The sequence below is a fragment of the Melanerpes formicivorus genome, unplaced genomic scaffold (assembly GCF_026170545.1).
Source record: "Melanerpes formicivorus ecotype bairdi unplaced genomic scaffold, bMelFor1.0.p_v2 SCAF_46, whole genome shotgun sequence".
Taxonomy (NCBI): domain Eukaryota; kingdom Metazoa; phylum Chordata; class Aves; order Piciformes; family Picidae; genus Melanerpes; species Melanerpes formicivorus.
The window spans coordinates 4,546,461-4,613,387 of NW_027142398.1; the positions used below are offsets into that span (position 1 = coordinate 4,546,461).

The 66,927-nt window shown below is 60.5% G+C and overlaps 4 protein-coding genes across 8 annotated transcripts in view; all 4 read left to right on the forward strand.

Moving 5' to 3' along the window:
* FRS3 (fibroblast growth factor receptor substrate 3) overlaps positions 1–3,187 on the forward strand; it is a 15,946-nt gene extending 12,759 nt beyond the window's left edge. For all 5 annotated transcript variants that reach the window (XM_068159774.1, XM_068159777.1, XM_068159776.1 and 2 more), the window contains one exon: positions 1–3,187. This exon is cut by the window's left edge and continues 2,802 nt beyond it. The gene's annotated coding sequence lies outside the window, so the exon portion shown is untranslated.
* Positions 3,188–5,899: 2,712 nt separating this feature from the next.
* Positions 5,900–10,801, forward strand: LOC137451878 (pepsin B-like). The gene is made up of 9 exons (XM_068159781.1): positions 5,900–6,245; positions 6,644–6,803; positions 7,538–7,655; positions 8,381–8,499; positions 8,960–9,159; positions 9,546–9,668; positions 9,883–10,027; positions 10,235–10,333; positions 10,490–10,801. The coding sequence occupies exons 1-9, from the start codon at positions 6,190–6,192 to the stop codon at positions 10,640–10,642; spliced, it is 1,173 nt and encodes a 390-aa protein (XP_068015882.1). The 5' UTR covers positions 5,900–6,189; the 3' UTR covers positions 10,643–10,801.
* A 2,903-nt stretch (positions 10,802–13,704) lies between these two features.
* On the forward strand, positions 13,705–17,715 carry LOC137451877 (pepsin B-like). Its single transcript, XM_068159780.1, is given in 10 exon segments — positions 13,705–13,794; positions 13,906–14,065; positions 14,510–14,542; positions 14,544–14,628; positions 14,875–14,993; positions 15,729–15,928; positions 16,088–16,210; positions 16,291–16,435; positions 16,563–16,661; positions 17,509–17,715. Coding segments are annotated over 10 exon segments (1,197 nt in total). The 5' UTR covers positions 13,705–13,714; the 3' UTR covers positions 17,662–17,715.
* Positions 17,716–18,993: 1,278 nt separating this feature from the next.
* On the forward strand, positions 18,994–44,350 carry TFEB (transcription factor EB). Its single transcript, XM_068159782.1, has 9 exons — positions 18,994–19,236; positions 37,353–37,596; positions 38,220–38,474; positions 38,820–38,900; positions 40,015–40,135; positions 40,305–40,361; positions 40,767–40,842; positions 41,008–41,155; positions 41,718–44,350. The coding sequence occupies exons 2-9, from the start codon at positions 37,402–37,404 to the stop codon at positions 42,156–42,158; spliced, it is 1,374 nt and encodes a 457-aa protein (XP_068015883.1). The 5' UTR covers positions 18,994–19,236; positions 37,353–37,401; the 3' UTR covers positions 42,159–44,350.
* The last annotated feature ends 22,577 nt before the right edge of the window (positions 44,351–66,927 follow it).

Consider the following 66,927-nt stretch of genomic DNA (forward strand, 5'->3'; position numbering starts at 1 on the left):
AGAGGGCTGTGAGGTGTCCTGCTGCCAGCAGAAGCGTTGCCAGTCCCTGCTGCCTTCTCCTCTTCCCTCATTCTGGTCAGTGAAGGAGGAGAGGACCTCAGCACCCAGCTGCAGCCTGCTTCTCAGGCCCAGACACTCGGTTTTCCAGATGGGTTTTGGAGTCTGCAGCCTCTGGGGGCTGGGTGCTGTGATGTCCCCTTGAGATGTGGCCCTGTTGGGAGGCAAGGACAGGAGCAAAGGGAGAGCAGCCTGAGCAAGGCTGTGCTGGAGGACACAGGCTTCCTGGCTTGCTCTTGCACTCCAAAGTGCACCCAAGGCTGAGGCTCTTGGGGTTGGTTTTGTTTCCCCTTCAGCTGTGGAGTTTTGGGGAGGGCCTTGTGGTTGTCTCCAATACTTTTCTCCAACCCTTGTGCAGCCTCTGCCTGAAGGGGAACCCAAGTCAGCTTTTTGTGTCTATCCCAAGTGACTTCCTTTGAAGGGGGAAGACAAGAGCTGTACCTCCCTGCCCCCCTCCACCTTACCCCAGCTCTCAGTGCAAAATGAAGCTGTGGAAAGCTTTAGAGAAAGCCTCTGAAGGAGGAGGTTCTGAGCTGGCAATGGCAGCCAGGGCAGTGCCCTGGGAGCTTCCCTGGGGACCTGCCTGAGCTGAGCAGAGCAGAGTCCTCCTTCCTCTCATCCCTCCAGGATGGAGGCAAAGGATGAAGTGTTTGCTGTTCCCATGGAAGAGGAGGTGAAGCTCCTTGGCCACCCCCACAGGAGGCTGCCAGCTTGGCTGACCCCAGAAGTGTTTGACCACAGTTGCTGCTGGGTGGCAGCTTGGGAGCCAGCAGGGGAGGCCTGGGGCTGCTGCCTGGGGGCTCCCTGTGGCCCCCAGCCTGGGCTGAGGCTGGTGTGGGGTAGCTGTGGTGAGCTCCAGGGGCTTCCTTGGCTCCCAGAGGGCCCTGGCTGCAGGCCTGTTCAGGTGGCTCTAAGTTAGCTTGGCTCTGGGAGAGCTGGCTCTGACCTTCTGAGCTGCTGCCCTCCAGACCAGCTGAGGTCTCCAGCTTGAGCCTCCTGCTCCTGTGGTGCATCTGATGCTCCTCCACCTCCTTGTCCCTCAAGATGAGGAAACACAGAGCTGGTGCTGGCTGCACCTGCTGCTCTCAGCGAGCTGGTGGCTTCCCTGCTGCCTGTTCCTCTGTGTCTCATCCCGTGGTGGCCTCCCTGCTGGCTGGGGGTGAGGGACCAGCCCTGCTGGCTCAGCAGCTTGGCTCAGGGGGGGTCACAAGCTGCTGGCTGGGGGTGAGGGACCAGCCCTGCTGGCTCAGCAGCTTGGCTCAGGGGGGGTCACAAGCTGCTGGCTTCAGGAGCTGTGCTCACAGCTCCTTGTTTGCAGAGGCTTTGTTTAATGTTTAAGCCATGAAGTGTGGTGCGGGCAGCTGGGAGAGCACTCAGCAGTGCTGGCTCTCAGGGTGCACTTTGGCTTCAGGCCTCAGGGATTCCTGTCACCACTTGTGTTGCTTTGCTGGGAGGCCTCACAGCAGCAGTGTTGACAGGAGGCAGCCAGGGCCCTGTCTCCATGTTCATTGCCCAGGTGGTGTGGAGGGGCAGGGGCAGGCTGGGGCTGTGTCTGAGCAGGGGGTGGCAGGTCCTGGGGCAGCAGGGAGGAGCAGAAGTGTCACCGCCTGGGCTCCTGCCCTGCCTGGCAGCCTGCGTGGTGCTGGCGGTGTCACAGCGTCCTCTAGTGGCCGCGCCTGATGCTGCCAGCAGAAACCAGCCCTGGGTTGGAAGCTGAGGATGTAGGTTCCTAGAGTCACAGAATGGTTTGGGTTGGAAGGGACTTTGAAGATCATCCAGTTCCAACCCCCCTGCCGTGGGCAGGGACCCCTCCTGCTAGCCCAGGTTGCTCAAGGCCTCTGAGCTGGCATTTTCTAACCCCTTCAGGAACTCTCTGGTGGCTTCCCTGGGCTCCTTTCTCTTCTCATGAGAGTGGGGTTCAGGGGGTGGCTTGGAGGGCAGCCATCTGCTGCTGTCTTGACCTTCCTAGTGGTTCTGGTTTGGGTTTTGAGTTAATCAGTGGAACCTCTCCCCCTGCTCTTCTTCTTCCCTGGTGAGTGCACAAGCCCTCTCACCCCAAGAACCTCCTGGGAGGGATGCAGCTTCTCCTGGTGCTTTGCTGTCTCCTGCCATGGGAGGGGGTTTGGTTTGTGGGGGTTTAACTCCCTTCTAACCCATTTTATGTGGCTGCTCTGCTCCCCCCCCACCACCAGGGAAGGAGGCTGGAAAGTCTGTGAGCTGTGGCTGCCTCACAGGGGGAGGATGGCCAAGGGGAGGCTGGACTGGGAGGGGTTGGAGGATCAATATCTCTGCAGGGAGACTTGCCTGTGCCATTGGTACTGCACTGTTGCTGCTGTCCCTGTTCCCTAAGCCATGCTGCTCACTGGGAGAGAACCCAGCCCAGGCCTTGCTCCTGCAGCTTTCTGTTCTCAGCCATTCTCTGCCCAGGTCTTTCCTCTCTCCCTCTGTGTTGGTGTTGCTCAGCCCTCTCAGCTGGTACCTTGGCTGTGAAGTGTCACTAAGGCTCATTAAGGGCTGCACTGCCCCAGTTCAGCTCCTGGGAGGGCTGCCACCAGCCTTCCTGGGAAGTTTGTCTTTCCCTCCAGCCTGGCTTGTCTGGAAGTGCCCTGCACAGGTAGCAGAACAGGTTTGGATGCCTGCTACCCAGCAGGACCAAAGGTGAACACAGCTTGGTGGAAAGGCTGAGAGCTTTGAAGTGGCAATTACAGAGCAGGGTCTGGGGAGGGTTGGTTGTAGCCAAGGGACCTCCTTTGTGCTCCTTCCCCAAGTGACTGCTGTGGCAGTTGAAAGGCCCAGACTCATCTGTGGTATCTCCAGCCCTCCTCCCCTGCCAGCCTCCCTGCCCTCACCTCTGCTGCTGCCTTCTGAGGTGGCAGAAGAACAAGAATGCTGCCTGGGCTCTGGCTGTGGTGGGCTTGGTTGCTCTGCTGCTTGGGGTGGCTCTCGCTGTTAATTGCTTCTCCAGGTGGTTTGTATGGAATCCATTCTGTCCTCCTGTCCTCCCCTCCCCTCAGCTGGCTGTGACCTTAGAGGTGACAAACAGCAGCAGTGCTGTGTGGCCTGAGGAGTGCTCCTGTCTGGCATTAATGTGCACTACGAATGTATGCAGAATAAATGGAGTTGTAACCACGGTGCCCTGCTGCTGTCTTCTGTGGGTGGTGCTGGGCACAGCTCAGAGCCTCTCCAAGTGACCTCTGCCTCCTGTGGAAAATGGAGAGCCAGCCAGCCAGGCCCCACATGGCCTCATGCAGCTGCAGGCCTGGTGAGAGCTCACCTGGAGAGCTGCATCCAGCTCCGGGGCACACAGCACAGGGAGGCCATGGACCTGCTGCAGCAGGACACAGCACAGCCCCAAGGGCTGGAGCAGCTCTGCTGGGAGCAGAGGGAGCTGGGGCTGTGCAGCCTGCAGAGGAGAAGGCTCCAGGGGCACCTCAGAGCTGCCTGCCAGGACCTGGAGGGATCCTGCAGGAAGGCTGCAGAGAGACTCCTGAGGGGGTCTGAGCCAGGCCAAGGGGGAAGGGTTTGGAGCTGAGGCAGAGCAGGGTTAGAGTGGAGCTGAGGAAGTTCTGCAGTGTGAGGCTGGGGAGCCTCTGGCACAGGCTGCCCAGGGAGGCTGTGGCTGCCTCCTCCCTGGGGGTGTTTCAGGCCAGGCTGGATGAGGCCCTGAGCAGCTGAGCCCAGCTGAGAGCTGCCCCTGCCCGCGGCAGGGTGGGCGCTGGAGCAGATGAGCTCCGAGCTCCCTGCCAGCCTGAGCCATTCTGTGCAGTCCTTGCTTCCTCCTGAGCCAAACCCCTCGGCAATCAGGTGCTGTGTAACTGTGGGTCAAGAAGTGGCCAGAGGGGGAAGTGTTTGTGCTGTGGAGGGCACCTTAGTGCTTGGTCTGCCGGCAGAGCGCTGTGCCCGCCGGGCGCTGCCGATAAGGCTGCGGCTGCGGCTGTGGCTGTTCTGATAGCTGCTCCCTGCCTGCAGCCAGGAGCTGCTGCTTTGGCCAATCCGAACAAGTTGATCTTTCCATCAATCCTGCTAGCAAACAAGATCATTGCTTGGTTATGGTCCCAACGGCCAGCAAAGGACACAAATCCCCCCCCCCAGGTATCCCTGAGGGAATGAGACCCCAGGGAGCGCTGGGATGAGCGGTGCCAGGCTGTGGGCAGAGGCGATGGAGAGAGGGAAGTCAGAGGGGAGTGGGAAGGGACCTGTGGGGATCACCCAGCCCAAGCCCCCTGCTCCAGCAGGGCAGCCACAGCAGCTTGCCCAGGAGCACAATGGCCAGGGGGGGTTGGAAGCTCTGCACACCAGGAGACTCCCCAGCCTCTCTGGGCAGCCTGCTCCAGGCCTCCAGCAGCCTCACACCAGAGAAGTTTCTCCCCCTGCGTGGATGGAGCCTCCTGGGGTCCAGCTTATCCCTGCTGGGAAGAGCCCAGCTGCTCAGGGCAGGGCTGCACACCAGCCTGCAGCAGCTCTAGGAAGCATTTAGGTTATAAGTGCAAACATTTGGGGCCATTTACCAGGAAATGTTTACCTCAGAGCCCCAAAATATTTGGGTCTGTGTGCTAGAAAAAGAACTGAAGTTATGACCCCAAATATTTTGGTTCATTTGCTGCAAAATAGTTCAGTTACAACCCCAAATGTTTTGGGGCTGTTGGGCTGTTTGTTGGTGGTTCAGGATGTCTGGGGGAGGGGTTGGGGTTTCTGTTTCACACAGGAAAAGGCCAAAGAAACCCAAACAAAGGATTTTCTGCCTCTAGGCTGGATGGGTTCAGCCTCCCCTGGGAAGGGAAGCTCAGCTCCTGCCTTGTGCTGCAGGGGGCAAGAGAATCAGGTACTGCAGGAGCTGAGACAGCAAAGAAACCCAAAGCCAGGTGGTTTCTGCCCAAAACAGTGTGGGGGCAGCAGCAGGAGTGGGCTGTGAGACACCTGGGAAGCAGCAGTGCCTGCAGGAGAGGGCAGTGCAGGGCTGGGAGGCTGATGGATTGTAGACCTCTGGAATGGTTTAGGTTGGAAGGGGCCTGCAGAGCTCACCCAGCCCAAGGCCCCTGCAGCCAGCAGGGACATCCCCAACCAGAGCAGGCTGCTCAGAGCCCCAGCCTGGCCTGCAGTGGTTCCAGAGGTGGGGCAGCTCCCACCTCTCTGGGCAGCAGGGGCCAGGCTCTCAGCACCTTCAGAGTGGAGACTTTCCTCCTTGCATCTAACCCAAATCTCAGTTTAATCCCTCAGCTCTGGCCCCATCACTCCCAGCCCCTGGCAGAAGTCCCTCCCCAGCTCTCCTGCAGTGCCTTCAGGTACTGGAAGGCTGCTCTAAGGTCTCCCTGGAGCCTTCTTTTCTCCTCTCCCTGCAGCAGAGGTGCTCCAGCCCTCTGATCATCTCCATGGCTTCCTCTGGACCCTTTCCAGCAGGTCCATGTCCTCCTCCTGTCCTCCTCAGAGCTGAACTCAGCACTCGATGAGGTGGAGAAGAACAGCGCCAGAGCCCACGGGGGAGGAAATGAGAGCATCAGACCCTTAGGGTGAGCAAAGCCTCTAGCTCCAGGTTTTCTCACTATGCCCTGGAGAAACCCCAGGAGCAGGAGCAGGAGCAGCCCTCCCTCCCTCCCTCGCTCCCTCCCTCCCTCCCTCGCTCCCTCCCTCCCTCGCTCCCTCCCCCGGGGCAGGAGGCGGCTGCGGGCCGCTGGCCGGGGCGGAAGAGCGGCAGACGAAAGCCCCAGGCCGGTTCCATCCTGCGCCAAGAGCCACGAGGAGCCGCTTTGTTTTTTTGGGGAGAGGTTCAGACCGAGCTCGGAGGAACACAGATAACTCTGTCCCAGCTCCGTGCCGTGACGTCTGGGTCACTCCTCTCTGCCCGCCGTGATAAGAGCTGCTCCTTATCGATGCTAACACTTTGATCTCGGGAGCGCTGCTCTGCCCTCACCTGAGCGCCTCGCTAAGGACACAGACTCCTCGAAATCCTCGTGGTCCGGCACACAAAGAGAGCCTTGAAGCCCCGGGCTGCACGTGGTGGCAATGGAAAATGCAGGTCAGTAGATAAGGAGGCAGCCACTGCCTCCCGGTATAAAGCTGGGGAGGTGAGCAGCTCAGAGCGGCTGCTGCGGGCTCCCAGAAGCTGAGTGAGGACCAGCGGACAACTCCTGCACCATGAAGTGGCTCCTCCTGGCCTTGATGTGTCTCCAGCTCTCAGAGGGGTTGGTGAGGTGAGTGTCCTGCAGCAGGGTGCTGCACTGTCCCCCCCATGGGTGCTGCACTGTCCCCCCCATGGGTGCTACACTGTGTCCCCCATGGATGCTGCACTGTGTCCCCCCTGGGTGCTGCACTGTGTCCCCCCTGGGTGCTGCACTGTGTCCCCCATGGGTGCTGCACTGTGTCCCCTGGGTGCTGGCCAGGTCTAGCCAGGTGTGGCTCTGGCCTCCTGCACCTCCACAGATCACCTTGGTCTTCGTCCATGCTGCCTCCACTCCTGGGAGGGCAGCTCCGGGGCACATGCAAGGCAGCAGAGCTCCCTGGTGGCAGAGTGCAGGGGAGCCCAGGGAAGGGATCAGTGGAAAGTGCCCAAATCTGCTCATTTCCTGCTTTGGTTTCTCCCTCTGGGCAGGATCCAGCTGAAGAAAGGCAAATCCATCCGGGAGAAGATGAGGGAGGCTGGGGTGCTGGAGGACTACCTGAGGAAGATGAGGATGAAGTCTGACCCAGTTCAGAAATACAACTTCAGTGGGGGCTATGTTGTGAACGAGCCCATAACCAACCACCTGGATGTGAGTGCCTCAGGCTCCTCTCCCTGCCTCTCCCTGCACCTCTCTCCCCTTTCCCTCCTTCTTCCCAGCTGCTGGAGCAATCTCTTCACCCTCCAGGACTCAGAGGTTGCTTTTCCCCTTTCTTCTTTACCATTTCCTTCCTCCCCCCCAGCCATGAGGTGATGCTTCTCTGGAAAGACATAGCCAAGGAAACAGCAAAGTTTGCACCTTTGGGGGTAAAAAGCAGGCTGAGAACTCACACAGAATGCAGGGGTGGGAGGGAGCCCCAAACTCCAACCCCTGCAGGCAGCAGGGACAGCTCCAGCCGCAGCAGGCTGCCCAGGGACACAGCCAGGCTGAGCCTGAGTGTCTGCAGGGATGGAGCCTCAACCCCCTCCCTGGGCAGCCTGTGCCAGTGTCTCCTCACCCTCACTGTGCAGAGCTTCCCCCTGATGCCAGCCTAACCCTGCCCTGCTCCACTTCAAACCTTTGTCCCTTGTCCTATCCCCACAGGCCCTTCTCAACAGCCCCTCCCCAGCCTTTCCCTACAGGCAGTGGAAGGTTGCTCTGAGGTCTCTCCAGAGCCTTTTCCTCTCCAGACTGAACAGCTCTCAGCTCTCTTAGTTCAGCCTGTTCCTGCCTGGCATTCCCCACACCCTGCCAAGCACTGGGATGTTGGCACAGGGCTGGGAGGTGAAACCCTGCTCAGTCCCTGACCCTGTGACCAACAGAGCTGCCTCATCTCTTGTCCACAGTCCTCCTACTTCGGGGAGATCAGCATTGGGACCCCTCCACAAAACTTCCTGGTGCTGTTTGACACTGGCTCCTCCAACCTCTGGGTGCCCTCCACCTACTGCCAGACCCCAGCCTGCTGTGAGTGCCCCACGCTGCTGAGCCCCCAGCACAAGGGAGAAATCAGGATGCCAGCCTGCTCCCAGCACACTGCTCTGGGGTAGCTGCTCCCTGGTACTGCCCTCTGGCTCACCACAGACTGCTTTGGGTGGGCAGGGACCTTCAGAGGTCCTCCAGTCCAAGCCCCTGCAGTCAGCAGGGAGATCCCAGCCAGAGCAGGCTGCTCAGAACCACAACCAACCTGACCTGCACTGCTGCCAGGGATGGGGCAGCTCCACCTCCCTGGGCAGCCTGGGCCAGGCCCTCACCACCCTCAGCGTAGATGGAGATGGCCAAGTCCCTGTGGCCATTGTGGGTGTCCCCAGAGCACAGAAGTCACATGGCTGTGCCTGCCCCTTTGTGGCCAGGTGGAAGGAAGAGCAAAGCCCTGAACCATGGAGCTGATGCCCTGTGCCCTGGCAGAGCTGCCCCCACGCCCTGGCAGAGCTGTCCTCACATAACTCACTGCTGCTGGGGTGGGGATGTGACTGCTGCTGGCTTTGGCCATGCTGGGTGGCTGCTGTGGCCCCAAGAGCTGCTCCCTGGAGAGGGATGCAGGCAGAGCTGGGAAGCAAACCTTGGAGGGAGCCTCCAGGCAGAGCCTCTTCCGCTCCTCACAGCTTGCTCCCTGCTGAGCTGCTATGCCAGCAGGTGAAATGCCACCCAGGCTCACAGCCAGGAGCTTTGTCTTCTTCCCTCTCCCACAGTCAACCATGCCAAGTTCAACCCCAGCTCCTCCTCCACCTTCAGCTCCAGTGGCCAGTCCTACACCCTGTCCTACGGCAGCGGCTCGCTCACCGTGCTGCTGGGCTACGACACGCTGCGGGTGAGTGCCCCTCCTGCTGCCCTGTGCCCCCGGGCACGGTGTGAGTGCCCCCTGGGCACAGTGTGTCCCCCCCCGGGCACTGTGTGTGTCCCCCCCCCGGGCACTGTGTGTGCCCCCCCCCGGGCACTGTCTGTGTCCCCCCCTGGGCACCGTGTGAGTCCCCCCCTTGGCACTGTGTGTGTGTCCCACCCTGGGCACTGTGTGTCCCACCCTGGGCACCGTGTCCCTGCCCAAGGGCAGCCCTCCTGGCTTGTGGAGCTGAGCTGGGCAGAGCTGCTCTCTTGCCACCAGCTCCTGGGGTTTTTCCCTTGTTTTAACCCTGCTACTTCTCCCAGCTGCCTGGGGATGCTTGCAGCAGCCAGGGCCTTGCAGTGTGCTCCCTGGGCTCTCAGAGCATCCTCCATGGCTGCTGGGCTTTGCCTGAGCAGGCACAGTGACCTGGAGTGCCCTGCCCCTGCAGATCCAGAGCATCACGGTGGTGCAGCAGGAGTTTGGGCTCAGCCAGGATGAGCCCACGCAGCCTTTCTACTTCGCCGAGTTCGATGGCATCCTGGGAATGGCCTACCCCTCCCTGGCAGTGGGGGGGATGCCCACTGCCCTGCAGGGCATGCTGCAGCAGAACCAGCTCACCCAGCCCATCTTCAGCTTCTACTTCTCTCGGTACAGATCTGCCAGGGCCCTCTGCAAGTCCTCTTCCAGAATGGGTTGGGTTGGAAGGGACCTTCAAGACCATCCAGTTCCAAGCCGCTGCCACGGGCAGGGACACCTCCCACCGGCCCAGGCTGCTCAGGGCCTCATCCAGCCTGGCCCTGAACACCCACAGGGAGGGCACAGCCACAGCCTCCCTGGGCACCACCCTCACTGTCAAGAATTTCTTCCTGATCTCCAGCCTTAAGCTCCCCTTCTCCAGCTTCAGTCCCTTCCCTCCCGTCCTACCCTGACCCCTCCTTGTGCACCAGCCTCTGCCTGTCCCCAGGCAGGCTCCTGGTGCCTTGCCCATGCACCTCTCACCGATTCCCTGCTGCTGTGGCTCTGTCTTTGTGCAGCCAACCCACCTACAGCTACGGGGGAGAGCTGGTGCTGGGGGGCATCGACCAGCAGCTGTTCCGCGGGGGCATCACCTGGGCACCGGTGACACAGGAGCTGTACTGGCAGGTGGCACTCGATAGGTGAGTTGTGGCTGTGCCTGCTGGGCATGATCCAGCCCTGGCACCTCCTGGAAGGAGCTGCTGCAGTTGAGTCTGCAGCTGTGGCAGCAGGCAGGAGCTGAGGGTGGGGGTTAGGCAGCACGCTTGGCAGCGTCCCTGGCTCCCAGCTCCAGCCAGGTTGGCTTTCTTCACTTGGCTGTGGGTGCTGAGCACCTTTCCCTTCCTCTCCTCCCAGCTTTGCTATTGGGCAGACAGCAACAGGGTGGTGCAGCCAGGGCTGCCAGGCCATCGTGGACACGGGGACGTACCTGCTGACGGTGCCCCAGCAGTACCTGGATGACTTCCTGCAGCTCACAGGTGCCCAGCAGACCAGCTATGGGGTAAGTGCAGGGCATGCCCTGGAGGCGTGCCCAGGGGCTGGCACCGGAGCCAGAAGCCATGGGCTTGACCAGGTCCCCCAACCCCCATGTGGCACCTACAGGATGTGGTGCTGCAGGCGTGCCAGGGAAGGAGGAGGCCTGGCACTGCCAGGGGATGTTGTGCCCCGCAGTGGGGGCCATGGCCTCCTCCTGACCCTCTCTCTGCAGTATGCAGTTGACTGCAGTCAGGTGCAGAGCATGCCCAGCATCACCTTCGTCATCAACGGAGCTCTGCTCCCACTCAACCCTTCTGCCTACGTCTTGAATGTAAGTTTGAGCTCAGCACCCTCCCCCTGCACCCTGCAGGAAAGCTCCTGGCAAGGCCCTCCCTGCCTGGGGGCCGCTGCCAGCTCCCCGCAGCCCAGCCAGCAGGGTGCCGCTGCCTGCTGGAGACTCTGACTCTCTGTTGCTGCCCCCTTACAGAAGAATGGCTACTGCACCCTTGGCATCGAGCCCACCTACCTGCCCTCCCAGGATGGGCAGCCCCTCTGGATCCTGGGGGATGTGTTCCTCAAGGAGTACTACACCATCTTCGACATGGCCAACAGCCGCATCGGCTTCGCTGTGTCAGCCTAGAGCAGGGAGCAGCAGCCCCCAGCCCCTCTGCCGGCCACACTGCCCTGGCTGGAGCAGCTCTTGGGGTTCCTCTGCACCTTGGGGTTCCTCCCTGTCCCCCTGGGATGTCTCAGTCTGCTCTCTCAGCCTCCTGTTATAAATAAACCCCAAACATCTCAAGCTGTCCCTGCCCTGAGCTTGTTGAGCGGTGCCTGAGGGCAGGCTGCTGGGTTGTGTGTCTCAGACAGGGAGGTCTCAGACAGGGAGGTAAGTGCCAGGAGGAACTCAGTCATGGAATTGTTTTGGTTGGAAAAGATCTCTTTGAGTCCAGCCCAGCACTGCCAGGTCACCACTGAGCCGTGGCCCTCAGCACCACATCTCCGTGGCTCTGAAGCACCTCCAGGGATGAGGAATCCAGCACTGCCCTGGGCAGCCTGGGCCAGGCCTGGACAGCCCTTGGGGGAAGAATTTTGCCTCATGTTCAACCTAATCCTCCCTTGGTGCAGCTTGAAGCTGTTGCCTTTTCTCCTGTCACTTCTTCCTTGGCAGAAGATCCCAACCCCCACCTGGCTCCAGCCTCCTCTCAGGGAGCTGTAGAGAGGTCTCCCCTCAGCCTCCTCTCCTCCAGACTGAAACACCTCAGTTCCCAGCTGCTCCCCAGAAGTCTTCTGCTCTCGACCCTTCCCCAGCTTCTCTGCCCCTCTCTGCTCCTGCTCCAGCTCCTCAGTGTGCAATGCACTCCTGTCCTTGCTCTCAGCGAGGGACAAGCCCAGAGTGCAGCTCCTGAGCTGATTCCTGCAAGGGTTTGGCTTTGCAGGCGAGAAGCAGCAGGGACCAGGCTGTGCTGCTGGGGAGCAGGACACCAAAAAGTCCCTGAGCTTGCTTTCAAACCCCAACCACAGCCCTGGGGACAGGAGTTCCCCGAGGGACTCCCCCACCCCCCCAGTTCTGCTGTGTGCTGGCAGGTGCTGGTCTGTGCCCGGACGTGCCAGGAGTCCCTCTCGGGGTGGTTCGGCTTCACCCTCCTGCAGGCGCTGCCAGGTGGCACTAAGGCACTTCAGCCAGAGGCTCGGCAGCGCCTGGCCAGGCAAACACAGCTGGTGGCAGTGGACATTGCCTTGCTTGCAGCCTGGGGTGCCCTTGGGGTGACCTCAGGGACAGGCTGCCCTGCCTCTTGCAGCCGCTGGTGCTTGCAGGGCTGAACCGATCGCTCCAACCGGCCGAGGGTGCAGCTGCGGGGCTGCTTTGTCCCCACCTCCTCCATCCCTCTTCCTGGTCAGAGGTGTGTGTGGGAGGGCACTAATCCTCCCTGCAGCTGGATAAGGGCTAGCAAAGTCCTGTGACTCAGTTGAGGTGGAAGTATGAAGTCATGCCGGGTTAGCCAGGGCATCCAGCCGACCCCTGCGCCCCCGGGCAGGGCTACTGGGTCAGGGGAGAGCTCAGCCGCGGTGCTGGGAATGGTGCTGGGAATGGTGCTGGGAACGGTGCTGGGTGGCCCCGGGGTGGGGAACACCTTGGCGGGGGGAGGCTCGGCTGACACCACTCTCTCCCGGGATCCAGATGCCATTCTTAGAAGCTCTTTATCATCAGAGCTCATTAGCAGATGTATTAATAGCTCTGTCATCCCGGCAGGGAGAGGACACAAACTCCTCGGGGCTTTGTGTCAAAATATTGACACAGGCTGAGACGCAGATTAGATAGGAGGGGGGCAGGGAAGGGCATTTCCCCTCCCCTTTAAAATGGGAAGAGTTCTGAAGCTGCCCTGGCAGCACTGGTGGCAGGAAGGGACAGGAGAAGGCTGAACCATGTCCCTGCTGATCTTTCCTCTTCCCTCTGCAGGGTGCCCCCGAGCAGCACAGATCCATCAGGATGTGATGGAGGAGGTTGTGCTGCTGGGGGGGTTCCTGAGCTGCCATGGGCTCCTAGTGACCCTGATGGGTCCTCAGGGACCTGGCAGGGACTGGCAAGGCTGGTACCACCTTCCCAGTGTCCCAGAGCTGAAGCCCCTGTGAACACATGTCTAAATCCATGCTGCCCTGCAGCTCTCCAGCCTGGCTATGAGCAGCATCACTCAAAGCCCCTGGGAGGTAGCAGCCCAAAGGCACCAGAGCTGAGCATCCTTGGTGTAACTCTGCCATGGATAAAGGACCTGCAGCAAACCAAAGGTTTTGATCAAAGCTGCTGAACAAGGACTCAGACTGCCAGGGTGCTCAGGCACTGGCAGAGGCTGCCCAGGGAGGTGGTGGAGTGCCCATCCCTGGAGGGGTTCAAGAAACTGTGGCTATGGCACCTGGGGATGTGGTTTGGTGGCCATGGTGGTGTTGGGCTGATGTGGGACTGGGTGATCTCAGAGGCCTTTCACAGCCCTTCACAACTCTGTGACATGGTCCTCTGGAGGTGGCTGAGCTGCCACAGGGCAGGTAAAGCTCTGCCACATGGCTCAGGGCTGCTGTGCTCAGCAGCTTCTAGTCCCCAGCTCAGCTTCTTTGGGGGCTATTGGCAGAGCCAGAGGGCAGAAGGAGCAGGAAGACAAATGCCTGGAAAGAGACTTTTTTGGGGCCATTTTGCTAGTTCCTGAGAGGCTTAGAGCTGGGCTGCAGAAGCAGCTCTGCTGTTTCCTGCCAGCTGTGTGGAGGGCACTGGGTGTAGCATTGGAGGGCACTGGGTGTAGCATTGGAGGGCATTGTAGACCCGGATGGAAGAAATCCTGCTGGCTCCTGGCACTTCCTTGCCTGCCTGGATGGGTCAAAAGGGGATCACCAGTATCATGGACTTCCTCCCCTTGCTCCACAGGGTGTGTTCTGCCTTTGTTCTCCTGGAGAGATCAAGGTGGTGCTGAAGGCAAGAGAAAATACTTTAGCTTGTTGATAACAGCAGAATTTTGCCTTTTATCAGACCTCACATATTTGGCCTTGGTGTCAGAGGTAGTGGACAATGTCTTAGTGTCTGGACAAGCAGGTGAAGGAGGGGCAATCAGGGTGGCTGTGGTGATAAGCAGACCACAGGTGTTGGGTGGGGGCAGTGATAGGGGGAAGGGGCTGGGCACGGTGCTGGCTATATACACCCTGCCCTGGGCAGGACACAGGAGCTGCCATGGAGCCACCGGCACCCAGGGACATGTGGTGGCTGCTGCTGGCCCTGCTCTGCCTCCAGCTCGGGGAGGGGGCTATGAGGTGAGCCCTGGGGCTGGGATGGCTGCTGGGGTGCCAGGTCTGGCTGCAGAGTGAAGCTCACCCTCAGCATGGTGGCTGAGCAGCCCCTTGGCATCTCACTGCCACCTCCAGCCAGCACAGAATCATCCTGAAGAAAGGCAAGTCCCTGAGGGAGGTGATGAGAGAGAAGGGGGTGCCAGAAGGCTTCCTGCAGGACCTCAGGGGGGATCCCAGCAGGAAATACCTGCCCAGTAACTCTGTGGCTTATGAACCCCTCACCAACTACCTGGATGTAAGTATGAAAGCTTCTCCCTCCTCCCCCGAGCCACCCAGCTCTGGGTTTGGAGGTGACCTCCTCCTCCTCTCCCAGTTGCCTGCAGGAAGCTCTGCAGTGGGTGGCTTGGTTCCCTCCCCAGCCACAAGTGGAAGGGCTGCACTGGGCATGGGCAGGAGCTTTGGTGTCTCCAAGGCCTGGGTGATGCTGGGTGACAAAGGCAGCACATCTCATCCTGAGCTGATGTCCCTCCTCAGCAGAGGTGGATGGTTGTGGGGCAGATCTACCACTCCTGGCCCCATGTTGAGGGCAAATCATTGACCCCCTGGCTGCCCTGGAGGCACTCAAGGACTCCAAACCCTTCCTGCAGCCCCCTGGCACTTTGGGTTTCTCAGCTAGGAGGGGGCAGAGAGCTGACAAAAGCCAGGCAGAAGCAGAGAGCTGCAGATTCTTTGTCCACAGTCCTTCTACTTCGGGGAGATCAGCATTGGGACCCCCCCCCCAGCGTTTCCTGGTGCTGTTTGACACTGGCTCCTCCAACCTCTGGGTGCCCTCCACCTACTGCCAGACCCCAGCCTGTGGTGAGCATCCCTTGGAGGGGACAGCACTGTCCCATTGGCCCTCTTGGACCCCCCTGGTGTGCTGTGTGCTGGAGCTGTGGCAGGGCCAGCAGTGAGAGCTGAGGGGGGTTGGGGGTTGCTCAGGGCTGGCTCTGGGTGGTCCCTTCCCTCTGAAGCCCTCCCTGGGGATTTCTGCCTGCGTGGGGACAGGGATGCTGGGCCCAGGGCAGGATGTGACCTGGGGGCTGCCATCTTCTCTCTGTGCAGTAAATCATGCCAGGTTCAACAGGAGCCTGTCCTCCACCTTCTCCAGCGTCGGTGTGACCCGCACCCTGCGGTATGGCTTCGGTGACCTCTGGGTGGCCTTGGGCTACGACACGGTGACAGTAAGTGACCTCTGATGAGCTGAGGGCAAGAACTGACTGAGGCTGGGGCCAGGCCCAGCTGGCTGAAAATCCAGGGAGAGCTGGCAGGAACCTCCTCATGTTGGGTGTCACACAGTGGTAGGGGTTGCAGGGGGCCTCTGAGGATCATCGAGTCCGGCCCAGGGCAGAGCTCCTGGAGAGTCAGCAGAGATGTCCTTGGGGACTGGGATCTGCAGGCCAGCCCCAGGAGGGTCCTCTGAGCTTGGGGCTAGGGGATCTCTTTGGCCACTGTTTGCCTCTCCCAGCCATGGCTGAGCTCTGTCCTTTGCAGGCATGTGAGGTGTTCTGCTGTGGGACCTGCAGGCAGTGGAACTGGGACCCTCAGCTGGTTTGGCTGGGGCAGACTGGGGCTGTGGGGAGCTTGATGTAACAAAGGTAATGGGACAAGGACCATGAGCTCAGCACCTCAGTGCAGATTGACCTTCACAGAGTCAGAGATTGCATTGGGTTGCATCCTGTCCAACCCTCTGCAGGCAGCAGGGACCCTCCAGCTAGAGCAGGCTGCCCAGGGCCAGAGTGTCTTGGGGGATGGAGCCTGGGCAGCCTGCTCCAGTGTCTCCCCACCCTCATTGTGCAGAACTTCCTCCTGATGTCCAACCTAAATCTCCCCTGCTCTGCTTTCAAACCCTTCCTGACCATCCTGCTGCCCAGGTGGGTGTCCAAAACACCAAAGTCCCCCAGCACCTCTCCCTCTAGATCCAGAGCATCGTCGTCAGGAACCAGGAGCTCGGCCTGAGCCTGGACGAGCCCACCAGACCCTTTTACTACCTGAACTTCGATGGGATTTTGGGCATGGCTTACCCAGGTGTGGGCATCAGTGGCTACAACACACTGCTGCAGAACCTCCTGCAGCAGAACCAACTCCAGGAGCCCATCTTCAGCTTCTACTACTCACGGTGAGCCCTCTGACAGCGCAGGTGAGACCTCTCCTGCACAGACACAGCCTGGATCCTGCCTCTTCTCCGTTCCCTCCCCCTCTGCAGGTTCTCCCCATGCCACACCGCTTTCTCCTGAGCAACCTGCCTGTGCTGAGGGTTGGGTTTGTGTCTTTCCAGCAACCCAACCTACAGTTACGGTGGGGAAGTCATCCTCGGAGGCACTGACCCCCAGCTGTACTCGGGAGAGGTCTTATGGGCTCCTGTGGTCCAGGAGCTGTACTGGAAGATCAGCATCGAGGAGTAAGAGCTGCACCAGGGCTTGGAGAGGGCCTTGGAGAGGGGGGAGTCTCTTCTGATGCCTTTGCTGCTGCTCTCTCCAGGTTCTCCATTGGATCCTCAGCCACTGGCTGGTGCAGCCAAGGCTGTCATGGCATTGTGGACACTGGGACCTTCCTGCTGACCATCCCAGGACAATTCCTGCCAGCATTCCTGCAGGCCCTGGGTGCAGAGGAGAGCGACTATGGGGTAGGTGGGAGGGATGCCCTGCACACACGAAGGGCCATGAGGACACACCTGATGGCTACAGCAGGAGGAAGGAGGGTGCCCAGTCCCGAGGTCCTGACCCTTCTGCTCCTCTCTGCTTCCCTTGCAGTTTGTCATTGACTGCAGCGATGTCCCCAGCCTGCCCACCCTCTACTTTGCCATCAGTGGGGCCCAGTTACCACTGCCCCCCTCTGTCTATGTCTTAAAGGTAGGTGTGGCTCTGCCAGGCAGGTGTGAGTCTGCCCTTCCCAGCAGCACTTTGCCACTGTGGGGCAGCTTTGCCCAGGGAAAAGTCAAAAGCTCCTTTGCCAGCCCAGCACCCCAGATGTCCCAGCACCCCGGGTGTCCCAGCACCCCCGGGTGTCCCAGCACCCCGGGTGTCCCAGCACCCCAAATGTCCCAGCACCCCAAATGTCCCAGCACCCCGGGTGTCCCAGCACCCCCGGGTGTCCCAGCACCCCGGGTGTCCCAGCACCCCAAATGTCCCAGCACCCCAAATGTCCCAGCACCCCGGGTGTCTCAGCACCCCAGATGTCCCAGCACCCCGGGTGTCCCAGTACCCCAGATGTCCCAGCACCATGTGTGTCCCAGCACCCCAGATGTCCCAGCACCCCGGGTGTCCCAGCACCCCCGATGTCCCAGCACCCCGGGTGTCCCAGCACCATGGGTGTCCCAGCACCCCCGGATGTCCCAGCACCCCCGATGTCCCAGCACCCCGGGTGTCTCAGCACCATGGGTGTCCCAGCACCCCCGATGTCCCAGCACCCCCAGATGTCCCAGCACCATGTGTGTCCCAGCACCCCAGGTGTCCCAGCACCCCGGATGTCCCAGCACCCCGGGTGTCCCAGCACCCCAGATGTCCCAGCACCCCGGGTGTCTCAGCACCATGGGTGTCCCAGCACCCCGGGTGTCCCAGCATCCCCTTTCACAGTGCTTTTGCACACCTGGGTGTGACCACAAGGAGGGTCTGATCTTGCTCCCAGCCAAAGCACAGCCACCAAGGCACAGGCAGCGCACATCCCTGGCACTGAAAGGTGCTCTTTGCCCCCTGACAGGATGATGGCATCTGCACTGTTGGGGTGGAGGGCACCTATGTGGCCTCTGCCAGCGGCCAGCCCCTCTGGATCCTCGGCAACCTCTTCCTCCGCCAGTATTACTCCATCTTCGACATGGCCAACAACAGAGTTGGCTTTGCCCTGTCAGCCTAGGGATGCTGACCCTCACCTGTGTCCCTGCAACACCTTCCCCTCCCCTGGACCACGGTGAGGAGTAGCTTCCAGCTTCCCTGTAGTGAATAAAGGGCTGCAGATCTGCCTGAGTTGAGTCTCCTCTGGCTGAGGCTGAGAAGGATCTGGAGCAGCTCTTAACCGTCACAAATCTGAGTTCTTGCTCCAGGCCTCCACGCACAGCCTGGGCTGGGGTTGAATCCCCATCCCTGGAGGTGTTTCAAAGCCACAGAGCTGTGGTGCTGAGGGCCATGGTTTAGCCCCAGCCTTGGTAGAGTCAGAGAATGATTGGGCTGGGGGAGCTTCAAGGGCTTTGCCCTGCTTTGGCTCTCAGGGGGTAACTTAATTGCTGCACCACCCAGAGCATGGGTGGCAAGAAGGAAGGGGCTGGCATGGCTGGCATGTGGCAGTGACCACAGCTTGGGGTCAAGAGGAACTGTCAGACTGGGTCAGCGCTGGGGGAATGGAGCAGACCTAGGAGGTGGTTCCTCAAGGTCCAACACAGGACCACACATGGGGGATGCGGTGCCCGGGGGCTCCCTGCCTGCTGCCACCCACCCCCCAGTCAGATGACAGTCACCCTGCTGGGCATGTGACCACCCCTTAAACCTGCTGCTTGCAGCCCAGTCTGCCATGGTGGCTCCTGGGCAGCTCCCTGCCACAGAGGAAGAAATGTCCCCCTGCTGCCACGGGCAGCCCAGGGGCAGGGTCCTGCTGTGCCCTGGGAACTCCAGGGGGGCAGGATCCCCATTGCCCCCTGCTACTGCAGCTCTCAGACCCCTGAGGGTCTTGGCTAGAGGAGCCAAACCCTCCCCAGTGTCTCCAGCAGGCACAGGCTGCTGCTGCTCCCATCGCCTGCTGAGTGCCTAGGTCACTGCCAACCCTCCATGGCCACAAACTGCTGGGACCAGAGCAAGGGGCTGCACGACCCTGGTGCAAGGAGCTACACGACTCTGGTGCAAGGAACTGTGTGACCTCAGTGCAAGGAACTGCACGACCCTGGGGCAAGGACCACAGGATCCTGGTGCAAGGGGCTGCACGACCCTGGTGCAAGAAGCTGCATGCCACCAAGGCAAGGGGCTGCATGACCCTGGTGCAAGGGGCTGGGCCACCCCCCAGCCCTGACAACCCTCCCCTCGTGGCGCCCCGGGGCTGGAAGCCGCTCCGTGCGTGGGGCAGGAAATCCCCGAGCGCCAGCTCTGGCTGCGGCCGCGGGAACTACAAGTCCCGGCAGGGGAGGGCGGCCCCGCGGCGGACTACAGCTCCCGGCGTGCTGCGGAGCCGAGCGGGCCGCGCCGCGCCGCGCCGCGCCGGGCCGGGCAGGGCAGGGCGGGCAGTGCTGCCCTCCCTCGGCGCGGGAGCAGCGGGGCCGGGCCGAGGGCAGCCGAACTGAGCCGGGCCGGGCCGAGTGGAACCGAACTAAGGCGAGCGGAGTCGAACCAAAAGTCGACCGTACCCGAACCGAGCGGAGTCGAACCGAGCCGAGCCCAGCCGAGCCGGGCCGAGTGGAGTCGGAGGGAGGCACTTCGCCGTTCCCCTCTGCCCCGCAGCCACCGGGTGAGTGCGGGGGGTGCCGGGGGGGTACCGAGGGAATACCGGACGGGGCGGGGGGGCAGGCGTGCAGCGGGACCCCCTCGGGCGCGAGCCCGCTTTGCCCCCCCGTCGCTTTGCCCCATCCTGGGGCGCTCTGGACTCGTCCTTTCCCCCTCCCCCCCCCTGTTTTTTTTGGCTGTTAATAATAACGGACTCCCCCCGCCCGCTCCGCCGCCCCCGGGAGCGGCCCCCGCCGACGGCAGCTCCCGGCCGGGCTGCTATGGCTGCTCCCGGCGCTACCGGCTTGGAGCCGCTGCTTTGGCCAGGGGGGGTTGTCCTGTGGCTTGGCCGGGTGCCCCCCGCCCCAGGAAAAAGGCCGAAGGGTCCCGGGGGTTTCGAGCCCCTGCGGCAGCCGGAGGTGACCTGCCCGGGTGGCATTTACCAGCGTGACCCCCAGCCCGAGTGGGGAAACTGAGGCACGGATGCTCCAGCGCTCGGCGCTGATACCTGGAGCGCTGGGTGTGCTCGGGGGGTGTGTGGGGGTTTTCCGTGCACCCCCCCAGGGACAGGGTGTAAATCCCTCCCGGTCTGGTGCGGGCAGGAGAGCGAATGTGTGCCTGTCAACCCCTCCCCCCCCCCCCCCAACCTCAAACCCTGTCCCTGCTGCTTTGGGGGGGGGCTGCAAAAGGCAGGGAAAGAGTTGGGGTACCCCACGGCGCGGGGCTTTGAGGGGGTCGCCGAGAGGACCTTTTGACACACTGCTTGCAGCAGGGATTCGGGGGGGGGGGGCTGTGTGTGGAGAATGGTGTAAGGGGAGGGGGGGGACGGACGGACGGACGGACGGACGGGGACGGTGTACAATTAATGATATTCACGAATTAATTGCGAAGCAGGAAGGGATTACGCCAGCCCTCATGCCCGTGGCCTCCTCCAAAGCTTCAGTGAGTCAGATGATGGGGAAATTTCCTCCAAAACAAAGCAAAAAAGGGCAAAAAAAAAAAAAAAAAAAAGGGCAAAAAAAAAAAATGAAAGAGAGGAAAAAAAAAAGAGAGGAAAAAAAACCCAACCCAAACCCCAGCGGCGGCGATTCGGTGATTGTTGTGCTCCTGGCAGATAAATAAATCAACCCCTGCGAGCCCGGGGACAAGCAGGGCTGGCTTCCAGGAATCCCAGCAGTGCTCCTGCGCCGTCCCAGCCCTTGGGCCGTGGGGGGAGTTTGGGATTTGTTTTATATAACAGCCGAGAGTGGAGCAGGAGCAGGAGCAGGCAGCGGAGCTCTCGCTGCACTTGGGAGGACTTTCCCCCCCTCCCCCTCCCCCTTCCCCCTTCCTCTCCTCCTTGGTTTTGTTTATTATTATTTCTTTTTTTGTTTTTTGGTGCTGTTGTTGCCCTTCCCCTGCAGCCTCCCCCCCGCCCCCCCCTGCCGTGTTGGGCTGGCTTCATGCACGGCTGCTCCTGCAGCCGGGGGAGGGAGCAGGGCTGGTTTCTCCCTGCTGCAGGTGCTGCTGGTGGCCGAGCCGGTGCTTACCTGCTGCTGGGGGAGCCGGCAGCCAAGAGCATGGCGTGGCCGGGGGGGCTGGGGAATTTGGGAGTGGGGCTGTTGGGAGATGAGAAACCACCGGATTGAGGCTGCGGAGGAAGGGGGGAGGTGGGCGCTGATGGCCCCGGCGGTGCCGGTGGCAAGTGCTGGTCCTGTGGGGCATGGAGGGGAAAAGCTGCTGGGTTATGGCAGGGATGCTGAGAGCCGGGAGGGAAACTGACATGGATGCGTGGAGGAGAGCTGGGGTCGTCTTGGAGGGATTTGGGGTGCGTGGAGGAGAGCTGGGGTGGTTTCTGAGGGATTTGGGGTGCGTGGAGGAGAGCTGGGGTGGTTTCTGAGGGATTTGGGGTGCGTGGAGGAGAGCTGGGGTGTTTTCAGAAGGATTTTAGGGTGCCTGGAGGAAAGCTGGGGTGTTTTCAGAAGGATTTTAGGGTGCCTGGAGGAAAGCTGGGGTGTTTTCAGAAGGATTTTAGGGTGCCTGGAGGAAAGCTGGGGTGTTTTCAGAAGGATTTTAGGGTGCCTGGAGGAAAGCTGACATGTTTTCCGAGGGATGCTGGGTGTGTGGAGAGGGAAGCTGGAGTGTTTTGTGAGGGATGCTGGCTGCACGGAGCAAAGCCGAGCGTGTTTTCCGAGGGATGCTGGCTATGCCTCCCGAGGGATGCTGGCTGTGCATTCCTAGGGATGCTGGCTTTGCTTCCCACCCCTTATCAGTAGGAAACTGCTCCGGGGTGGAGCTGGCTGCTGCACGGGGGCGATTCCAGCATCCGGGTGTTTGGGACGGGAGGTTGTGATTCCAGCCAGGGCTTTTTTCTCTCTTTCTCTCTCTCTCTTCCCCCCCCTCCCACGTTTCCACGGCTCCCAGTTCACAGCACGTGGTGTTGCTGGTCCCCCCTCCCGCCCCGCTCCGGCGCTGCGAGGAGGCTTCCCGCTTTGCCCGGCTCCGGTGGTGCTGCGGGGAAGGGGCAGAGCCCTGCGTGCGCAGCACAAAGTGATGAATCATCGGAGCGCGGCGGAGGGGACACTGCCAGGGCGGAGGGTGGTGGCCCCGAGCGGCACGGCTCGGTGGAAAAAAGCATCAGCAGCTGCAGGGAAATGAGGCTGGGGAGGCCAGGCCGGGGGGGTGCGACCCACCTCAGGGGAAAAAACAAGCGGCACAGGTACGGAGGGTGGAGTGGCAGAGTGGGTTGGGGCGGAAGGGACCTTAAAGAGCATCCAGCATCCAGCTCCAGCCCCCCTGCCGTGGGGCAGGGACACCTCCCACCAGCCCAGGTTGCTCAAGGCCTCATCCAGCCTGGCCTTGAACACCTCCAGGGAGGGCACAGCCACAGCCTCCCTGGGCAGCCTGTGCCAGAGCCTCCCCAGCCTCCCTGGCAAGAATTTCTTCCTCATCTCCAGTCTCAGTCTGCCCTCCTCAAGCTGCAGTCCCTTCCCTCTGGTAAAATCCCTCCCTGTGACTCTCCTCATTTTGTGGGTTGCTGTGCAGGGGTGCTGGGGTCTTGATGTTGTGATGGCAGAGGGGGGTCTCAGCTGTGCATTGCTGTTTCCCCCTCTTTTCCTGGGGGGTGCAGGTGGGAGGTGGGGAGGGATGGAGCTGTCCTGGCACATCCCTGCCAGCTCTGGGGACAGCTGGAGCCTGTGGGTTGGTTTTCTGGGGACATTTGGAGCTGCATCCCCTGCAGTGGAGCCATTTCATGACTGCCCTGTGTGGGGTTGTCCCACTGCTCAAAGAGGAACCAGGCCAGGGGGAAGCAACTTGCTGGTGTCACCAGAGCACAGTGGTGTCCCTGGGGTGGATGCCACAGCCTGGCAGTGGCACTGTGCTGCTGGCACATCCCTGGGCCAGCACTGTGGCATCCCACAGCCTCAGCCCATGCTGAGGCTGCCCCGTGGTGGTTTCTCTGACCCTCTGGTGGCTGTGGGCCATTTCCAGGGGCTGGAACTGGATGCTTTGTAGCCCTGTGAAAGAGCAGAGAGTGTTTGGAGGTGCCTGTACCAGGCCATGCTGCCTCCAGCCCCAGGGGCATCCTGTGGTGACCTTTCTGTGGTGGCATCACCTCTGCAAGCCCTTGCCAGGCAGCACCTTGGGCTTTGCTGAGCTGTGCTCTGCTCCTGGGGCTCATCCCTTCTGCAGGGTGAGCTGGGGTCACTGTCACCCTTGCAGCTCCTTTGGTGTCACCTTTGAAGAGAGAAGGAAGAGCCCTGAAGATGCAGCACGTTTGTGCTTTGGCTTTCTCCCTCACTGGTGTCTCCAGTACTGCCCCCATGGTTCCCCCAGTTCATTGCCCTCTGGCAGGGCTGGTGCCTGGCACTTGGCCTTGGGTCAGGGTGTGTTTTCCTTGTGGATTTAGGTGCAGGCAGGGTCCCACCACCTGGCCAGCCCAGGAATGCAGCAGGCTGAGCTTTGTGCTCCAGGGTGAGCTCTGGCTCCTGCTCCTCACCTTTGAGTGACAGCCAGGAGCTGGCTGGAGGGGACAAGAAAACTGGGAATGATGGGCAGGATGTGATGCCAGCCCTGGTCCTGCCCTGCTGCTGCTGCTGGCAGTGCCTTTGAAGAAGCCATCCCTACTCCAACCTCCTTCCCCCTCACTTTCTGCTGGACAAACAGGCAGCAGAGCAAAGCTGTAAGCATTGAATTGCAAAAAGGAAAGAAAGCAAAGAAACCACAGGATTGCCCTGTGGGCAGAGGAAGAGCATGGTGGGAGCTGAGCCCTGGGCAGGGCTGCACAGTGCCAGCCTGCAAGGAGCAGAAGCAGCTTGGCATGTCCTGGGCAGGGATCCAGCCTGGGAGGGTGGTGTGGGGCTGGGTGCTGGCTGCCAGGGCTTGTGCTGTGCTGCTGCTCTGCAGGATGGAGCTCAGCAGCCCCACTCTGGCTACGGCTGCAGGCACAGGGGGTGGCCTGGGAGGCGTTCTGGGGAGCTGGGTGCTGGGAGCAGGATCGTGGGGTGTGCCCCAGTGGGACTGGCAGAGGAGGGTGGGTGGCTTCACCTGGGGGGGGTCACCTGGGGACTGCTCCTGGCCACATCCCAGCCCACAGTCCCCTCCCACTCTGCAGGGGGGGTTGTGCCATCCTCATGTGAAAGGCTCTTCTAAGGATGGCTCCCAGGGGGTTGTCACCTCCTTGCCAGGGCAGTCACTCCAGACGAGCTCCCCACACCCTGCTGCCTGCTCAGAGCCCCTCCTGTAGTCAAATCAGAGCAGCTCTCAGTCCAGATAAACCTGAAACGCCCTGGCAGGATCCTTCCCCCCAGACACATCCCTCTGGTTCCTTCCCATAGCTGCACCCCAGGAGCCAGATCCCTCTGGTTCCTTCCCATAGCTGCACCCCAGGAGCCAAATCCCTCTGGTTCCTTCCCATAGCTGCACCCCAGGAGCCAAATCCCTCTGGTTCCTTCCCATAGCTGCACCCCAGGAGCCAAATCCCTCTGGTTCCTTCCCATAGCTGCACCCCAGGAGCCAAATCCCTCTGGTGCCTTCCCATAGCTGCACCCCAGGAGCCAAATCCCTCTGGTGCCTTCCCATAGCTGCACCCCAGGAGCCCTACTTGGTTTATTTCTTGGCTGAACAGTTGTGAAGCTGAAGGTTTCCCCTTGCCCTGCCCCTGCCCAGCTCTTTCTGCCCTGCTTTGGTTGTCACCAAACCTCCACTGCAGTTTGTGTAGATGCTGAGGTAGCACCGGGTGCCCTGACCTGGGCACCTTCAGACCCCCCTTTGCTACCCTGGAAGGCAGCAGAGGGGCTGCAGGTGGTCCTTGGTGCTGGGGCACTTTGGTGGCAGGGGCTGCAGTGAGCTTGGGGCTGGGCAGGGAAGGTTTTGGAGCCCTGGGAAGAAGTGAGGGCAGCGGCTGTGGCCTTCACCCAGGCTGCTGCCTGCAGGCTGTGGGGTGGGGAACCTTCAGGAGGAAATGAGGAGGGGGTCAGGCTGGTGCAGTGGGGTCTGCAGCCTCCTGGCATGCAGGGAGCTTTTCTCCTGCCTCCAGCTCGCAAATGCCCCAGGGGGAGGGGGGAGGGTGGCAGCAGGCTGAGTGCTGGCTGCAGCTCCCCCCTCGGGTGCCGCTCTCAGCCCCGGCGCTGCTGCCGCTCCCTGGGCACCGCTGCGGGCTGGGGGCAGGTGAAGATCTCTCCAGGAGGGAGCTCAGCCTGGTGAGAAAAACCTCTGGGCTGCTTCGCGGTCAGACTGGTGGAACTTGTGCTGGGGAGGTGGCAGCAGCCGCGGCAGAGCCCCGACCCTGCCGCCGGCGGCACGGTGCCAGGGCAGGGGCTGGGTTGGCAGCAGGAGCTTCCCAGAGCCCAGTTTGACCTTCACGGAGCAGGACAGCAGCAGGCTGAGCCGGGGGGACAGGAAGGGAGAGGAGAAACCTCCCCTCCGGGGGTAAGCAGCGGGGGCTGGGTGCTGCCCCGGGCGCAGGAGGCGCTGCCAAGGGCCGGGACGGCGGCGGGGGGGGCCCTGGGGCTGGTCGGGAGGACCTGTCCCGGGCTGTCCCCAGCTCCTTCGGTGGTGCTGGGGAGCAGCTGGGGCTGCCATGGCGCTGGGGCTGCGCTTCCAGGCAGTCTGCCTCCTGGGAAGCTCCTGGCTGGGTGCTGGGGGCTGGCTGTGGCATTAGTTATAAATGTCCCCTGCTGGCAGCAGCCCTGGGCACGGCAGGAGGGAGGGAGGGAGGAGGGGAGGGGGTGGTGCTGGCACGGGGAGTGCCACCCGGGGCTGGGGGGTGCCACATGGGGTGGCTGCTGTCACCTTGAGCCTTCTGCTCCTGGAACCATGGCCTGGGGGTGCATGGAGCTCCGGGGGGTGGGGTTGGTTGTCCTCACTTCCCAGGGTGGTCTCTAGGATTTTGGGGGCACTTGGGAGATCTGAGTCACAGATTCACAGAAGGGGTTGGGGTGGAAGGGAGCTCAAAGCTCAGCCAGCTCCCAGCCCCTGCCCTGGGCAGGGACACCTCCCCCCAGCACAGGCTGCTCAGGGCCTCATCCAGCCTGGCCCTGAACACCTCCAGGGAGGGCACAGCCACAGCCTCCCTGGGCAGCCTGTGCCAGAGTCTCCTGACCCTGGAGACACTAATTTCTCCCTAATTTCCAGTCTCAATCTCTCCTCTTCAAGCTCCAATCCGTTCCCTCTCGTCCTGGCACTCCCAGCCCTTGTCCAAAGTCCCTCCCCAGCTCTCCTGGAGCCCTTCAGCTACTGGGAGGCTGCTCTGAGGTCTCCCTGGAGCCTTCTCCAGGCTGAACAGCCCCAGCTCCCCCAGCCTGTCCCCACGGGGGGGTTCTGCAGCCCTCTGATCATCCTTGTGGCCTCCTCTGGACCCTCTCCAACAGTTCCATGTCCTTCTCAAGCTGAGGGCACCCAGCCCCACGCTGGGTCACATCAACCCTGCTGGAACCCAGCTGGGGCCAGGGAGGGTCCTGCCCTGCCCCTTCCCCTCCTTGCTCCTTTATGCAGTGATTTGAGAACCTAACACCCAGGCTGCCCACAGCAGGCCAGGATTTGCTCCTGGGGTTGTGTGTGTGCCTGGGGGGGTCCTCACTGCTGGCTGTCTCCAGAGGTGGGCAGGGCAGGGCTGTGTGCCCTTCCCCACCGAGGCCCCTCCAAGGTCACCCCTGCCCTGCAGCCTCCATACAAGGCTGATTAATCACCCAGCCCCGGGCGGTGCCAAGCCACTGCCCCTTGGCTCATCCTCCTCCCTGGGAAGTTCTCCTGCCCCTTAACACTTTTATTTTTAATTGCTGCTGTGGGGGGTGTGGGGGGGGGGGGCAGCAGCTTGCAGCTCAGGCTGTTTGCACCAGCAGGCTGTGAATTCCCCGGGTGGGCACTGGACAGTGATGTTTCAATCAGGGCTCCTGCACCGTGCCAACCACCCCGCAGGAAGGGGCTTGGCTCTGCTCTGGAGTAGCCACAGAGGCAGGACCTGACCCCATGGTGGTGCCCTCAGCCCCCCCCAGCCCTGCTTTGGGGGCTGCAGATGTGCTTGGCTTGGGTGGTGCTGTGTGTGCCATGCCTGGGCTGTGCCATGCTGGGCACAAGGTGTTTGGGGGTGAAGGAGAGGGGTTTGGGGGTGAGGGAGAGGGGTTTGGGGGTGAAGGAACCAGGGTGCTGGTGCTCCTGCCCTGCCTGGGCTGTGCCATGCTGGGCACAAAGGCTTTTTGGGCTGATGCTGTGCATGCTGTGCCATGCTGGCCAGATGAGCTGCTTGGGGTGAAGGAAGGAGAGGCTTTTGGGGTGAAGAAGAGGCACTGAGGGTGAAGGAGCTGGCATGCCTGCTGCCCCTGAGCTGTGCCACACCAGGCAGATGGGCTTTTGGGGGTGAGGTGGAGGCTTTTGGGGCGAGGGAGAGGCTGTTTGGGGGTGAGGTGGAGGCTTTTGGGGCGAGGGAGGGGCACCAGAGCCATGCTGTGTGTTGTCAGCCCTGCAGCACTGCCGTGCCCAGGGGAGCTCTCAGGGCTGTGCCTTGGCACCCCCAGAACCAGGGAGCTTCTGGGTGGGCCCCATGTGTTCTGCCCTGGCTGTGAGACTCTTACCAGGGGAGCCTGGTGCCCAGTGCTGCTCTTCCCTCCTCCCTGGCACCTCCCTGCTGGGTGTAGCTTACCTGGGCAGCCTGGGGGGCACTGCTCTAGCCAGGGTCCTGCTGCCTTGTGCTAATGTTTGCACTGTGCTGGATACCTGGGCTGCTTCCAGGGGTGGCATTTAATGCATGGAAGGGAAAACATTTGGCCTCTGCCCCCAGGGCCTGTTAACAGCGCCGTGGGCCACGTTGCTGAGATGCCAGGGCTAAAAACGGTGCTGGTGACTCAGGCTCTGGCTGCTGCTGTCAACTGACCCTGCCTCTTATCTGCCAGCTCCCTCTGCCTTCTCCTTCTCCCTTTCAGGGCTGTGTGCTGGCTGCACAGGGAAGGTGCCTCCAGACAGGCTTGGGGTGGCTCTGCTCATCCACCTGCCTGCCCCAGCTCCTGCCTGCTGGGTGGGCACCGGGCAGGGCACCATTGCTCTCTGGAGTTGGAAGCTTACAATTTATTAGAATCATTAGAATAAACCAAACCAGGCTGGAAGAGACCTTCAGGGTCATGGTGTCCAACCCATCAGCCAATCCAACCCACACAAACAGCTAACCCCTGGCACCAAGCACCCCAGCAAGTCTTCCCCTGAACACCTCCAGGGATGGGGACTCCACCACCTCCCCAGGCAGCACATCCCAATGGGCAATCACTCTCTGTGTAGAGCTTCTTCCTAACATCCAACCTGAACCTCCCCTGGCACAGCCTGAGACTGTGTCCTCTTGTTCTGGTGCTGGCTGCCTGGGAGAAGAGACCAACCCCCACCTGGCTCCAGCCTCCCTTCAGGCAGTTGTAGAGAGTGATAAGGTCTCCCCTGAGCCTCCTCTTCTCCAGGCTAAGCAACCCCAGCTCCCTCAGCCTCTCCTCCCAGGGCTGTGCCCCAGACCCCTCCCCAGCTTTGTTGCCCTTCTCTGGACACCTTCCAGCAGCTCAACCTCCTTCCTAACCTGAGGAGCCCAGAACTGGACACAGGACTCGAGGTGTGGCCTCAGCAGTGCAGTGTCCAGGGGCAGAATGACCTCCCTGCTCCTGCTGGCCACACTGTCCCTGATGCAGGCCAGGATGCCATTGGCCCTCTTGGCTGCCTGGGCACACTGCAGGCTCATGTTCAGCCTCCCATCAACCAGGACCCCCAGGTCCCTCTCTGCCTGGCTGCTCTCAGCCACTCTGCCCCCAGCCTGTAGCACTGCCTGGGGTTGCTGTGGCCAATGTGCAGCCCCTGGCACTTGGATGTGTTCAATCTCCTGCCCTTGGCCTCTGCCCATCTGCCCAGCCTGGCCAGGTCCCTCTGCAGAGCCTCTCTGCCCTCCAGCAGCTCAACTCCTGCCCCCAGCTTGGTGTCACCTGCACAGTCACTGCTGATGGACTCAATGTCCTCATCCAGATCATCTGCACCATCTCTGCCTTTCCCATCCCAGAGGGATGTAGGCTGGATGGGAGCTCTGCAATCTCTGGCCCAGCCCCAGCATGACCAACCTGGGCGTTAGATTGAGGTCTCTGGGGCTGGAGCTTGCTCTGCTAGCAGGGTTTGGCCACCCTCGTGGTGAGGAATCCCTTCCTGACAGCCCAGGCTGGGCCCTGGGGGTGCCAACCACAGCACTCTGTGCCTCTGTGCTGATGAAGATGAAGGACCCTGACCTGCCTTCCCCAGTCCCTGACACCAGGAGCATGCTGGCATGGCAGAGGTCACCCCCGTGGTGGCCTTGCCAAGTCAGTGTGAGTGCCCTGGGCAAGAGCTGCATGGGAGCTGATGGGTGCCAGCCTGTGCTGCTGGCAGGGTGGCACAGCAGCAGCTCACTGACCTGGTCACAGGGAGCTTGATCTGCTCAGGAAGGTGCCACAGTGCCCTCATGGGATGTTGGCACAGCCAGCATGGGCACAAAGGGGACGTGGTGCAAAGCAGCTTTGCAGGGTGGGGGTGAGGAGGGGTTCCCAGCACAGTGCCACCTGTGGAGGGCATCCCATGGGGGTCCTTGCCATCTTCTGGCTTTGCCTCTGCCATCCTGGCTGGTGCCTGCTTCTGTTGGCATTGCCATCCTGATGGGGACCAGCTGTGGGTGCTGGAGGGACCTCATGAGCTGCCCAGCAGGGTGCAGGACCCTACCTGTGCCATGCTGGAGGGTGAGGGATCACTGTGTGCCACATCCTCTAGAGTGCCAGGAGATGGCTTTTGCCCCTCTGGGTGCTCACTGGCAGGGCTGGCACTGCAGCAGGGGTGGCACTGCAGCAGGGGTGGCACTGCAGCAGGGATGGCACTGCAGCAGGGGTGGCACTGCAGCAGGGATGGCACTGCAGGCATTGATGGCACTGCAGCAGGGATGGCACTGCAGCAGGGGTGGCACTGCAGGCAGGGTTTGCACTACAGCAGGGGTGGCACTGCAGCAGGGGTGGCACTGCAGCCGCTCTGCCCGCAGCTCCCAGGGGGATGCGGTAGGTCAGACCCAGCCTGGGCACCGCAGGGCCTGGCCCTGGTGGCTGCAGCTCTCTGTGCCATGCTGTCTCTCAGCTCAGTCTCTCTGTGCCATGCTGTGGCTCAGCTCAGTCTCTCTGTGCCATGCTGCGGCTCAGCTCAGTCTCTCTGTGCCATGCTATGGCTCAGCTCAGTCTCTCTGTGCCATGCTGCCTCTCAGCTCAGTCTCTCTGTGCCATGCTGCTGCTCAGCTCAGTCTCTCTGTGCCATGCTGTGGCTCAGCTCAGTCTCTCTGTGCCATGCTCTCAGCTCAGTCTCTCTGTGCCATGCTGTCTCTCAGCTCAGTCTCTCTGTGCCATGCTGTCTCTCAGCTCAGTCTCTCTGTGCCATGCTGTGGCTCAGCTCAGTCTCTCTGTGCCATGCTCTCAGCTCAGTCTCTCTGTGCCATGCTGTCTCTCAGCTCAGTCTCTCTGTGCCATGCTGTGGCTCAGCTCAGTCTCTCTGTGCCATGCTCTCAGCTCAGTCTCTCTGTGCCATGCTGTCTCTCAGCTCAGTCTCTCTGTGCCATGCTGTCTCTCAGCTCAGTCTCTCTGTGCCATGCTGTCTCTCAGCTCAGCCTCTCTGTGCCATGCTGTCCCTCAGCTCAGTCTCTCTGTGCCATGCTGTCTCTCAGCTCAGTCTCTCTGTGCCATGCTGCTGCTCAGCTCAGTCTCTCTGTGCCATGCTGTCTCTCAGCTCAGTCTCTCTGTGCCATGCTGCCTCTCAGCTCAGTCTCTCTGTGCCATGCTGTCTCTCAGCTCAGCCTCTCTGTGCCATGCTGTCTCTCAGCTCAGCCTCTCTGTGCCATGCTGTCCCTCAGCTCAGTCTCTCTGTGCCATGCTGTGGCTCAGCTCAGTCTCTCTGTGCCATGCTGTGGCTCAGCTCAGTCTCTCTGTGCCATGCTGTCCCTCAGCTCAGTCTCTCTGTGCCATGCTGTGGCTCAGCTCAGTCTCTCTGTGCCATGCTGTGGCTCAGCTCAGTCTCTCTGTGCCATGCTGTCTCTCAGCTCAGTCTCTCTGTGCCATGCTGCTGCTCAGCTCAGTCTCTCTGTGCCATGCTGTGGCTCAGCTCAGTCTCTCTGTGCCATGCTGTCCCTCAGCTCAGTCTCTCTGTGCCATGCTGTCTCTCAGCTCAGCCTCTCTGTGCCATGCTGTCCCTCAGCTCAGTCTCTCTGTGCCATGCTGTCTCTCAGCTCAGTCTCTCTGTGCCATGCTGCTGCTCAGCTCAGTCTCTCTGTGCCATGCTGTCTCTCAGCTCAGTCTCTCTGTGCCATGCTGCCTCTCAGCTCAGTCTCTCTGTGCCATGCTGTCTCTCAGCTCAGCCTCTCTGTGCCATGCTGTCTCTCAGCTCAGCCTCTCTGTGCCATGCTGTCTCTCAGCTCAGTCTCTCTGTGCCATGCTGTCCCTCAGCTCAGTCTCTCTGTGCCATGCTGTGGCTCAGCTCAGTCTCTCTGTGCCATGCTGTGGCTCAGCTCAGTCTCTCTGTGCCATGCTGTCCCTCAGCTCAGTCTCTCTGTGCCATGCTGTGGCTCAGCTCAGTCTCTCTGTGCCATGCTGCTTCTCAGCTCAGTCTCTCTGTGCCATGCTGTCCCTCAGCTCAGTCTCTCTGTGCCATGCTGTCTCTCAGCTCAGTCTCTCTGTGCCATGCTGCTGCTCAGCTCAGTCTCTCTGTGCCATGCTGTGGCTCAGCTCAGTCTCTCTGTGCCATGCTGTCCCTCAGCTCAGTCTCTCTGTGCCATGCTGTCTCTCAGCTCAGTCTCTCTGTGCCATGCTGTCCCTCAGCTCAGTCTCTCTGTGCCATGCTGTGGCTCAGCTCAGTCTCTCTGTGCCATGCTCTCAGCTCAGTCTCTCTGTGCCATGCTGTGGCTCAGCTCAGTCTCTCTGTGCCATGCTGCTGCTCAGCTCAGTCTCTCTGTGCCATGCTGTGGCTCAGCTCAGTCTCTCTGTGCCATGCTGTCCCTCAGCTCAGTCTCTCTGTGCCATGCTGTGGCTCAGCTCAGTCTCTCTGTGCCATGCTGCCTCTCAGCTCAGTCTCTCTGTGCCATGCTGTGGCTCAGCTCAGTCTCTCTGTGCCATGCTGTGCCTCAGCTCAGTCTCTCTGTGCCATGCTGTCTCTCAGCTCAGTCTCTCTGTGCCATGCTGTGGCTCAGCTCAGTCTCTCTGTGCCATGCTGCTGCTCAGCTCAGTCTCTCTGTGCCATGCTCTCAGCTCAGTCTCTCTGTGCCATGCTGCTGCTCAGCTCAGTCTCTCTGTGCCATGCTGTCTCTCAGCTCAGTCTCTCTGTGCCATGCTCTCAGCTCAGTCTCTCTGTGCCATGCTGTCTCTCAGCTCAGTCTCTCTGTGCCATGCTGCTTCTCAGCTCTGTCTCTCTGTGCCATGCTGTCCCTCAGCTCAGTCTCTCTGTGCCATGCTGTCTCTCAGCTCAGTCTCTCTGTGCCATGCTGTGGCTCAGCTCAGTCTCTCTGTGCCATGCTGTCCCTCAGCTCACTCTCTCTGTGCCATGCTCTCAGCTCACTCTCTCTGTGCCATGCTCTCAGCTCAGTCTCTCTGTGCCATGCTGTCTCTCAGCTCAGTCTCTCTGTGCCATGCTGCTGCTCAGCTCAGTCTCTCTGTGCCATGCTGTCCCTCAGCTCAGTCTCTCTGTGCCATGCTCTCAGCTCAGTCTCTCTGTGCCATGCTGTCTCTCAGCTCAGTCTCTCTGTGCCATGCTGTGGCTCAGCTCAGTCTCTCTGTGCCATGCTGTCTCTCAGCTCAGTCTCTGACTCCTGTGCTGCAGCAAGGGAACCCCAGCAGGTCTGGAGGCTTTTTGCCACTTCCCCCCTGCGTGGCTGCTGCCTTGAGTGCAGGCTGCTGGGAAGGAGGAAACACAGAGGTGGAGCAGCCCCAGCGTGGAGCATGGAGGAGCTGTGACCCAGAGGTGCCCCCCCCGGCCCTGCCATCCCACCCCCAGGTAACCCCTGCTCCATCACCCCCCTGTTCCCACGCGGTGGGATGGCAGCAGAGCCCACCCCTGGGCTGGGGGCACCCAGGGGGTGGCTTTGTGGGCGCCTGGTGGGTGGCAGCTTGGTGCTGTCAGGGCAGATCTTGGGGCAGGGCAAACACCTCTGGGCTCCTGGCTTGCTGCAGCCAGCCAGCCCCTGCCTGCCCTGCAGTGCTGCTGGGGTCTGGGGGGGGCTCTTGGGGTTGGGGTGCACCAGGCTCCCTCAGTCACCCCCCCTGACATCTCTGCCCCCCACCCCTGGCATTTGAAAAGGAGGAAGGAAGGCTTGGTCGGTGCTTGCTGTGGGGAGGAGGAGGCAGAGCTCTTCTCACTTCTTTCTTCTCCTTTTCCTTTTTGCTGCCCTCTTGGTTATCAATGAAGCAGCCCAGAGCTGGGGTAGGGGGGCACAGCATGGCCCCCACCCCAGCTCCCCTCCTTCCCCGGGGGTCCCCTCCCCCAGCTGAAGCTGCCAATTGATTTTTCCACTTGCAAAGGGCCAGGATCGACTGGGAAAGGAGCACGGGGCAGGGGCAGGGCTGGGAAAGGGGCACAGGGCAGGGGCAGGGCTGGGAAAGGAGCACAGGGCAGGGGCAGGGCTGGGCCAGCAGCTCCTCGGTGCGCTGAGCTTGGGGGTTCTCAGCTGCATCTGCAGGCCCTGGCTCCCTCCTCCTCCCTCCAGCTCTGGGGGAGGGGCTGGGCAGGAGCTGGCTGGCACTTGCTGAAGGTGTGTGTGTGTGGTGTGTGCCCACACGGCGTGGGCAGGGTGGGCACTGTGGGTGCTGCCTCCCCGGGGGCCACCCAGGGAGGGTAATGTGATCCCCCCCGGGCTTCTCAGGGGCTAAATCTGGAAACTGCCTCACAGCAGCTTTTATTTCTAACCCACACCTGGGCACAGGGATGCCAGAGCAGGAGGGGGTGCAAGGGCAGCAGCGTGGGTGTTTAGTCCCTTTGGGGTGGCACTGGGTGCTACATGGGCACAGAGGTGGCAATGTGGCTCTGGGTGTTTGTCTCTTTGGGGGGGCACTGGGTGCTGTGTGGGTGCAGGGGCAGCAGTGTGGGTGCAGGGGCAGCCGTGAGGGTGTTTAGTCCCTATGGGGGGGCACTGGGTGCTGTGTGGGTGCAGGGGCAGCAGTGTGGGTGTTTAGTCCCTATGGGGGGGCACTGGGTGCTGTGTGGGTGCAGGGGCAGCAGTGTGGGTGTTTAGTCACTATGGGGTGGCACTGGGTGCTGTGTGGGTGCAGGGGCAGCAGTGTGGGTGTTTAGTCACTATGGGGTGGCACTGGGTGCTGTGTGGGTGCAGGGGCAGCAGTGTGGGTGTTTAGTCACTATGGGGTGGCACTGGGTGCTGTGTGGGTGCAGGGGCAGCAGTGTGGGTGTTTAGTCACTATGGGGTGGCACTGGGTGCTGTGTGGGTGCAGGGGCAGCAGTGTGGGTGTTTAGTCCCTATGGGGGGGCACTGGGTGCTGTGTGGGTGCAGGGGCAGCAGCGTGGGTGCAGGGGCAGCCGTGAGGGTGTTTGTGCCGTTGGAGGGGCCCCGGGTGCCCCCCGCTGGCTCCCGGCAGCAGCTCCGGCAGCAGCCTCCCCGCCGCGTTGCTCGGCAGCCGCCGAGGTGGCTCCGGGAGCCGCCGCCGGTTGCTGAGCAGCAGCCCCTGCCCCGCTGGCTGTCGCTGGATGCGCTCCGTGGGCTGCGCTGCTCGCCGGGCTCCGGGGGGGGCTGGGGGACAGCTTGGGGCTGTGCAAAGCCCTGTGAGGGTCAGGGCAGCTCTAGGTGCCCCCAGGGATCCTGCAGCTGGAGCCCCCCCCCGCGAAGGGCTGCCCTGAGCGCGTTGGGCTCCTGCTGCAGTCAGCCCCAGAGGAAGGGCAGGAAAGGGCCAGAAAGAACCTGGGTGCTAAACAGCAGCAGAGATATTTTGAAGGGAGATTAAGTCCCTGGCTGCAGCCCCACATGTGCCAGCAGTGGGGCTGGTAGCTGGTGGTGGAGCATGGCTGATGCCTGGGCAGTGCCCCGGTGCTGATGGAGCCCAGCACCCAGGGAGGTTTTCACCTGCAGACCTCACCCTGTGCTGTGGGCAGGGGCTTGAGGGCCCCCCTGGGCTCTGGCTGCTCCAGGAAAAGCCTCCCTGTGGCCCCCCAGACAGCACAGATGGAGTCAAGGGGTGGAGAGGGGCCAGGGCCATCCACCCTTTCCCTGCTCCCTTCCTGTCCTTCAGGCTCTCTTCTCCCTCTCCATCTCCTTCTTGCTGCTCCATTGCCCACTCTGGGCCTCCCACTGCCTTCCTCCCTCCCTCCCCTCCTCTGTGACCCATGTGGGATGGAGACATGTCCTCAGCAGGTGCCCTGGCAGCACTCACTGGGAAACCCAATGCCCTGGCATGCCCTGGCTGTGCTGCCCACTCAGAGCCAGGCAAGCTGCTGGCTGGGCCCTGGGCTGGGCCATCGCTGGGGACCCCTCTGGGCAGGGACCAGCCTGGGCTTGCCCCTGGCCTGGGGGTGGCTCTGGCTCAGCAGAGCAGGCTCTGGATGTGGCTTTTCCAGGATGCCAAAGCCTCTTCACCTTCCCAGGAATAGGAAGCATCCCAGGGAGAGCCACCCTGCCCTGTGCTTTATTTCTGACCCCCTGCACCCAAGGGTGGCAGGATGTGTCCCCAGAGTGGGACGTGCCCCCCAGGGGAGGGTGCTTGCACCATGATGCTGGCTGGGTCCCCATCCTCTCCCACTGCCACCCTCCCCCTGGGGCTGACTCAGAGTGAAAGCAGAAGCTGCTCAGCATTTTGGGGGGGTGGGGAGAGGCCAAGCAGAACCAAGCAGATTATTTTAAACTTGACCTAATTCCCCACCCCCCTTTTTTCATCAGGCCCAGCTCTGGCCACCCTTCCCCAGCCTCACCCTTGGCCTCTGCTTTCCTCAGGAGCTTCCTGGGGCAGTGGGCAGCACTTCCACCTCCCTTCATCCCTGTCCCACAGTGGGGCTGGGGGTGGTGAGTGGGTGTCACACCATGGGTGGTTACACCTTGGCATGCTTCACGTGGCACCCTCCTCTCAGGCTGTTTGCCACAGCCCTCTTCATGGTGGGACTTGATGATCTTAAAGGTCTTTCCTGACCAGGATGGTGCTCTAAAGCTCCAGCTGATAGCTGTCCTGGGCTCCTCTTCTCCCATCCCCCTTCAGACAGGCCACCATGTCTAATTAATTACCTTCCCCTTGCTGTTCAATAGCTGCCTCTTGATCCATGTAATCGTGTTTCTGCCCATGCTGGCTTGATTTAATTTCCCCCTTAGGACATGGCCTGGCACTGTGTGTCAGATGCTTCACCAGAACCCCCTCTGCTGTACCCACTGGGGCTCCTTTGTCTGCAGCTCCCCCTCCTGTTTGAACAGCAGACCCCTCCAGGGCTGCCTGCTGGTGCTGCTGCAGAGCAGACCCCAGGGCTTTGGCTCCTGCCTGGGCCCCTGGCAGCCTTTGCTTTGGGTCCTGTGCTTTGCCTTCCATCCTACCCTCAGTGTGCTGTGGTCCAGACCCCATCCCATACAGCATCTCCTGCATCCCTGGCCCAGCCCTGTGTGGGTGAAGCCATCCTGCATCTGCCTGCCACTCCTGTGTAGGAAGTCATTCCACAAGCCTGGAAGTCTTCAGGAGCAGAGGATTCTGTGATTGTGGGGATGAGGTCCTGAGCAGCCTGGGCCGGTGGGAGGTGTCCGTGCCCACGGCAGGGGGGTTGGAGCTGGATGCTCATTCAGGTCCCTCCCAACCCACCCCAACCCAGCCCAGCCCAACCCAACCCAGCCCAACCCCTTCTGTGGTTCTCTGATCTCCCTCCTAGCCCGGTGTGGGAGCAGCCGCCCCGCACCCCCAGCCCAGCCCCGTGGAAGGCCGTGGGCACGCTGGCTGTGGCAGCTCTGCCCTGGGCGGGCGCCGTCCCCTTTGTCCGGGGGAACAAGGCCTGGTCTGTGCGGGGTGGGGGCCTCGCACCCCTGCCCCCCGCCCCGCGCTCCCTGCCGGCCCCGCACAGAGGCTGCCTTGTTCCCCCCGCAGCGGGGCTGAGGTTTGGGCACCGCCAGGCTGAGGCTGAGGCGCTGCCTCCTGGCACCCGCCGGCCTTTTCTTCCTGCTCTGCCCCTGCTTTCTCTTTCCCTTTCGGCTGCTCTGCTTCCTCCTGCTCCTTGGCTTCTCCTCACCCTTCTTGCTCCGCTCCAGCCCTCTGGAAGTCGGTGACCCAAACCTGAACGCGGCAGTGAGTGAGTCTCTGGGGGTGGGGTCCTGGCTGCTCCCTGCCTGCCCTGTTCCCCCTGCCCCGGGTGCCCTGGCTGTCCCCAGGGAGAGTGGTGGCATGGCAGGGAGCTGGGGCAGGAGGGCGAGATCCCCTCTGTCTGGCGGTGGGGAGATCAGCCTGGCTTAGTCAGCAGCTCCTGCGGGGACTCTGGGATGTGTGCTCCCTCCCCCCGCGCCTCAGTTTCCCTCCCCTGTGCCTCAGTTTCCCTCCCCTGTGCCTCAGTTTCCCTCCCCCTGCACCTCAGTTTCCCTCCCCCTGCGCCTCAGTTTCCCTCTGTTTCCCTCCCTTCCCCTCCCCCTGCCCGCCTTTCCCTCCCTGCCGCGGAGCGGTCGGGGCCTGACGCGCTGTGTCGTGCCCGCAGGGTGAGCTCCGTGCCGGGCGGGCAGCGGTGTGCCAGCGTCGGGCCGGCCATGGCGTCGCGCATCGGGCTGCGGATGGAGCTGATGAAGCAGCAGGCGCAGCAGGAGGCCGAGCGGGAGCGAGCGCAGCAGCAGCTGATGATGAGCTACATGCAGCAGCAGCGCCTGCCCGTGGCCTCCAGCCCGGCCATCAACACCCCTGTGCACTACCAGCCCCCGCCGCCCGTGCCCGGGGAGGTCCTCAAGGTAGAGCCACAGAACGGTCAGGGCTGGAAGGGAGCTCAAGGCTCAGCCAGCTCCAACCCCCTGCCATGGGCAGGGACACCTCACACCGCAGCAGGTTGCTCACAGCCACCTCCAGCCTGGCTGCAAACACCTCCAGGCAGGAGGCTTCCACCACCTCCCTGGGCAGCCTGTGCCAGGCTCTCACCACCCTCCTGGGGAACAACTTCTTCCTCACAGCCAGGCTCAATCTCCCCACTTCTAGTTCTGCTCCATCCTCCCCAGTCCTATCACTCCCTGACACCCTCCAAAGTCCCTCCCCAGCTTTCTTGCAGCCCCCTTCAGACACTGGAAGGCCACAGGAAGGTCTCCTTGGAGCCTTCTCCTCTCCAGCCTGCACAACCCCAACTCTCTGTGCTCACAGCAGAGCAGCTCCAGCCCTCTGCTCATCACAGTATCACCAAGGTTGGAAGAGACCTCAAAGATCAAGTCCAGCCTGTCACCACAGACCTCCTCCTCGTGGCCTTTCTCTGGACACCTTCCAGTACCTCCAGATCCTTCTTGTACAGTGGCTGGGGGCTGCCCCCCACTCTCCCCTGGGGATGCTGAGGAGGGTGTGGGGGGTCTCTGACGGTGTCTCCCTGCAGGTGCAGTCCTACCTGGAGAACCCTACCAGCTACCACCTGCAGAAGTCACGGGACAAGAAGGTCCAAGCTTACCTCTCGGAGACCTATGGGAACAAGTTCGCAGCCCACGTCAGCCCCATCAGCCACTCTCCCAAGCCGCCCCCCGCCGCCTCCCCTGGCGTCCGGCCCAGCCACGTCCTGTCCTCCTCGGCGGGCAACAGTGCCCCCAACAGCCCCATGGCCATGCTCAACATCGGCTCCAACCCCGAGCGTGAGGTGAGGAGGTGCCCCCGGCGTGGGGAGCTGCCCCCCTCAGAGGATCAGAGGATGTGAGGGGTGGGAAGGGAGCCCAGGAGGTCTTCCAGTCCACCCCCCCTGCCAGAGCAGGAGCATAGAATCCAGCACAGGGCACACAGGAACTCACCCAGAGGGGGCTGGAAAGGCTCCAGAGGAGGAGACTCCACAGCCCCTCTGGGCAGCCTGCCCCAGGGCTCTGGGACCCTCACAGCACAGAAGTTGCTCCTCGTGTCGAGGGGGAACCTCCTGTGCTGGAGGTCAGCTGCCGGGGGAGGCCGAGGGGCTGGAGGGGGCTGAGCAGCTCCCTGGCACTTTCTCTTGCAGTTTGATGAGGTCATCGATGACATCATGCGCCTGGATGACGTCTTGGGCTACATCAACCCTGAAGTCCACATGCCCAACACGGTGAGTCCGAGGAGATCAGAGCCTGGGCTGCGGGGAGCAGAGGTGGCACAGAGGGGACCTGACCTTCTGCCACATGCCTGGGGCGATGCCCAGGTGCCAGCCCGGCCCTGGCTCCCCCCTGGGGCTGAGGGAGGGGAGCAGGCAGCGACATCTCCCTTTGACAGCTCCAAAGCCAGTTCCTCAGCTTCTCCTCCTCACTAATGGCTGCTGGGAGCCCTCATAAAAGCCAAGTGCCAGGAGAGGGATGTGGGGAGGGACCAAGCCTCTGCTGCAGCACAGGGGGGGATTCACAGAATGGTTTGGGTTGGAAGGGGCCTTAAAAATCATCCAGTGCCACCCCCCCTGCCATGGGCAGGGACACCTCCCACTAGACCTGGCCTGGAACACCTCCCTGGGCAGCCTGTTCCAGAGTCTCCCCACCCTCACTGTCAAGAATTTCCTTCTAATCTCCAGTCTAAATCTTCCCTCCTCCAGCTCCAGTCCATTCCCTCTCATCCTGGCACTCCCAGCCCTTGTCAAAGTCCCTTCCCAGCTTTCTTGTAGCCCTCTTCAGGTACTGCTCTAAGGTCTCCCTGGAGCCTTCTCTTCCCCAGGCTGAGCAGCCCCAGCTCCCCCAGCCTGTCCCCACAGGGGAGGTTCTGCAGCCCTCTGCTCATCTTGGTGTCCTCCTCTGGACCTTCTCCACCAGCTCCATATCCTTCTTGTGCTGGGGGCAGCAGAACTGGAGGCAGTGCTGCAGGCTGGGCTCTCAGGAGGGCAGAGCTGAGGGCTGCTCATGCTGGGAGAGGTTTCCCAGCCCGGAGCCCCCTCGCAGCGGCTCTGTGTCTCCGATTGGATCCGCAGGGCAGCTTGTGCCTCCCAGTGGGATTCATCCTGCCGAGCCCTGCTCTGATTCATCTGCCCTATTTTAGATGCTGGCCGTGGGAGGGGATCAGCAGTGCCCTTTGAAGTCCTGTTTTCTTTGCTCCTCTGATTATAGCTGCTCTGAGGGCCCAGCAGGACAATTACACCTGCCCAGGCTGCACACTCACATCCCAGCGGCCACGCAGCAGGGCTTGAGCCCCGGTCCCGCGGCCCCAGATGGAGCTAAGCTGCCTCTCCCTCTGCTTTGCAGCTGCCCATGTCCAGCAGTCACATGAATGTCTATAGTGGGGACCCCCAGGTGACAGCCTCCCTCGTAGGTGTCACCAGCAGCTCGTGCCCTGCTGACCTCACCCAGAAGAGAGAGCTGACAGGTACGGCCCCGGAGCAGGTGGTGCCAGAACTGGCTGGGACTGTCCCGTGCCTGTGGGTGGGGAGGGTGGCTCATGGGGGTGCTGGGGTGCTCAGGCACCAGGCTGGGGTGCTGGTGGGGTAAGAGGCAGCGTTGTCCCCTCTGGGTGACACTGGGGCTCTGTGTTGCAGATGCTGAGAGCCGAGCCCTGGCCAAAGAGCGTCAGAAGAAGGACAATCACAACCTGAGTGAGTCTGGCCCTGCCTTTCCCTCTCCCACCCCTCCAGCCCTTTCCCTATCCCTCTTCATCCTCTCTGGGCCTGGGGTACCCCCTCCCCATCCCACCTCACTGTGAGGAAGTAACCCCCCAGCTCTTTCCCAGCTGTGCAGGATGTCTGTGTTCAGCAGACCCCTCCTTGTCCCTCTCTTCAGCCCTGGGGGAAGGTCAGACCTGCTCCTGCCGGGGCGATGGATGGGAGCAAGGTGCCAAAGGGTTGGCCCAGGGGGTTCTCATCCTCAGTCCCCCTGTCTCTGGAGGGTCTGGCCGGGCCACGATGGTGGCTCCCAACCCCATGAGCTGGGAGCAGCTGGTGGGGACACTGAGCTTCTCCTGCTCCTGCTGCCTCCTCACTGCCATCCTTCTCACCCTGCAGTCGAGAGGCGGCGAAGGTTTAACATCAACGACCGCATCAAGGAGCTGGGGATGCTCATCCCCAAGGCCAACGACCTGTACGTACCCATGGCTTCTGGGGGAGCTGGGGGGCTGGGGGGCTTGCTTGAGCCTTGTCCCCGTGGCAGGCAGTACCTTCAGAGGGCCTTTCTGGTGGAGCAGAGGTGAGAGGCCGCCTGGCCGGCAGGCAGCTGGCAATCCTCTGTGTCCATCCTGCGCGGCAGGGACGTGCGCTGGAACAAAGGCACAATCCTGAAGGCCTCTGTGGACTACATCAAGAGGATGCAGAAGGACTTGCAGCGCTCACGAGACCTGGAGAACCACTCCCGGCGCCTGGAGATGACGAACAAGCAGCTGCTGCTCCGCATCCAGGTGAGCTGCCCTCTGCTCTCCCCTCCCTCTGCCCCGCGCCAGCCCCACCGGCAGCTCAGTCCTGCCCAGGCGAAGGGCTGGGCCAGGGCTCTCCTCCCCCTGAGGGCTCTGAAGTCACCAGGAGCAAACCCTTCAGACAAACCAGGTCACTGCTGCGAGTGCTGAGCTCTGCTTGGGTCACTGTTTTCCAACCTTTGCTTCTTCTGTGGCCTCCTTCCCCCTCAGCCTGGTGGTCCCCCCAAGCCTCGTGGTCCCTCTGAACCCCGTGGTCCCCCTCAGCCTCGTGGTCCCTCTGAACCCCGTGGTCCCCCTCAGCCCCGTGGTCCCCCTCAGCCTGGTGGTCCCTCTGAACCCCGTGCTCCCCCTCAGCCCCGTGGTCTCCCTCAGCCCCGTGGTCCCCCTCAGCCCCGTGGTCCCCCTCAGCCCTGTGGTCCCCCTCAGCCCTGTGGTCCCCCTCAGCCTGGTGGTCTCCCTCAGCCCCGTGGTCCCCCTGCCCCTGCTGCTCCGTGAGCCTCTCCCTGTTTGCTGTCCCCACCGCAGACCTCCTGTGCTCTCTCGGCAGGAGCTGGAGATGCAGGCGCGCGTCCATGGGCTGCCCACCTCCTCGCCCTCCGGTGTCAACGTGGCCGAGCTGGCCCAGCAGGTGGTCAAGCAGGAAGCCGGTGGGGAGGAGGGGACGCTGGAGCCGCTGCTGCCCGCGCCGGACCCCGAGGCGCAGCTGCCGCCGGCGCCGCCTGCCGCGCCGCAGTCTCCCTACCACCAGCTGGACTTTAGCCACAGCCTGAGCTTCGACGACGGCTCCCGGGGCTTCCCGGACAGCCTGGAGCCCAGCCACAGCGCTTCCTTCCCCTCCCTATCCAAGAAGGAGCTGGACTTGATGCTGATGCAGGACACCATGCTGCCCCTGGCCTCCGACCCCCTCTTCTCGGCCATGTCCCCCGAGGCCTCCAAGGCCAGCAGTCGCCGGAGCAGCTTCAGCATGGAGGACGCAGACATGCTGTGACCGAGGAGCTGCTCCAGCAGCAGGGGCAAGGACTGGGCCTTGGAGCTTGGTTAGTGAAGCTGAGGGCTCTGCCCTGGCAGGAGCAGCCCCTCCTGCCCTGCACTTGAACCTTTGTAGGAGTTTCCTTTTCTCTATGCAATGGGGGCTGGGGCCGGGGCTGGCTGGGGCTGCCCTGGCTTGTGCAAGCTTTTCTTTTTGCCCAGGGAGCCTCCTTGGCTTCCATGGCCTTGGCCTGGCTGCAGATTCCCCAGCCCTGGGAGTGTGATCTGGGCTGCTTTGCCTTTCAGCAAAACCCTCCTGGACCCAACCCCTTTCCCCAGGGTGCTGGCTTGGAGCTGGAGCCAGCAGGAGCCTTCAGGTCCCTGGGAAGAGAAGAGAAGAGAAGAGAGGGACAATGCTCAGTGCTTTTGGTCTGGCTTGCTGCCTCCTTGCCATCTCTCTCTGGGAGCCCATGTCCCTTACAAGTCTTCCCCAGAGGTGGCCTCTGAGCCCTGCAGATGCTTCGTGGTGCCACAGCCTTCCTTGGAGCACCCCCTGCCTCTCCTGCTCACAGGGAGGAGTTGATTGGAGCAGGTTAATTCACAGGGCACTGGGGTGAGCTGGGTCTGAAGCTGCAAGTGTAAGTTCCAGGCTTCCAAAAGAGCTGGGATGTGGTGTTTGATGCATGGCCAACCCCCTCCTGTGACTCCCTGCCTTGTGGGGGACCCCTCCTCGGGGTTTGGCAGCTCCTGCTACCCCAAAACCTTGCCAGCCTCTGGACAAGGGCTGCAGGGTGCCAGGTGAGCTTCAGCCTCCCTTGAGACATCCCCACAGTGGTGCCTCTGCCCCACCTGGCTCTTCAGGGGGAGGCTAAGGGCTTTTACTCTTACTTTTGGGGATACTTGTTGGAAGCAGATGTCCTGGGCAGGGAGGTCCAGGATCTGTCCCAGGAGCTGGGAATAGTTTGTACTGATTGCCAAACCTGAGCTTCTCCTCTCTGCCTTTGCCTCTTGGGGTTTGTTTCTCTTCCCAGTGCCCCCAGCTCGTTCCCCAGCCAGGAGAGCTCCGTGGAGGGAAGCTGCTTGGAGCTCTGCATCACCTTCTGCCTTCTCAGCCTGGCTGGTGGTGGGGAGGGGGCTGGCAGGGGAGGGGAGATGCTCCTCACAGGGTAAATACCACAAGCAGGTTTTTCAGGGGAGGCTGGGGAGCAGAGCCCAGCATCACCCCCTGGGCTGTGGGAGCTGTGGCTGGATGGAGCCCACATGGGGAGGGAGCCGCTGGGTGCACCCCATCCTGGACCAAGGGTGGAGGAAGTCATAGGGTGGGGACTGTGAGGGACAGCCAAGGAGGGACAAGGTTGTTGGGGGTGGATTTAAGACTGCAAGGTGGGGGTCAGCCCCAGTGCCCCCCCTGAGAGGTGCTGTGGGATGTGAGGGTGTGGGGAAGTGCAGAAGGTGGGAAGGAGAAGGAGAGGGAGAGGAGGGAGGTGTTGGAGGTGTCCTGGGGCAGGGCAGGGTCTGCCCACTGCTCTGCAGGGGTGCAAAGGGGTGAAGGGGACATCAGGGTGAGGGGCACTGGGCTGTGCCCTGGTGGGGTTGGGGCTGGTTCACAGGGGGCCTTGGCATCCTTCATGCACTGCCATTAGTGCCTGCAAAGAGAATCATTCCCCCCTGGCAGGGCAGCAGCCCCCAGGCCCATGCTGAGCACCCAGAGGTGGGGGTGAGCTGTGGTCACCAGAGGGTCTGCAGAGGAGCTTCAGGGCTGCCAGAGGAAACCCCTGGCTGCTGGGCTTGCTGTGGCTGTGGGGTGGCTCTGCTGGGCCCTCCCTGGTGGTACCCAGCAGGTGTGGGGCTGGCTGGGGGGGGGGGAGCAGGACTCCTGCTCCAGGCACCAGTGGGCAGAGGACCCTCCCCTGCTCAGCAGGAGCTGTGGCCTCTCCCCCAGCCACCAGGAAAGAGTTGTGGATTCTGATTTTTTAATCTTTTCTGGGGGGGTTTTGTTTTGTTTTTCCCTTTTGGGTTTTGGGTTTTTTTGTTTGTTTGTTTTTTGTTTGTTTTTCTTTTTTAATGCACTGTGCTCTGATTTGAAAAAAAAAAAACCAAAACAAAACAAAAAGAAGAAAAATTTTACTACTGTTTTATAAAGAAAATGTTCAAAAGAATGAACTGGAATGGAAGAGAAGAGAAATCAGTAAAATATATTTATTTACAACATCCTGGAGTGCTGCAGTGTGAGCTGCTGCTGCTGCTGCTGCTCCTGCTGCTGCTGCTCAGCCTGCAGCAGGGAAGGGTCGTGGAGCACAGAGCCACCAGAGCTGCCTTGCCCCAGGGATGGGATGGGATGGGACAAGATAGAATAGAATAGGATACGACAGGATAGGACAGGATAGGATAGGATAGGATGGAATAGGATAGAATGGAATAGGATAGAATAGGATAGGATGGAATAGGATAGGATAGGATAGAATAGGATAGGATAGGATGGAATAGGATAGGATGGAATAGGATAGAATAGGATAGGATGGAATAGGATAGGATAGGATAGAATAGGATAGGATAGGATGGAATAGGATAGAATGGAATAGGATAGGATGGAATAGGATAGAATAGGATAGAATAGGATAGGATAGAATGGAATAGAATGGAATAGGATAGGATGGAATAGGATAGGATGGAATGTGATAGAATAGGATAGAATGGAATAGGATAGAATAGGATAGGATAGAATGGAATAGGATAGGATGGAATAGGATAGAATAGGATAGAATGGAATAGGATAGAATAGGATAGGATGGAATAGGATAGAATGGAATAGGATAGAATAGGATAGGATAGAATGGAATAGGATAGGATGGAATAGGATAGAATAGGATAGAATGGAATAGGATAGGATGGAATGGAATAGGATAGGATGGAATAGGATAGAATGGAATAGGATAGGATGGAATAGGATAGGATGGAATAGGATAGAATAAGATAGGATAGAATGGAATAGGATAGAATAGGATAAGATAGAATAGGATAGAATGGAATAGGATAGGATGGAATGGAATAGGATAGGATGGAATAGGATAGGATGGAATAGGATAGGATGGAATGCGATAGAATAGGATAGGATGGAATAGGATAGGATGGAATAGGATAGAATAGGATAGAATGGAATAGGATAGAATAGGATAGGATAGAATAGGATAGGATGGAATAGACCAGACCAGGTTGGAAGAGACCTCCAAGATCATCCTGTCCAACCCATCAACCAATCCAACACCACCTAATCAACTCAACCATGGCACCAAGCACCCCATCAAATCTCCTCCTGAGCACCTCCACTGCTGGTGACTCCATCACCTCCCCAGGCAGCCCATCCCAAAGGCCAATCTCTCTCTCTCTGTGTAGAATTTCTTCCTCACCTTCAGCCTGAATCTCCCCTGGCACAGCTTGAGACTGTGGCCTCTTGTTCTGGTGCTGGCTGCCTGGGAGAAGAGACCAACCCCCTCCTGGCTCCAACCTCCCTGCAGGGAGTTGGAGAGAGCAAGAAGGTCTCCCCTGAGCCTCCTCTTCTGCAGGCTAAGCAACCCCAGCTCCCTCAGCCTCTCCTCCCAGGGCTGTGCTCCAGACCCCTCCCCAGCTTTGTTGCCCTTCTCTGGACACCTTCCAGCAGCTCAACCTCCTTCCTAACCTGAGGAGCCCAGAACTGGACACAGGACTCAAGGTGTGGCCTCAGCAGTGCTGAGCACAGGGCAGGATGAGCTCCCTGCTCCTGCTGGCCACTCTGTCCCTGATGCAGGCCAGGATGCCATTGGCCCTCCTGGCTGCCTGGGCACACTGCAGGCTCATGTTCAGCCTCCCATCGACCAGCACCCCCAGGTCCCTCTCTGCCTGGCTGCTCTCAGCCACTCTGCCCCCAGCCTGTAGCACTGCCTGGGGTTGCTGTGGCCAATGTGCAGCACCTGGCACTTGGATGTGTTCAGTCTCCTGCCCTTGGATTCATGTGTTGGATTCTGGATTCTGGGATGCCACAGCCATGCCCAGCTGCAGCAGAGCTTGCAGGGGAGCTCCCCTGGCTCTGGGGAGGGGGCTGCTGGGGGTGGTTTGGGGCTGCTGGAGAAGGGAGTGCTGCTGTTGCTCTCCCATTCAGCTGCTCCCAAGGTGGTTTGGGGTTTCAAGCTCCCTTGGGACGGGTGCCAGCCTCACAGCCAGGTGCTCCTGGAAGTTCCACAGCTCCCAGTGCTGAGCACAGCTGGGACTTGGGAGGTGCTGACCCAGCTGCTGGTTGCTTAATTGGAACCAGGCTTGGTCCCTTAATTAATCAGAGTCACAAGGCCCTGGAGAGTGGAGCTGGAAGGAGCTGTGCCCCTGGGGCTGAGCGTGGTGCCAGGTGTGGAGCAGGTTTCTGGAGTTCATCCTGGGCTGAGCTGGGTAAGGGTAATGCTGGAGCCCCCCCTGGAGCTCAGCTGTGCTTCCTACCTGTTGGGGGGCTCTTGGGGCGGGGGTGGGGCTGGGCTGGGGGCTTTGGTGCTGCTTCATGGCTGTTGGTGCTGCTTTAGCACTGCCCCAGGGTGCTGCAGAGGGCCTGGAGCCCTGGTGCAGGGAGGCTTTGGGGCAGGGTGTCCTCATGTTTGCAAACCTGCTGCAGGCTGAGCACCCCCAGCTCTGCAGGCAGAGAAGAAGCTGTCTGTGAATTGTGTGGGCTGAGCCCCTGCCTGGCACAGCTCATCACGTGCCATGCCTGTAGCTCCTCTGTGTGTGTCGAGCCACCTGCTGTGTTCACACAATCCCAGCATGGTTGGGGCTGGAAGGGACCTCTGCAGATCATCCAACCCCCCTGCTCCAGCAGGGCAGCCACAGCAGCTTGCCCAGGGGCACAGTGCCCAGGGGGGGTTGGAAGCTCTGCAGAGGAGACTCCACAACCTCTCTGGGCAGCCTGCTCCAGGCCTCCAGCAGCCTCACAGCAAAGAAGTTTCTCCTCCTGTTCAGATGGAGCCTCCTGGCTTCCAGTTTGTGCCCCTTGGCCTGTCCCTGGGCACCACTGGCAAGAGCCCAGCTCCATGCTCTTGCCCCCTTCCCTTTAGCTCTTGCTGGGCATTGCTCAGCTCCCCTCTGGGGCTGCTCTGCTCCAGGCTCTCAGCCCCAGGGCTCTCAGCCTTTGCTCCTCACAGAGCTGCTCCAGGCCCCTCAGCATCTTCATAGCCTCCCCTGGACTCTCTCCATCACTTCTTTGTCCCTCTTGAACTGGGGAGCCCAGGACTGGACCCAATACTCCAGATGCAGCCTCACTAGGGCAGAGCAGAGGGGCAGGAGGACCTCCCATGACCTGCTACCCACACTCTTCTTCATGCCCCCAGGACACCATTGGCCTTCCTGGGGCTGTGAGGGCACATTGCTGGCTCCTGGGCAACTTATCCTTGGTCCTTCTCTGTGGAGTTGCTCTGCAGCAGGTCACTCCCTCACCTGCACTGCCAAGTTACCTGCCCTGTCCCTTCCCCCTGCCCCTTCTGCTTATGCTGAATAGAACAGAAGAGGATTAACCAGGTTGGAAAAGACCTTTGAGATCATTTGTTGAAGCTCAGTACATTAGATGAATGTCCAGAATCCAGATACAACACCCAGTCCAACCTCTCACCCAGCACCATCTGATCAACCCAACCATGGCACCAAGCCCCCCTCCAGGCTCTGCTTAAGCACCTCCAGGGGTGGTGACTCCACCACCCCCCTGGGCAGCACATTAACACACAGAGAGGGGAGAGACCTGGAGAAAATCCCTCTTGAAGGAGACTGCCCAGGGTGGCAAACCACAGGGGCTAAGCTTGGAAACTTTATTAAAAGAAGAATAGGGAGGAGAGGAAAAAAAAAACCCAACCAACACTAACCAAAAAACCCACCCCAAAAAAAACCCCAGAGCAGGAGGAGGGAGGCTGGGGGAGGAGGGGAGAAAGAGTGAGTTAGGTTCAGAGACTTCAAAGAGCCTCCACCCCAGGCCCTCCCTGGTTTGATTTATCTGGGGAGTGTGAAGACTAAATAGAGAACAAGGCCTGGAGTGTGAATTATTTCCTATATTAACAGAGGGGGAAGCTGATAGCCTTTTCATGCCAGGAGAATAGCAGAGGAGGAGGAGGAGGAGGGGGGTGTGTGGAGGAGGAAGGGGGGGCTGGGGCTGGGGGGGGGGAGGAGGAGGGGGTCCATGACATTGTTCGCTCTCTGGGTTCGCTCCACTCTTTATCAGGCTGAGATCAAAATTTATTCCCAGGATGAGCCCTGCAGCCTGGCTGAGGCCCTGGAGATTCTGAAGGGCCTAATTAAGAAAACAGGATGAAAATGGCGAAATAAGAGGGCAATTTACTGCTTGCAGGATGGGGAGATCAAATCAACTTATGAGCAATTAATGTGCACAAGGAGAGAATAAAAGGGATGCCGGGAGATGGGAGAGGGGGCCTCATTTTAATGACATGCTCTGGTGTTGGCATAGAGGATTACTCTGAAGGTCAGATGTAGATTGAAACGACCTTGCAGATTCTTAACCCTCCTTCCAATTAACAGAACCAACTCAGAAATGCAAAAGAGCCTGGCTCGGAGCACTGTCATCCCTTCATGCTCGGGAGGGAGGGCAGGAAGGGAGGGAGGGAGGGGGGGAAATGATAAAGGAGAGTGAGGACAAAAAGGGGGTTTCCTTCCCTTAAAGAGCAGCTGCCAGAGCTGGGGCAGGCGGGAGAGAAGGGCTCTTAATTACAGCCTGAGCCACCCACGGAAGAGAAAAATCAGAGTCGAGGCTCCGGGTGGGATATAAGAGGCAGGGAGCTGCGGAGGGTGTGGCGAGCGGCGGCTGGGCTCTGCCCCGGGGGATGGAGGCAGCAGGGGGATGGGGACCTGGCTGCGCAGCACCTTCCAGCTGGGCTGGGATTTGCTTAGAGTGGGTGTTTTACTTAGTGGGGTGTGAAAAAGAGACAGAGAGTGCTGGCTGGGACCGTGGCAGGTGTGATGAGCTGTGCCTGGGCTCTGCCCCTGGGGATGGAGGGAGCAGGGGGCTCTGGACTGGGGGGCACATCACTGTGGCCTCTCACAACATTTCTTTTCTTGTTGTGGATGTTACTTCTCCTCCAAATGGGCTCTAAAAAGGAGGGAGAAGTGGCTGGGGCTGCAGTGGGTGTGATGAGCTGGGGCTGAGCTCTGCAGGCAGGGATGGATGGAGCAAGGGGATGGGGACTGTGTGGGACAACATCACTGCTCTTCCAAGAGCTGTTTCTTTTTCTTCTTCTAGTGGTTGTTTGCTCTGACAGTGGACATTTCCCCACATCCCAGTGGGATGTAAAAGGGAGAGAGCCCTGGCTGGGGCTGTGGTGGGTGTGATGAGCCGTGGCTGGCCTCTGCCTGTGGGGATGGGCAGGATGGATGCGCAGAGCAGCCCCTCTTTGCCGTTGCATCAGGGGAATGTGGGGTGCTGAGCCCCTGGGAGAGAGTCCCCCCCACTCGTGACACTCTCGGGGGCACCACGGGCGCTGTGACATCTTTTTCCGGGTCGTGGCTCTTCTCTCAGCGGGGAGGAGCAGCGAGGCTGCACCGGGGCTGAGCAGCCACAAGAGAGAGCCAGACGGTTGCCGGAGACGCCGGGGCTAAGCGGGGGAACCGCAGCAGCCTGGCCCGGCCGGGGCTGCGCATCCGCGGCTGCCCTGCCGCCGGTGCCCAGGGCGGGCTGGCCGGGAGCGGAGCGAACCCAGCAGCGCTGAGCCTGGCAGCTTTCGGGGGGTGGGAGCCGCCCTGCGCCCCCCGGTAGCCGATGCTGGCGTTCGCCAGGCTGCAAAGGCTGCCGGAGCCGGTGCGGGTGGGAAAGCCTCTCAGGACCATCGAGTCCCAGCTCCAAGCCTTGTGCTGGGGCTGGTGTCCTCTGCAAGCAAGAGCAGCTCCTGCTTGCCCTTTCAGCCTGCTGCCAGCATTCCCTTGCCAGGGCCGCTGCCCCCTTGCCCACTTTCACAGAATCCCAGACTGGTTTGGGTGGGAAAAGACCTTTTCAGCTCATCTGCTGGCCACAGGGGCAGGCTGAACACCCCCAGCTCTCCCAGCCTGGCCTCACAGCAGAGGGCTTCCCCTTCCCATCACTGCTCTGTCCTCTTCTGGCCCTGTTCCAGCAGGTTCCTGTCTGTGCTGAGGACTCCAGAGCTGCCCCAGCAGAGCTCAGCAGAGGGGCAGAATCCCCTCCCTGCCCCTGCTGCCCACACTGCTGGGGATCAGCCCAGGACACTGCTGGGGCTGGGCTGGCAGTGCACAGTGCTGGCTCTGCACCCCTCAGCACCCCCAAATCCTTTTCCCCAGGGCTGCTCTCCATCTTTTCCCTGCTCAGCCTGATTTTGGGTTCTATTTGTGCTTCCAGTTGGTTTGGGTAAACCTAGGAAGGTTCAAACCAAACCTGCTGACAGGCAGAGCTGCTGAGCAGCTGCTGCTCTCACAGGCCCTGTGCTCAGCACCTCCAGCAAACCAACTCGCTGAGATTTGGCCTCCCTGTGCAGGAAGTGCCAGTGAAAACTGGGCAAAGGGAGAGCCCCTGGGAGAGGCTGGATGGTGAATGGAGCTGGAGGAGAGCAGAGGGGTTTCTTGGGGAGGAAAAAGCCCCTCAGTAGAGCAGAGTTTGGGCTCAGTCCTGAAGCAAGGACAAGCAGCAGCCAGCCCAGGCCTCTGCACCAAGATGCTCACCCAAGCAGGGCAGCACTTCCCTGGGCACCAGGACAGAAGAGTGCAGAGGCAGGAAGAGGAGTGGGAGATGGCTGGAGGGGCTTCCCCTTCTCCACCCCAAACCCTGAGCTTTCTGAGCCCAAGACATCTCAGCAGAGCATTGCTGGCATGGGACCAGCCAGACCTGCAACCTGGAAGCCATCCCTGTCTCGGTGCTGGGCTGTGGCTGAGTTTTCCTTCTCCCCTGTCTCCCTTCATTTCCTCTCTGGCTCTCACTGAGCTCCTTTGCTTTGAGCACTTGGGCTACTCCTGCTGCTCCTTCCCCACCTGAAGCCCAAATCCTCCACGTTCCAAGGGCTGTTGTGGCAACAGCTGGGATGAGGTCAGGGGGAAGGGAAGCTTCTTCAGGTGGGGGAACAGGCAGCAGGTCTGCCTTGGCCTCAGGAAACCAAAGCAGCTCTTGGCAAGCCAATCTTTGCAGGTAATGAAGAGGGAGAGACTGGAAAACCTCTGATGCCTGTCCAGAAATTGCTTCCAAAGGCAAGGGCCAGGCTTGCTCCCTGGGGGAGTCCCTGCAGCAGCAGGGTTTGGCCTGGGTGTTTATTAGGGTTTTGTTTTGCATCAGCAGCTTTTTAAAGCCCTGGGGTTGGGGGAGCCCTTTGGGGGTTGGGGGAGCCCTTTGGGGGTTGGGGGAGCCCTTTGGGGGTTGGGGGGAACCTTTGAGGGTTGGGGGAGCCCTTTGGAATTGGGGGAGCCCTTTGGGGTTGGGGGAGCCCTTTGGGGTTGGGGGAGCCCTTTGGAGTTGGGGAAGCCCTTTGGGGGTTGGGGGAGCCCTTTGGAGTTGGGGAAGCCCTTTGGGGGTTGGGGAAGCCCTTTGGGGGTTGGGGAGCCCTTTGGGGGTTGGGGGAGCCCTTTGGGGGTTGGGGGAGCCCTTTGGGGTTGGGGGAGCCCTTTGGGGTGGGGGGAGCCCTTTGGGGTGGGGGGAGCCCTTTGGAGTTGGGGGAGCCCTTTGGGGGTTGGGGGAGCCCTTTGGGGGTCGGGGCAGCCCTTTGGGGTTGGGGGAGCCCTTTGGGGGTTGGGGGAGCCCTTTGGGGTCGGGGAGCCACCATCCCTGGAGGGGTTCAAGAGATGCTTGGATGAGGTGCTGAGGGTTGTGGTCTAAGAGCTGTGTGCAGGGAGATCTTGGGTCGTGGTTGGCCTCAATGATCTTGAGGTCTCTTCCAGCCAGGCAGCTCTGTGCTCCTGTGACTGTGCCGCTGTGGATGTGCTGGGGCCACTTCTCCCACCAAGCTGCACCCCAAAGTGCTTTGCAGCCTCTTGCCAAGGATGCTCTGCCTGGGAGCCACTTCCCATCTTGCTCCTGGGATTCTCCCCCAGCTGGAAGCTGCTGACCTTGGGGACTTGGGGGGAATGCAAATTCCTTGCCCCTTCGGGGTCCCATTGTGGGTTTGTCCATCTTCAAAGCCACCTTGGAGTCTTTGCACCTCTTCCCCTTGCTCCAGAGCTGGTTTAATCATCTCACAGTTTTCATTTCATGCTTTTCTCTCTCTCTCTCTCTCTCTTTTTTTTTCTGAGGGGGCAGTGAAATTTATACAATATTTAAGCAGCAGAGTGGAGTCCTGGAAGATATTATTAATGTAAAAGGGACAGGCTGGAAATGCACTTGAACCTGGTTACAATTAGAGGGTGATTTTTCTAAAGGTCAATGAATTCAGATAATATCCACAGGGGGGAAGAGAAATTTAATACCTTTTTAGTGAATTAATTAATTATAATATTCTATCGGCTTGGGGTTCTCTTCCAGAGTGATTAAGGGAACGATCTGTCTTCAGAGGGGCTGGGGGGGAGGCAGGGAGTGCAGGGAAAGACTGACAGAGGGAAGGGGGAGAGCTGGGGAGAGTGTAAAGGGAGAATAATGGAAGCCTTTCCTCCCCTCTCCCAAACTTGCTGCCTTTCCAGGCCACACAGCCCCTGCCTGCCAGCTCCCTCCCAGCCTCTCCCCAAGGCTCTCAGGGATGGTTTTGTTTTCACCTTTCCAAAGGGGGTTTGGATGCTTCAGCATCTCAGCTGCCCAGGTGGGCAGAGCCTCGGTGGGCAGCCACGTCCCTGGTGTCTTCCAGGCTGGTGAGTGGGTTCTGAGTGGGGGTCTGTGTGCCAGGGGGTCTCCAGCAGCCACCAAGAGCTGTGGTCTTGGCACTGTGCTGCTCTGGCCCTGTGGAGCCCAGCCCTGAGCGGGGTTGGTTTCCCTGCAGCCTGAGCTGGGGCTGGAATTTACACTCTCTGCTAATCCAGCCAGCTCCAAAAATTAATTACAGCCTTGTACATTAAAAATGAACATAACCTTTCTGGGTGTGTGTGCTCACAGCGCAGGAGTGGGCCAGAGGCCCTCAGCAGCCTCTTCTTGGGGCTGCTTTTGCTTCTGCTTCTTCCCCCTCTCTGCTTTTTTTAAAGCTGTGGACACCAGAATTCATCAATCACAGATCCTGGGAGCTGGGAAAGTTTGAGAGGTCTGCAGTTGTGTTTGGTCCTGGCAGAGTTTGCAGGGAAGGCAGAGAAGGAAACTTCTCCTTTGTTAGCCAGGGCTAAGCAAGCATCTAGGGCTGGGCTGGGAGGGAAGGGAAGCTCCTGCTCACCCTCCCAGGGGCATCTCCTGGCATGGGTAGGGTACCCAAAGCCTGGCAGGGAGGTTGGCTGCAGGAGGGATGGGATGGAAGCCCAGAAGTTGCTCTGTGATCTGTGCAGCTGTGGCTGCAAGAGAGCGAAACTGCAGAACAAAAGCAACCTCTTGGGGGAGGTCCTGCAGCACATTTCCACCTTTCTGCTGAGCCATGGGCTGCAAACATCCCAGCAGGTCCAAGTGGGGCAGATGTGACGGTGGACAGCTGGAGGGGTGACTCCATTCCCATGGGCTGAGCTCTCCAGTGCTCTTCTCACTGCTTGCCTAAGGAGTGGTGACATCTGGAGTGGTGGCAATGGGATTGCTCAAGGTGCTTTGTGGTCTGCTAAGGCACGAAGAGCAACCTCTCACAAGGATTTGCTCTCTGCTGCTGGAACAGCTTAGCCCTGGGCTCCTGTCCCTCTGGCCTCTGTCTTCCATCCTGGGAGCTGGGGCTGGAGCCCTCTGCTCAACATCCTTCTGGGTGCTGAAGGAGATCCTGGGGGAGATCTTCTGGCAGAACCTAGAGCCCTGCTTGATTCTGCTGTGTCAGGGCAGTCCTGGGGAAGGGGATTTGGAAGGAGCAAGCTGTGATGCTGAGCTGCTTTGGTGACTTCAAACTCAGGCTCTGCTGTACTCTGTGCCCTGGCAGGATCCAGCCCTGCCCATGTCCCCTCACTCCTCCAGGGGAAGCATTCCGCCCTCAGCAGGCTCTCACCTCCTCCATCGCCTCCGAGGCAGCAGAGCACTCTCCAGGCCTTTGAAAACCTTCCCTTCCCTCCTTCCCCATCTCTACTCTTTCAAACCCCTCACCATCTTTTATCAAACCATCCTTTTCACTTCTTTTTTTCACCCTCCCTTTCCTCCCCCCCCCACCAACCACCACCCACCCAGCTCCCACCGGCAGCAGCCAAGCGAACTGCCAGGGGAGAGAGAGAGAAAGGGAGAGGGGAAGAGCGAGGCAGAGCGAGGCAGAGCGAGGCAGCTCCTTCCCATTGTGCTATCTTTGGGTCCTAAATTAAAATTTATGACATCTTGAAATGAGCAGTGAGGGTAATTTTGCTTCTGAGCGAAGATGCTAATGAGTCCCCTTAATGGCGTGACTAAGGAGCTGACGGGTCGTGTGTCACCCCGCACAGCCCTGCTGCTGGTGTAATGGCCACAGTAAGTGGCTGTAATTATACCCTGTCTCGCTGTATTTTGGCAGCCCTGGTGGGAGAGCAGCAGCTCAGTAAGGGGGGGAGGGAGAAAGGAAAGAAAAACTCCCCAGCAGCTTCTCCTCATCCTCCTCGGACTCCTCGCGCTGTGAGGGGCTGGAGCGGTGGCTCCCGGAGGGCTTCGCTCAGAGAGGCAGGGAAGGGGTTGGGTGGGAAGGGGTTGGCTTGAAGAGCAGCCAGTTCCAACCCCCTGCCGTGGACAGGGACAGCTCCCACCAGCACAGGTTGCTCATCCAGCCTGGCCTGGAACACCTCCAGGCAGGAGGCAGCCACAGCCTCCCTGGGCAGCCTGTGCCAGAGGCTCCCCAGCCTCACTGGAAAGAATTTCTTCCTCCTCTCCAGTCTCAGTCTCCTCTCCTCCAGCTTCAATCCATTCCCTCTCATCCTATCACTACAAGCCCTTCTAAAAAGTCCCTTCCCACCTTTCCTGTAGCTCCCTTCAGGTACTGGAAGGCTGCTGAAGGTCTCCCTGGAGCCTTCTCCAAGCTGAGCAGCCCCAGCTCCCTCAGCCTGTCCCTGCAGGGGAGGTTCTCCATCCCTCTCTGTCTCTCATCCTCTTTAAAACAAGGAGAAAGCTCCCTGTGTCCCCTTCTGCCACATCAAGTGTGCCCAGGGGGGGATGTCAAAACCCTGTTGGACCTGAAAGGAGGTTGGAGTGAGGTGGGGGTTGGTCTCTTCCCCCTGGTATTAGGTGACAGGAGGAGAGGAAGTGGCCTGAAATAGTGCCAGGGGAGGCTGAGGCTGGAGACCCTACAAGCAACCAGCTCTGCTCCTTGGGGCTCTGGCTTGGGAGCCTTCAAGCTGCTCTCAGAGGATGATTTACAAACTGTGGAGCCTTGCCCTGCTTTGTTTGTGTAGGTGGCTTTCTGTTTGTGTGTGTCTTGGAGCCTTGAGAGCCCTCCACATATTTCTCCCTGTGCTCAGCCCACACCTTTCCGGCTGTGGGAAATTCCGAGTGGGAGCTGGGAGCACCAGGGGCAGCTGCACAGCCCCTAGCCCCAGGGCCATGCCCAGGCCAAAAGAGGCTTTGTGCTGTGGAGATGCTGCTGCCATGGGTGTTGAGGTGGCAATTATTCCCCCTGGCTCTCCCCAGCCTTCCTTCACAGCTCCCTCTTGCTCCCTCATCACCGGTGGATGATGCACCTGGGGAGGGATAATCTCCTGCACAGGTGAGGGATTGCTCTGCTGGAAAGCAGCTCCATGGAGCAAGACCCAGGACAAGCTCACCATGAGCCAGCAATGGGCCCAAATAGCCCCCAGAAAGCAGACAGGGTCCTGGAGGGCATGAAGAGGAGCGTGGCCAGCAGGTTGAAGGAGGTTCTCCTTCCTTCCTGGGATGCAGCAGCCTCAGTCCCAGAGGGCTGTGGCACAGCCAGATCCAGAGCAATTCCTTCACCAGACCCATGCCTTGAGCTTGCACTGGGTGCCAGGCTGCCACTGGCACAGCCCCACAGCGACCCACAAGGCTGCAGTGCCCATGGCACACCCAGAGGTACAAAACTCCACCCCAGGAGCATCCCCAAGCAGCCCTGCTCACACCCACAGCATCTCTCACCCCCGTGGCTGTACCTGGCACCTCTGGCCTCCTGCCCACAGCTGCAGCCACTCACTGGAGTCCCAGCACTGTGTCCTGGGAGCACATCACCCTCCTGGCCCAGGTTTCACAGCCTCTCTTCCTCCTCCTCCTCCTCCCACCAGAGGCTCTTTAGTTAAAAGCGACACCAGGAAGGGAGGGCTGCGGCGGGGGGGAGGGGGGGTGGGGGGGAAGCCTGGTTTTCCTAATTAACAATTAGCACAGAGTGCGCTGCTAATTATGTGGTTCCATGTAATTAAGAAGCTAATTAGTGCGGTGTCAATTAAGATTTAATTAGTACCCTTGTCAAAAGTACTTGAAAGCACAGTTTGTGTGCAAGTGCTTCAATGTTTCAATGGTCGTGATCCCCCGGCGTGGGGAGCCCCTGCCTGCCAGCCCCTCCTCGGAGCCTGCTCCCAGCCAGCCTCACTTATTGATACTGTCCTTTAGAACCTGCCCACGTGTGGCTCTGCCACAGAGGCTGGGATTGATCCTGCAGGCAGCTGCTGACGTGGCAGAGCTTTGCTTTCCCACCGGGGTGAGGCTGCCGGCAGCCGTCCCTGGCTCTGTGCTGGGCAGGTGTGAAGCTTCCTCTGCCGGGGCCATGTGGTAGGGAGGCAGAGGATTCCAGCATCCCAGCCTGGTGAGGGGCTGGAAGGGACCTCTGCAGATCACCCAGGCCAAGCCCCTGCTCCAGCAGGGCAGCCACAGCAGCCTGCCCAGAAGCACAGTGCCCGAGGGGGTTGGAAGCTCTGCACACCAGGACACTCCCCAACCTCTCTGGGCAGCCTGCTCCAGGCCTCCAGCAGCCTCACACCGAAGAAGTTTCTCCTCCTGTTCAGATGGAGCCTCCTGGCTTCCAGTTTGTGCCCCTTGCCAGGCACCACTGAAAGATTCTGACCCCATGCCCCCTACCTTTTAGCTCTTGATCAGCCCAGCCACATCCCATGCTCCCCAATCTCCATGGCAGCCTCCAGGCTGTGTCCTGTACCACGGCATAGTGTCCTGTGCCCAGCATCCATCATCCTCTCCCCATCTCCCAGCCCTGGAAGCTGCCCTGGCAGCAGGCCCCCTGCCCTGGCAGCAGCCCCCCTGCCCTGGCAGCAGCCTCCCTGCCCTGGCAGCAGCCCCCTTGCCCTGGCAGCAGACCCCCTGCCCTGGCAGCAGACCCCCTGCCCTGGCAGCAGACTCCCTGCCCTGGCAGCAGACCCCCTGCTCTGGCAGCATCCTCCCTGCCCTGGCAGCAGCCCCCTTGCCCTGGCAGCAGCCCCTTGGTGCCAGGCACCAACAGCCCCACCCCGAGGCTGCAGCTTTCTTTTCAGCTCTCTCCCTCTCTCTGGGTTTTTCTTTAACAGTTCATTTTTCCAGGAAGCACAAAACTGCCCTCAGAGCTGCTCCAGACTTTTCTCTTCCCCAAGAGCCCCAAGGAGCAGGATGTGGATGTGGAGCCAGCTGGGAGGCTGCAGCTCTCTTGTTTATGGGGAAAGAGGGAAAGGGGAAAAGAAAATATCCCTAATTGCCCTGGCTGGGGAAAAGAGGAAAAGAAAGAGAAGGGGGAAAAAAATAAAAGGGAAAGGGAAAAAAAGAGAGAGGAAAAAAAAAAGAAAGAGGTGAGAAAATTGTTCACATTTGACAAATCTTTCTAATTAGGGCCAATTATGTCCTCAGATTCCTAATTGGGATTCCGGCAGGTTCTCAGGCTTGCAGGGTAATTACAGGCTCCTAATTCTATTAAGATGGAAATTTGGGAGCAGTACCTTATCATAACATTTGGATTCTGCCATCTGTGTTGACAGGCTGCAGCTCGGCTGGGAAGGAGCTGCCCTGCCCCAGCACAGCCCTCAGCTGCTGCCAGCAGCCCACAAGGTGTGGGCAAGGGGAGGGTGCCGAGCAGCAGCTTGGTGCATGGAGGCTCTCTGGGGTCCCTTGGTCCATGGAGGCTCTCTGGGGTCCCTTGAATCATGGAGGCTCTTCAGGGGTCCCTTGGTCCATGGAGGCTCTTTAGGGTCTCTTGGACTATGGAGGCTCTTTGGGGGCCCCTTGGACCGTGGAGCTCATTGGGGTCCCTTGATCCATGTAAGCTCATTGGGGGTCTCTTGGTCCACAGAAGCTCTCTGAGGACCCTTGAATCATGGAGGCTCCTCAGGTGTCCCTTGGTCCACAGAGGCTCTCTGGGGTCCCTTGGACCATGGAGGCTCTTTGGGGGTCCCTTGGTCCATGGAGGCTCTTCGGGGGTCCCTTGGTCCATGGAGGCTCTTTAGGGTCTCTTGGACTATGGAGGCTCTTTGGGGGTCCTTTGGTCCATGGAGGCTCTTTGGGGTCCCTTGGTCCATAGAGGTTCTCTGGGGTCCCTTGGTCCATGGAGGCTCTTTAGGGTCTCTTGGACTATGGAGGCTCTTTGGGGGCCCCTTGGACCATGGAGCTCATTGGGGTCCCTTGGTCCATGTAAGCTCATTGGGGGTCTCTTGGTCCACAGAAGCTCTCTGAGGACCTTTGAATCATGGAGGCTCTTCAGGTGTCTCTTGGTCCACAGAGGCTCTCTGGGGTCCCTTGGACTATGGAGGCTCTTTGGGGGTCCCTTGAATCATGGAGGCTCTTTGGGGGTCCCTTGGTCCACAGAGGCTCTCTGGGGTACCTTGGTCCATGGAGGTTCTTCAGGGGTCCCTTGGTCCATGGAGGCTCTTTGGGGGCCCCTTGGACCATGGAGCTCATTGGGGTCCCTTGATCCATGTAAGCTCATTGGGGGTCTCTTGGTCCACAGAAGCTCTCTGGGGTCCCTTGAATCATGGAGGCTCCTTGGGTGTCCCTTGAAGCATGGAGGCTCTTCAGGGGTCCCTTGAAGCATGGAGGCTCTTCAGGGGTCCCTTGGTCCACAGAGGCTCTATGGGGTTCCTTGAATCATGGAGGGTCTCTGGGGTCCCTTGGTCCATGGAGGCTCTTCAGGGGTCTCTTGGACCACGGAGGCTCTTCGGGGGTCCCCTGGGGTGCTGGGAGTGTGGCTTTAAGGGAAGATGCCCTGAGGTCCATCCTTGCCTCCATCAGCACTATCCTGGGGTTTCCAACCAGGACTGGCCAGGGCAGTCAGCCTTTGTCTTCCTCCTCACCTGGGAGGAGCTTCCTTAGCTTCCAGGCAGGCCTGGATCTCATTTTGCACCAACCTTCATCTGATGCAACAGGGGAAAGAAAACAAAGGCTGCAAGGTGCCTGTGGCTGCACCTGGGGGGGTAAAGGAGCTCAGAAGAGCTGAGCTGTGGGGGCATGCTGGGGCTGGCAGGGATGTGCCATGGGGCAGAGGTGACCACATGCTGGAGCAGGTCCAGAGATGGACAGCAAAGCTGGTGAGGAGCAGCTGAGGGACCTGGGGGTGTTCAGCCTGGAGAAGAGGAGGCTTAGGGGGGACCTCATTGCTCTCTACAGCTCCCTGGAAGGAGGCTGGAGCCAGGTGAGGCTCTTCTCACAAGGCACAAGTGATAGGGTGAGAGGAGATGGCCTCAAGTTGCACCAGGAGAGGCTTAAGCTGGATAGCAGGAAAAATTCTTTGCTGCAGCAGTGGTCAGGGACTGGCAGAGGCTGCCCAGGGAGGTGGTGGAGTCCCCATCCCTGGAGGGGTTCAAGAAGCTGTGGCCATGGCTCCTGGGGACGTGTTTGTGTTGGGCTGGCATTGGAGCTGATGACCCTGGAGGTCTTTTCCAACCTTAATGAGTAGGTGGCAAGAGGAACACATCCCTGGGGGCTTCAGGGACCTCATGACCCACCCCCAAAGCCACCCAGCAAGTCCTGCTTGGGCACAACTCCTCCATGAGAAGCTCTCCCTTTTCCCCCTGTGGACTGTCCCAGGGCTGGGGCTGGCTGCTGGGGCTGGCTGCTGGGACACCCCTGTGCCCATCCCCTCCTCTGCCCATTCCCTCCTGTGCCCATCCCTTCCTCTGCCCATCCCCTCCTCTGCCCATCCCCTCCTCTGCCCATCCCCTCCTCTGCCCATCCCTTCCTGGGCCCATCCCCTCCTGGTACCATCCCTTCCTCTGCCCATCCCCTCCTGCCCAGCAGCAGAGCCCTGTGGACTGGGGCTGGACTTTGGGGCTCCCCAGATTGCTGATGCCAAGATTGTTGTTCTCCTCCTTCCCTGCCCCCTCCTAATGAAGCTGCCTGTGGGCAATTATTGTGCTGTGAGTTCCTGGGTGGAACTCAGCTGCTTCTGGAGCTGCAAATTCATCATAACACTGAGAAAAAAAAAGGGGGGTGGGGGGGTGGGAAAGGAAGAAGCAGCAACCCCTCCCCTCCATGAGAGCCTGGCTGCCTTTGATCTCTTGTGTGAGGCCTCTTATCAGGAGGAGAGTGGGTTTCCATGCTGGAAGATAGGGGACTAGCACTCAGTGGAGATAAGCTGCAGCCCCAGCTCTCCTTTGTGTGGTACATTGGATAGGACTGGGGGGGGGGGAGGGGGGGGGAAATGTTTACTGGGAGACTTTGGGGGAGAATTAGTCCCCAGCACAGCTGAGCAGAGTGATTGCTTGGCATGCTAATTGAAGGGGGCTGGGGGCTGAGCCCTGGGATGGGTTTGGTTTGTTGGAAGCCTCTTGGCTTTCCTGGTTGCAGCCCACGGTGGTGAGGTGGTGCCAGATGTGAGTTCTTATTGCCATGGCCACCCCCCCACAACCCCCGTGGGGACACAGCAGACCTCTCAGGAAGGGTCTGAGGTATCAGAAACTGAACCACTGGATGATCTGGGGGGGATGGAAAGAGTGGGGAGCAGCTGAATGTCCTCTAGGTGAACCTCATCCCCAGAGGCCCCCCACCCATCCCTGCCAGTCTGAGGCCCTGGGAGGGGGTTGGGGGCTTTGGTGTGGTCACTAACCTCAGCTCTTGGGATGCAGCAGGAGCCAGAGCAAGGTGGTGCAGCTGCAGCAGCTGAGGAGCAGCACCCAGAGGAGACCTGGATGGGGACACAGCTGCAGGAGCAGCACCCAGAGGAGACCTGGATGGACACAGCTGCAGGAGCAGCATCCAGAGGAGACCTGGATGGGGACACAGCTGCAGGAGCAGCACCCAGAGGAGACCTGGATGGGGACACAGCTGCAGGAGCAGCACCCAGAGGAGACCTGGATGGGGACACAGCTGCAGGAGCAGCACCCAGAGGAGACCTGGATGGACACAGCTGCAGGAGCAGCACCCAGAGGAGACCTGGATGGACACAGCTGCAGGAGCAGCACCCAGAGGAGACCTGGATGGGGACACAGCTGCAGGAGCAGCACCCAGAGGAGACCTGGATGGGGACACAGCTGCAGGAGCAGCACCAGGAGGAGACCTGGATGGGGTCACAGCTGCAGGAGCAGCACCCAGAGGAGACCTGGATGGGGACACAGCTGCAGGAGCAGCACCCAGAGGAGACCTGGATGGACACAGCTGCAGGAGCAGCACCCAGAGGAGACCTGGATGGGGACACAGCTGCAGGAGCAGCACCCAGAGGAGACCTGGATGGGGACACAGCTGCAGGAGCAGCACCCAGAGGTGACCTGGATGGGGACACAGCTGCAGGAGCAGCACCCAGAGGAGACCTGGATGGACACACAGCTGCAGGAGCAGCACCCAGAGGAGACCTGGGTGGGGACAGAGCTGCAGGAGCAGCACCCAGAGGAGACCTGGATGGGGACACAGCTGCAGGAGCAGCACCCAGAGGAGACCTGGATGGGGACACAGCTGCAGGAGCAGCACCCAGAGGAGACCTGGGTGGGGACAGAGCTGCAGGAGCAGCACCCAGAGGAGACCTGGATGGGGACACAGCTGCAGGAGCAGCACCCAGAGGAGACCTGGATGGGGACACAGCTGCAGGAGCAGCACCCAGAGGAGACCTGGATGGGGACACAGCTGCAGGAGCAGCACCCAGAGGAGACCTGGATGGGGACACAAAGCCCTGCTGGATTTCTGCCACCTCCAAACGGAGTTTCCTGACTCTTACAGGTGCCAGGAGGAATTTCCCAGCAGCTCTTTCAGCATCCCCAGACGTCCCTTGACTGCTGGGCAAGGACACAACTCCCTCCCTGAGGACACAGAGGTTTGAGAGGAGCATCAGGGAGCAGGCACCTCCAGGACCCCTGGGGGGGGTGACCCAGGACCAGCCCCCACCCCCTACTGCTGTGTAATCACTTTCCTATTAACCCAGCTCTTTATTATTATTATTATTGTTATTATTATTAAACATCTCTCTTCTCCCAGATCATCTCCCAGCCGTGGCTGAGGTCCCTGGTAATGGCTCCATAAATTTCAGCCATAAAAAGTAATGGAGGGAGACAAATGAGATAATTAGGAATAAATCTTGGCGAGGTCTCTATTCATCAACATCCCCCAGAACTGGCCAATATTCCAAATCATTAGCAAAGGCTGTAATTAACCAGGAGCCAGGGCTCCCAACCCTAATAAAGCTTCCCTCAGCTCTAGATGAGCAGGTAGTGGCTGACAGATCAGGCCTGGCAAGATTAGGGCCTTTGGTAAGGAGCTCCTCTCTCCCCTCTCTCCTCTCTCCCCCCCTTTCCCCTCTCACCCCTCTCCCCCCCTTTCCCCCCTCTCTCTCTTCCCCCACTCTTTCCCCCCACTCTTTCCCCTCTCTCCTCCCCTTTCCTCTCTCTCTTCCCCCTCTCTCCTCCCCTTTCCTCTCTCTCTTCCCCCCCTTTCCCCCTCTCTCTTCCCCCCCTTTCCCCCTCTCTCTTCCCCCCCTTTCCCCTCTGTCTCCCCCCACTCTTTCCCCTCTCTCTCCTCCCCTCTTTCTTTCCCCTCTCTCTCCTCCCCTCTTTCTTTCCCCTCTCTCTCCTCCCCTCTTTCTTTCCCCTCTCTCTCCTCCCCTCTTTCTTTCCCCTCTCTCTCCTCCCCTCTTTCTTTCCCCTCTCTCTCCTCCCCTCTTTCCCCTCTCTCTTCTCCCCTCTTTCCCCTCTCTCTTCTCCCCTCTTTCCCCTCTCTCTTCTCCCCCCTCTTTCCCCTCTCTATCTCCCCCCTCTTTCTTTTCCCCCTCTCTCCTCTTTCCCCTCTCTCTCTCCCCCCTCTTTCTTTCCCCCCTCTTTCTTTCCCCTCTCTCTCTCCCCCCTCTTTCTTTCCCCTCTCTCTCTCCCCCCTCTTTCTTTCCCCTCTCTCTCTCCCCCCTCTTTCTTTCCCCTCTCTCTCTCCCCCCTCTTTCCCCTCTCTCTGCCTGGCACCTCTGCAAGCAGGGAAGCAAAGGAGCCAGAGGGAAAGGCAGCAGAACTTCGTGGTGGAAAGCAGAAACAGGAGGATTCATCCCCAGGCCTCACAGAAGCCAACTGCACCTTCAGCACAGCCCTGCACACGCAGCAAGGGCAGGGGGGATCTGCTGCACAGAGCACAGCAGCTGCCCTACCTTCCTGCTGCCAGCCCAGGCTTACCCCAAGCCCCCAGCCCTGCTGCTCACCAGGGGAAGCAGGGCACAGACTTACCTTGGCTGCTCACCACAGAGCTGCCTCTCCACCCCCGGCAAAAGGAGCCCTGTGCTGCCCAGAGCCTTTTAAGCCCCAGTGCAGGTGGTGCTCATCACCTCCCAGTGCCAGCTGACTGCTGCTGGAGGACTCCTTCCATCTTCCCTCTGCTAACACCAAGCACCTGGCTGGTCCTGAGCCCCCAGGCTCTGCAGCAAGCCCCCCCCAACCCCCAACCCCCAACCCCCAACCCCAGAGCAAAGCAGCCCAGAGGAGCCCCAGCTTGGTTGTGCCACTGCCACAGCTGAGACAGAGCAGAGCTCCGTGGGGTGGCCAGGGATGGCCAACACTTCTCCTGCCTCCAGCAGCTCTTTTAACCTCCCTCACAATCCTTTCTTGGTGCTTTTGAGCTGGAAGCTGCTTCTGACGTTGTGTGAAGCCTTTTTTAGTTCCCCGGGGGTGCAGGGGCTGAGAGCTTCAATCGAAGCGGGATTGATTGGGGTTTTTTTTCCCTTGTGTCTTGACTTTTCCACTGCGGGAACAGGCTGGAGGCTCAGGCTCTGCCGGGCAGCCTGCCGGGCAGCTGGGCCCAGCTGAAGGGTGGTGAGGAGGCTGGGAGCGCTGGGGATCGTTTCACTAGAGGGCAGCATCATGCCAATGGAATTGCCTCAAAGCCCTGCAGTTTGGGACCGGCCGAGCGGCAGCAGCCGAGGAGCTCCGTGCGCACCTTGGGCGGCCCGGCGTGGGAAGGTTCTGGCGTGGACCACGAAAGGCTGTGGGAAGGTTCTGGTGTGGACAGCGAAAGGCTGTGGGAAGGTTCTGGTGTGGACAGCGCAAGGCTGTGGGAAGGTTCTGGTGTGGACCACGAAAGGCTGTGGGAAGGTTCTGGCGTGGACAGCGCAAGGCTGTGGGAAGGTTCTGGCGTGGACAGCGCAAGGCTGTGGGAAGGTTCTGGCGTGGACAGCGCAAGGCTGTGGGAAGGTTCTGGCGTGGACAGCTCATGGCTGTGGGAAGGTTCTGGCGTGGACAGCTCATGGCTGTGGGAAGGTTCTGGCGTGGACAGCTCAAGGCTGTGGGAAGGTTCTGGCGTGGACAGCTCAAGGCTGTGGGAAGGTTCTGGTGTGGACCACGAAAGGCTGTGGGAAGGTTCTGGCGTGGACAGCAAAAGGCTGTGGGAAGGTTCTGGTGTGGACAGCGAAAGGCTGTGGGAAGGTTCTGGTGTGGACAGCTCAAGGCTGTGGGAAGGTTCTGGTGTGGACAGCTCAAGGCTGTGGGAAGGTTCTGGTGTGGACCACGAAAGGCTGTGGGAAGGTTCTGGTGTGGACAGCTCAAGGCTGTGGGAAGGTTCTGGCGTGGACAGCTCAAGGCTGTGGGAAGGTTCTGGCGTGGACAGCTCAAGGCTGTGGTCCAGCAGCTGCTGGGCTGCCCAAGAAGCCCAAATGTCCTTCCTGAGGTTGACTTTTGGGCTGGAAAAGGCCCTAGGGAGCTGTGCCCAGGGCTTGTGTGCCCCAGCTCCTCGGGGCTGCAGGAGGCAGCCAGCTGCTTGCAACATCTGGAAGGCATTGCCAAGCAGCTTTGCTGCCCTGGTGGTGTGCAGCAAGGGGAGAGCAGCAGACTGAGCACAGGCAGCCTGGCAGCACTGGGGGAGGCTCTGGGGTTTGCTTCATTGCAAGGAGACATCTCCAACCAGAGCAGGCTGCTCAGGGCCCCATCAGGTTTGACCTTGAATATCTCCAGGGGTGGAGCCTCAACTACATCCCTGGGCAGCCTGTTCCAGTGTCTCACCTCCTTCATTCCCCCTGATGTCCCCTGCTCAAGCTTCAGACCATTGCCCCTTGCCCTGTGGCTACAGAGGAAGGGAGCTGGGGCACAGGAGACGGAGAGGGGTAAAAAGCAATAAACAGAGGTCTGTCCTGAAGGCTGTTCTGGCAGCACCTGAGCTCAGCAGAGCTCTCCTGGAGTCCCAGTGCTGCAGCCAGGGACAGCAGGGATGAATCCACTGAGGTCACCTGGAGTGGGCACAGAGACACAGCAAGGCATGTGCCAGGCACCTTGTGCCAGCCTGTGGCTGCCCAGAGCTGAGAGCCACCCCCATGGCCAAGCCAGCGTGCCAGGGCCCCATCAGGTGTGACCTTGCACCTCTCCAGGCATCCCTGTGTGTGTGCAGACAGTTACCTACAGCTGATGTGGAGTGAGGGCCTTGGCGTCCAGCACCAGCCCTGGGGGGGTCAGCAGTGCTTGGCCTCAATGCTCTTAAAGATCTTTCCCAACCCCAATGCTTCTGTGCTCCTGTGCTGTGGTGCCCACAGGGTCACACACAGCCTGCCCAGCAGTGCCCACAGCTTCACACACAGCCTGCCCCATGGTGCCCAGCTTGCCCAGTGGTGCCCACAGGCTCACACACAGCCTGCCCAGCAGTGCCCACAGGGTCACACACAGGCTGCCCAGTGGTGCCCAGCTTGCCCAGTGGTGCCCACAGGCTCACACACAGCCTGCCCCGTGGTGCCCACAGGCTCCCACAGCCTGCCCCATGGTGCCCACAGGCTCACACACAGCCTGCCCAGCAGTGCCCACAGCTTCACACACAGCCTGCCCCGTGGTGCCCACAGGCTCACACACAGCCTGCCCAGCAGTGCCCACAGGCTCCCACAGCCTGCCCCATGGTGCCCACAGGCTCACACACAGCCTGCCCCATGGTGCCCACAGGCTGCCACAGCCTGCCCCGTGGTGCCCACAGGCTCACACACAGCCTGCCCCATGGTGCCCACAGCCTCACACACAGCCTGCCCCGTGGTGCCCACAGGCTGCCACAGCCTGCCCCATGGTGCCCACAGGCTCACACACAGCCTGCCCAGCAGTGCCCACAGGCTCACACACAGCCTGCCCCATGGTGCCCACAGGGTCACACACAGCCTGCCCCGTGGTGCCCACAGGCTCACACACAGCCTGCCCAGCAGTGCCCACAGGCTCACACACAGCCTGCCCCATGGTGCCCACAGGGTCACACACAGCCTGCCCCGTGGTGCCCACAGGGTCTCACACAGCCTGCCCCGTGGTGCCCACAGGGTCTCACACAGCCTGCCCAGCAGTGCCCACAGGCTCACACAGCCTGCCCCATGGTGCCCACAGGGTCACACACAGCCTGCCCAGCAGTGCCCACAGCCTCACACACAGCCTGCCCCGTGGTGCCCACAGGCTCCCACAGCCTGCCCAGCGGTGCCCACAGGCTCACACACACAGCCTGCCCCATGGTGCCCACAGGCTCC

Bases quoted from the DNA above. Each gene is read 5' to 3' on its own strand.
- LOC137451878 (XM_068159781.1), top strand. From the start codon at position 6,190: ATGAAGTGGCTCCTCCTGGCCTTGATGTGTCTCCAGCTCTCAGAGGGG. The intron at 6,804-7,537 runs GTGAGTGCCTCA...TCTTGTCCACAG, and splicing joins CCATAACCAACCACCTGGAT to TCCTCCTACTTCGGGGAGAT. The intron at 9,160-9,545 runs GTACAGATCTGC...GTCTTTGTGCAG, and splicing joins TTCAGCTTCTACTTCTCTCG to CCAACCCACCTACAGCTACG.
- TFEB (XM_068159782.1), top strand. From the start codon at position 37,402: ATGGCGTCGCGCATCGGGCTGCGGATGGAGCTGATGAAGCAGCAGGCG. The intron at 40,843-41,007 runs GTACGTACCCAT...CCTGCGCGGCAG, and splicing joins ATCCCCAAGGCCAACGACCT to GGACGTGCGCTGGAACAAAG. The intron at 41,156-41,717 runs GTGAGCTGCCCT...CTCTCTCGGCAG, and splicing joins AGCTGCTGCTCCGCATCCAG to GAGCTGGAGATGCAGGCGCG.